Genomic DNA, 69,923 nt, shown 5'->3' with positions numbered 1-69,923 from the left:
AATTATACCCGAAAAATTATAGGAAATGGTCATTGACTCATTTGCTTGCTAATTTCTTTTGTTGTGATATTATATAACTCGACCACTCATATCATATTTCATGACTTCGTAGGCCAAACTTTCTACCAAGAATTACCCTTGCTAATATATGGGAACCTGCAAGCAGAGAATCTTGCAATAACAATATTTGGGAGATAGTGAAAGCTTCTTTTGGTATTCTGTTTGGGAGGTCTACTCTTCAGGTATGTAGAAAGTTGATTTTGGGTCATCCATTTCTTATGATATGATTGTTGCGATGAAAAGGTGTGAGTGGTTGTGTTGGTTCAATAGCTGATTGATCACATGCTTACATCAAGTGCAACAGAAAAAAAAAGAATAGGTTACACTAAAAACAGACACATGGCCATGAAGTGCCTTGGACAGCAATACAAAAAAAAGGCTATAAAAGCAATTAAAATCGCATAGGATGGGCGCAGCCTTTGTTCAAAATAATTTGACATGCTACTACCAAGGATAGAGAACTGGCAATATTTAAATGATTTATCTTTTGTTCTGCATAGACTTGGGTCTCAAATTAAACTAGAAACTTGGCCAGGAACCAGCATTCCAGGAGTTAATACTACTTTACACTGATGAAGCTGCTCAAAGTGAAAAGAAGGATACATCTGAGATGCTTCCACTACAACTGAAAATTTATGAGAGGATTCCGATCCCAGATCTGCCAGTAAGTCCCTGAGTCTCAGATAAACCGGAAAAATAAAATTTATTGTTTCCTAGATGTTTAAGGAAAACAATGTTTCCCAGATCTAGAATACATTTCATTAATATCATCCTAGTTAGAAGGCTTGCTATCTATTGTCGTTACTCAGATGAGAAATCTATTGTCTTGATTACTTTAGTACTGATGAAGCCTTAAAAAGCCTTCACACTGTTGTATTGGCATCATAGTGACTGTCATGCTAAAATTTGTCTGCAGGTAGTTTTTCCCCACAAGAAATTGTCCTTCCGCATCCTAGATACAGTAATTCTCTATCTAACCTTTTTTTTACTCTAATCACCTGTTGTCGATGTGGACCCTTACTATATGACTTGTATACATACATGAGATTCTTTTCTGTTCCTGCACATACGTTTGTTGATAGTTTGCCTTTAATGCAGGTAAGGCTAGATATTGCTACTGTAATAGGTCTATTGGCATACGTCGTCAACTACAAATTTGAGAGTTTAGCCTCATCTCCGTATGTAATTTGTATCAGTATAAGCTGATGGAACTACATTTTTAATTAATAAAATTATATATAGTGGTTTTTTTCTTGCATGGTAATGCAGGTCAGCTTTTCTTCTTGATATAGTTGCTGGTAGTGCACTTGTCATACTTGCGTTCCGTGTGGCACTGGGCTACAAACAGACCCGGGATAGATACCAGGTACATCATTTGCTTTTTTTTCCCTTTGTTACAACACGATAGATCCTTGTTGTTGTTGTTTGTTACAACACGATAGATCCTTTAGTTGAATGTATATCTTTTTTTTTTCCAGCTTCTGGTGAATCAAACACTATATGAGAAGACATTGGCAAGTGGGTTTGGCTCGGTTTACTTCCTTCTCGATGCTTCCGAGCAACAACAGGTTTGTATTCATCACCGAGCAGGCAAAGCATGATTCTTAATTTTCGGCTTGCTGTTTGAGGCAAACGATTCCTTTAATGATTTGCTTTTGTGCAGTACAAAGAAGCACTTTTGGCATATGCTATGTTACTCTGCAGAAAGAAGTATCAGGTATGGCATGTTCACCTTTGATACGCTGATACCTACTAGTTCGTTTTGAAACTGACTGACACTAACTAGTCCACCTGTGTATGGTCCTTTGCAGGTATCATCTCGTGCAAGCCTAAGAGATACGTGCGAGCAGTTTATGTACGAGAAATTCAAGGCAAAGGTGAAAGCCTATGGATACATTGTTCTCGTTCTCATGGTGTGGCATGTGATGCGAATAGATTATGGAAATTCTAAAGGTGTTCGGATCTGCTTGTAGATTGAGATGCCGATTGACAAGGCTATGGAGACACTAGTGCGGCTGGGGCTGGTGATTGAGCTTCCAACTGATGACGGGTCAAGTGTGATTGGTCTCCCATGTTCGGAGGCGTATGAGATCCTGAAAAGCCGTTGGGATGGCTTGTTGGAACACGAGACAGAGCAAGGTAGGTGGACACATGCATGGTGATGATATATAGGTAGATGGACACAGATTCATGGTGATGGACCGATGGTATATAATACTTATTCGTTTGCTGTGCAGGCTGATGAGACATGTACATTGGTGGTTTTCTGTTCTTGGAGTGAAGTGGAATGCAGTGCAGAGACCATTGTTGCAGTAAATCGGATATAGGACGGAGGAGGTGCTGGTACTTTGTGCTGCTTGACGTGTCGGCAAAGCTGAGGCAAGACGTATGCGTTGAGTCTGAGATGAGATTGAGCTCTCTCTTATTCTTATAGGAGTACTAGCAACATACCAGTATATATACCAGTTGTGTATATATAGTGGATATTCACGCACTAGTAATTCAGAGAAGAAGAGCAGGCGAGACGACAGACAATGCAAATGAAGCGAGATGCAGATGGATGGAGAAATCGATGAGGTGGTACTTAGATAGGCAGGTACATGTATATGCCTGTAGCATTGTTGCAGCTATATATGATTGTAGGTTCTACCAAGTGTATGTGTATATTTAGTTCTTAAAAAAAATAGTGTATGTGTATATGTGCGACGTGTATGAATAATCGTGAATTCGGACAGTATGTTATACACGATGGCAGTGTATGTATATATGGGCGTTTTTATTTGTCAAAAAGTTACGCCTAGAAAGAATTACCGTCTCATCAATCAAATAAAAAGGAATTACATTACAAAGATAATAAATACACTTATGGCCTTTTTTGTAAGCATATATATCCACTTCAATTCATATGGGTTGAATGGATTGAAATGGGTACTTAGTTTAATTTTACTCCAATCTAGAATGTATGCGCATCCAAACAAGGCATAAATATATATGCTGGGACGGAACTAACTCTGACCTGATGGGATAATGTTGTTGCAACGAATTTCCGTGAATTCCTCCGATCCGAGAAATTCGTGAAATTGGAGGGCCGGCGCGACTCTCCAGTTTCTGCGTGAGTCTTTGTGGTGCGCTTCAGTTCTCGCTCGCTATATAACAGCAACTTCCTTTATTTCTCCGATCCATCTCGATCGATCTCTCTTGACTCTTGAGCCATGCATCTCTCTCTCTCTCTCTCTCTCTGATGATCTCTTCTCCTCTCGTACTAATTTGTTTGCTTCTTTAAATTTTTTTTAATTAAAAGAAGTTCCCTTCATCAGCTGTTGTCACTCACCTGGTTTCTGTTTGAGTTCCGTGTGTTCTTGCAATGTTGCTTCTCTGCTCTCTGGTTAGTATATATAGGGAGATTGTTCTCTACCTATTTGCTAGGTCCTTTGACGAATTTTAATTTAATTTGGAACCCATTCATCTGCATATATGGATGGATGCATCGATACTATATTAATTTATATATATTTGTAATTGGTCATCGATCGAGCAAGAAGGCAGGTTACCCTTTGCCTATGAATGCATGGCACTGGAGTCGTTGTGCTGCTCGGACATTGACATACGTTCCTAGTTCTCTCTCTTGGATCGATCGGATCTATCTATCGATCAAGCGGGATCAGGCAAACATCTCTCTCGTTTTATTTGTTTGTGTTTTGGATCTCTCTCTCTCTCTCTCTCTCTCTCTCTCTCTCTCTCTCTCTCTCTCTCTCTCTCTCTCTCTCTCTCTCTCTCTCTCTCTCTCTCTCCGATATGATCCATGCATGTAGTCTAGTCTGCTATGGCTGGCTGACTTAAGTTCCAGTGTTTCTTGCTATTTTGGTTTTCAGGCTACGTACATACTATTGCATGCTTGGCACGACTCTTCTACAAAAATGTGTGGTTTCTGTGTCTCCACTACTCACTTGCATTGTGAGGAGAAAAAAACAATGATAAGATGGCAATTAATGTAAAATAACAGTAATATAATATATTGGCCGCATTAATAAGATGTCAATGTAAATTATAGTAGTATATAATATAAAAAAAATCATGCGTTGAACGAACGAACTGATGTTACTAGTAGTTTTGGAACTGCTGGTCGATCCTTGGAAACAATGCACATGTTAGGAGCATATAATAAATTAACAAAGTTACAGTATTAGGATTGGAAACTTAACAGACGAAAGAAAAATCTGAATTCATTCATAAGAGCAAGAGCAGAAATGAAAGACTTTTTTTTTTAAAAGCAACCGATAATATTTTTTTAAAGAAACAGGAGGGGTAGCCCCTACTGATTTAAAATATATTAATAACAGAAGAAGAAAATGTTAATGGTATAACATAAAAAAAGAGAGCTAGAAAAGTATAACTGTACAAACTTTTCATTTGGGCAATTCTATGGCTGTAAAAAAGGATCTAATAAATAAATAAAGGTACAGTAAAAATTAAAATTTTCTTGTTTCAGACCATGACGCTCCATGCGTTGAGTCACCAGATGGATCCACGGGCCGTGCAATGAGTAAGGGCCTGGGTGGTCCTCAATCCGGGCTGGGCTGGATGCCTGCGTTCTATTCCTATCCTTCCTGTGTCTGGATGAAGAGAAGAGAAGAGAGCCCTTGCGGTTCACTGAGCGAGTCCTCCGCTCCTCCTCCTGCTGCTGCGGCGGCTGAGGCTTCCATCCTCTCCTCTCCCTCCTCCCTCCTGGCCTTCTCCCTCCTTCCTCTCTCTCCGCCTCCGGGCTCCCGTCCCGCCCGCCGATTCTCCTGCGCCCGCCAACACACCACTCCGGACTGCAAATCCAACACTTCCGCTTCTTCAAGGTAAGGCTGGGGGACAATCAAGTGAAGTGAGTTTCATGCTTAGGTTCCTCTGTTTATTAGGGATTCCTTCTTCTCCGTCAACTGTCATGCTACTCGGTACTCGCTCACAAGTCACAACCACATCTCAACTTGTTACCCTACATTCTGTACCTGGTACTATGTTTGTTTATTCCCTCTGCTTGGTACTGAAGACCACGAGATTTTGATTCTTCCACCACCACTTCCTAATTAAAAGAGAGAGAGAGAGTATAATTCCCCCCATGTTTATCCAAAATATGCTCTTTTTGTCATTTCAATGAGGTTTCATTTCCCTCCGTAGGGTTTCGTTTCCCACACCACCGCCAAAACTGTCCGCGAGTTACCCCTTTTTCTGAGGGTTCTTCTTCTTCACCTGGTTGGTTGGTTACCTTGCTGCAAAATTGCAAACTTTCTTACTCACTCCTACGGTACTGCCCTGCTCAATTCATACTTTTAATCATCACACCACATGCCTGCCCACTCAAGTATAGTTGCTTTGCATCGACTTGCCTCTGTTCGGCAGTGTAGTATTGTTATTATCTCGCAAAGAATGATGATGAGTCGGCAGTGCCTTTCTCTGCTTTCTGCAGTCCACTTTCTTCTTTGGGGACAGGAAACAGAGGGTTAGGGGTACTACATCTTTTTTGCTGCCTGCTGCTTACCTTTCTAACTTCCCACCTCAGCAACTAAATCGAGTTGCCTGTTTCAGATTTCTTTCTATATAACAAACAGGGTGGGGGGTTAATGAGATTCATGCCATTATAAATTTCATCACTTATAAATTTCACAGATTTGAAAGAAAAAAAAATCCGTTACAGAATCCATGATAGTGGAAATGTGGAACCATACTACAAATTTCTGGGGTTTTTGTAATATGGCACTACCTCCGTCCATAATTAGATGACATTTTCTCTTGTAATTAGTTACTTGTTGCAGTCCAAAAACGTCATCTGTTTATGACTGGAGGGAGTAGTACAGAATTTCATGATATTTCTATATGTGTTTTCTCCCTAATGGCATATTTCCTGTTTTATGAATAGTAGTGGCTTATTTCAAAACTGTAAAAATTTATGATGGTATTAATCTAGTTCATTCTCAATCACCCTGTTTAGCTTCCCCAACTTTGCTCCCTTGTTTCATTTCTTACCTGACATATGAAATTACCTGTCATGCGAAATATATTGCGCTCTATGTATGTGCTCATTTCCAATTTCTTGCAGCTCTAATGGCAAAAGAACAGGATGGATCCCCCAAGGTGCGCCACCCAGAATTCCAAAGGATGCGTGTAACTCTCACCATAGGTGTCATTGGCCTCTGTGTCACAGCGTACATTCTTGGTGCTTGGCAAGGCACCTCAAATGGCATTAGCTCTTCCTTAATAAGTACCAGAACCCAGTGCAAAGATCATGTGCGGTCATCTGGTGCTCGCCTGGATTTCCAAGCCCACCACCAGGTGGGCTTCAATGAATCGGCACTTGCGGTGGAGAAATTCACACCTTGCCTGCTCAAGTACAGTGAGTATACCCCTTGCCAAGATCCAAGGAGGGCTAGGAAGTTCCCAAAGAAAATGATGCAGTACAGGGAGCGGCACTGCCCAAAGAAAGAGGACATGCTCCGATGCTTGATCCCTGCGCCTCCAAACTATAACAACCCCTTCCAGTGGCCAAAAAGTCGCGACTATGCTTGGTTCAATAACATCCCTCATCGAGAGCTCAGTATCGAGAAGGCTGTTCAGAACTGGATTCATGTTGAGGGAGACCTGCTTAGATTCCCTGGAGGTGGCACCATGTTCCCACATGGTGCCGATGCTTATATTGATGACATAAATGCCCTTGTACCATTGAATGAAGGCAACATCCGAACTGCACTTGATACTGGATGTGGGGTGAGTGACTAGAGCAATGTTTCTATGATATTATCTGTGATTCCTTCTCAGGATCTGGGGATGATAGTATCTTTGCTGCTGTACAGGTTGCAAGCTGGGGTGCTTATCTTATGAAGAGGAACATCACCACCATGTCTTTTGCGCCAAGGGATTCTCATGAGGCACAGGTACAGTTTGCATTGGAACGGGGGGTACCAGCCATGATTGGAGTGATAGGGACTGAAAGAATCCCATATCCCGCTAGAGCATTTGACATGGCGCACTGCTCTAGATGTTTGATCCCATGGAATAAGCTTGGTAAATTTGTTTCCTTATTTGTTACAGCTTACAGTTACATTACATCGAACACAAACTGATTAAGATAATTCCACATGATTTGTCTGAACAGATGGCATCTATCTAATTGAAGTAGACAGAGTTCTTAGACCAGGGGGCTACTGGATCCTCTCTGGGCCTCCAATCCACTGGAAGAGACACTACAAGGGGTGGGAGAGGACAGAAGAAGACCTGAAGCAAGAGCAAGATGAGATTGAGGACTTAGCGAAACGGCTCTGCTGGAAGAAGGTCATAGAGAAAGGTGATCTTGCTATATGGCAGAAACCTATCAATCACGTAGAATGTGTTGACAGTAGGAAGGTCTATGATGCTCCGCAGATTTGTAAGAGCAATGATGTGGATTCTGCTTGGTAAGATTTCTGCTGCTTTTCTCTCTTTTTGTGAAGTGTTTGCTCAATTGGTTGCAGCAGCTCATCCTGATCTGAACAATTTAGGTACAAGAAGATGGACACTTGCATATCTCCTCTCCCAGATGTGAAGAGTGAAGATGAAGTTGCTGGTGGAGCCCTTGAGAGATGGCCAAAAAGGGCATTTGCTGTTCCCCCAAGAATAATTCGCGGTTCAGTTCCAGGCTTCACCCCTGAGAAGTTCCAAGGGGATAACAAGGTGTGGTCAGAGAGAGTGAATCACTACAAGAAATTGATTCCACCACTGGGCAAAAGACGATACAGGAACGTGATGGACATGAATGCAGGGATAGGGGGTTTTGCAGCTGCATTGATGGAGTACCCTCTTTGGGTGATGAATGTTGTGCCTTCAGGCTTGGCGCATGACACCCTCGGTGTTATTTATGAACGAGGGTTTATTGGCACCTACCAGGACTGGTGTGAGGCTTTCTCAACATACCCGAGGACCTACGACCTCATCCATGCTGATAAAATTTTCAGCAGTTACCAGGATAGGTAAGGAATATCTTTGCTGTTCAATTTTGCTCTAGAAATTTTCCTTCCTGCCTTCTTTGGTAATAAGGTTGTAACAAGTCCAGCTTATACAAGTAGATACTAATGATGGAGCAATCACAGGTGTGACATAACATACATCCTCCTTGAGATGGACCGGATTCTAAGGCCTGAAGGGACTGTGATCATCAGGGACAACGTGGAGGTGCTGGTGAAGGTACAAGCTATCACTGGAGGCATGAGGTGGAAGAGCCAAATTATGGATCACGAGTCCGGTCCGTTCAACCCTGACAAGATCCTAGTGGCTGTCAAGACTTACTGGACCGGGAAGCCAGTGCAAAAGCAATAATCGCTGCCTTGGTACTGTTCTTCATCTGCGAAAACCAAAAATCTAGACATGACTTGCCTGTCGGTTCAGTCTTCGTCGCCATTTTTTTCTCCTGGCTTCAGGATATCTGTATATAGGAGGCATGTGAACCGTGTAGCTGGAATTGATACCAAACATCTTCATTAGCCACATAGCATGTATGTGACACATTGCAATGGTGTATAAGATGTTCACTCATATTTTGATGCGCTATTGCAATCTAATAAGCTGATGCCTGATGTGACAAAAGGAGATTGTAACTGATAATATGTTCCTGTCAAAAATATGATGACAAGGTTGTGGTACAGACGAATTCTGTGATGAAGATTATACTATGGCCAAGTGCTGTGAAAAAAAAAGCATAAAAACTCTGAATCGAAGATAGCGTCTCCATGCAGATGTGTGTGTGTGTGCCCAGATAATCTATTTTGGACCATCAAAACAACCGTGTTTCCATGCAGATGTGTGTGTGTGCCCAGATAATCTATTGTACCATCAAAACAACTAAATGAGGGCTCCAGGCTCAGTAGGAAGCCCAGGCGGCTGCTTCAGGGAATGAGAGACCTGGAGGAGCAGGAGCTGATGCACCACCCTGATCAATGATACCAAAGTGTGCCAGAAGCTTCGTGATGAGGACGCCTGCGACGTACGACAACCCGGAACCGCTGAATCCAATGGACAGGTAGTAGAGGAGGGTTGTGAAGTAAGTCCTGGGCCTCTTAACATGCGCCTTTCCAATTGCGAGCAGCGCAATGCACAGGAGAGATACAGCAGCGACCACCAACATTTTGTTCTCCCTGTTGTCGCTTGTCCTGAATGACAGTCCGTAGATGACTGGTGGCAGCAGCCCGAAGAGGATGTATGACAGTATGGCTATCACCATGTGCAACTGGTACTTTGATCGCCTTCCCAGCTCTAGCCAGTAGTGCCCCACTTGCTCACTGTTTTCGGCTACATCTCCTGTGTTTCGCAGATCAGCAATCTGTTTGTGACAAAGGAACCTTCAATTTGTCAGATGTCTGTCTTGCATGGTCATCACAAAGAGATTGTCTAAAATTCAGGCAAGAACAGTATGTTACATTGTGGTAAATTACAGGAAGTCCGCCAATAAGGTTTGCTATGCCCAAGATGAATATATCCACTGCAGACGAACAACATAATAGCATTAAAACAAGGGGAATTTGGGCGATGCCATCCATTAATGCAAGAACCAAGAAAGAAACTTACAAGTCTTGGCACCACTTGCTGCTGCTGCTGATACAACTGAGAGGCTTGTGATTGATTCAACAAGGCCACCATACACTATTGCTTTCAGTATATCCCATTCATCCCTTGGAGCTGATGATGCAGGAACTGGTGTCTCAGCCTCAGGGACTGCCAATACTGTATGAGGTGGAGCTTCTGGCTCAGCTGGTTGACGAATAACTGAAGTTGGTTTCTCAACCGTCTGAAGTTGGTCCTCTCCTGCAGGCCATCATCATTTACTATATAAACAAAATAATCTCAAATACTGTGGTACAATACTGTATGAGGTGGAGCCAAATGTAGCTTAATTAATTTTGAGCATATGAACACTACATGTAAAATGAGCCTCGAAATACTGTGAACGAGATATATGACAAGCAAATACACCATACCCGGCAAAACTTTTATTGGGAGTACTGGCTCAAAAAATGGTTGACTGAAAAATGGGCTGTTATCAGAGGGTGCCGTTACACCTTCCAGAATATCTGTAACAAGAAAACAAAAATGTTACAAATGCAAACATGCATATTCTATTGACATAGTTTATACAAATTAACAAATCTACCTTGTTTTTGACCTAGGTGCATCGAATCAGTCGCAGTATCACCAGAGGGCTGCGAGAGAGGAATTTGCTCTTGGCTTTCTCCATTACGCTGCACAGTTACCACATTCCCTGCTTCTATTTGCGTGAATTCTGCATAAGAGGGTTTTTTTTTTTGAAAGATTAGAGGCTTATAATTTTTTGTTACTCCTTTTCATCACATTGTGATGCTAGGTGTCTTAAACAAACTGTGGTGCTGCAAGTAATATGTGTAAGTTAATGAGTCTAACTTCCTGATAGTTGTTGTCTAATTAATCAGACCTACCTTCTTTGTGACCTAGATGACTGGTATCAGTTTTAGTATCACCAGCAGGCTGTGAGAGAGGAATTTGTTCTTGGTGCGCTCCGTATTGCTGCACATTTACATGTACTGACTCTATCTTCGTGGATCCTGCATAAGAGGTTTATACTTTTTTGTTACTCTTTTTCATAACATTGAGGCACTAGCTGATTATACTAGTTCTGAACAAACTGCAACATGGGTAGTTAGTGAGGCTAAATTTCCTGACTTATTCTCTGGTTATTTCTAATGAAAAAAGAAAAGAGTGTTACTGCATTAAATAAGTATTAAGCTCCGTGTAACATGGTAATATCTTACTATTTCAGCAGCATTACAGCATTATTGTTTTTGTTATTAAGAAAAAACTTTAGAATTACTCCACAGTTTGTATGTAAAAATTTCAGACGACAAAACAACATGGTAGCTTTACTGGCACCCTCTAGGCAGCTATAGATTACTTGACATGCCAATAAAATTGTGCTTTCTTAACCCAAAAATATTATTATCCCATAGCTGAGTGCTCATGATGGCATGTTCTATAGAGAAACAAACCTGTCACAACTGTAGATGATGCATGGAATTTACTGAACGACTGTTTTACTTCATTCGTAGCAGTTGTAGTTTGGGATCCAGCTGGTGATGGTTTCTTCGATTGTTCTGCTGGTGTGTTGTCTTGAACTGAAGTTAGAGGATCGGTCCTCTGTGAATCACTTAATAATGGCTCCTCCAATGAATCTGTAACATACTTGTTGATCAGAACCTTAGCATGTATTACTACCCTTCAGAGTACAGTGCTCATCAAAAAGTTACTTAATAGTTCGTAACAATGCCATTGGTCGAGAAACTGTCATAGCACCAAAAGTAAGTATCGGATACCATAAAAAGGGGTACCCTAAGCAAGAACCGAAAAAATCACTTAGACCTTGTAAATAACGAAACCAAAAAACAACCGCAGGCAAACCCGCCACATCCGAGGCCCAGCTGGATCGTCCGGCCCACCGAAGCACGACCGAAGCAGGCTCGGCCCAGAACCGAAGCAGGCTCGCCCGAGGCCCCACGATACGAGGCCTCGGACGAGCCACCGATTCTCCGACCCGCCCGAGGCCCCACACCGCAAGACCTCGGACGAAGTATCGATTCTCCGACTCGCCCGAGGCCCCACACCGCAAGGCCTCGGACGAGGTTCCGATTCTCCGGCTCGCCCAAGGCCCCGCGCCACGAGGCCTCGGACGAGCACCCAGTTACCGACTCGCTCGAGGCCGGCTCGGCATCTACCCCGCCACCGCCGCCTTGACCGATTTCTCTAACAAGACGTCACATCCAACTAAAGCGTTCAACCACTCCCACAACGTCAGCCGCACGACGGCACAGTACAGCAGAGTGGCCGACAAGACGGAAGTCACATTAACGCCCTGCCACCCAGGATAGGACGGGGCGGGGGTTACCGGCCGCTGTGCTCGGCACTGTGCCCACGGCTGACGCCCGTGCTACGCTGTGCTGCCTAACCCCTGCTCCAAGGACAACGCGGCGTGGAAAGTCACGTCCGAGTCCCTGTAGCATCGGAAACGACGAGCAAGGCCATCTGCTCCCTCCGAGCCTCGGCTACCCGCTTCCGGGCTCCTGTAGCATCGGGACTCGCGCCCGCCGAGCCCCCCACGACGGTCCAACCTCTGCATCGACTGGGCCTCGGCTCTCTATGTTGTCAGCGCTCTGGGATCAGCACGTCACCCGCGGTACGCGCCATGCCCTGCGTCAGACCGCAGGAGCTCCCACGTCGTGTACAGGGCCTAGCTCCTGTAGCCTCGGAATCAGCGTACCCACGCCATCGCCTCAACCCGGCCTTGGCACTCTGCACCGGTCAAACCTACAGTGACCAGCACGTCTCCAACAGAAGAAGGCACGCCTGCGGGGCCACCACAGGTGCCCCCACGTCGCACAGGATCGGGCGTGACCGGCGCGTCACTCCAGTGCACCGAAGACAAGACCGCTCCACCGACCATACCGCCACAGTGACAAGCAGCAGGGCTCGAACATGCCGCCCCTGCCAAAGAATGCCACGTAGCTAATACATATACCGCCCCTGTGCCTCCCTTCGACTATAAAAGGGAGCGACCAGGGCCACTTCTAGGGACGAAGAAGAAGAACACGCGACCCGCACAAGCGAATAGAACACAGACTTCTTCACCGCGAGAGATCAACATCTCAAGCAACCCACACTACTCTACGCAGAGACCTGGGACCGGCTCCCTCTCTCGCCCAGCTTGTAAACCCCTAGTACAAGCACCTCGGTGCAAGGAATACAAGATCGCTCTCTCAGACTGGACGTAGGGCACCTATTGCCTGAACCAGTATAAACCTTGTGTCTCTTTGCATCACCATCCGGCATTAGGGGCACGCAATACACTTTCACTCGTTGGTTGAGGACCCCCCCCCCCCCGGTCCAAAACACCGACAGTAAGACACCAATGCTATAATTCCTTCATGAGCTTCTGATGGTAACGAGCAGAAAAAAAAACTTATAAAGAGGAACATTTGCTACTCTGGGAAAGCCTGGTAACTTTTTTTCGTTAAAAAAAAAGCCTGTTAACTTTTTTTTAACAAATAAAGCCTGGGAACTTTTAAAGCATGGTAGATTAAACTATAGTGCAAATCAACCTGGGTTTTGTACTACAGTAATGCTACTAGGAAAACACCCTGAAGTACATTATACATTACAATACCTGCATTATTTGATGGCTTTGGACTATCTGCTGTCTGGAAACAAGAAAGAAACCAACTTCCACAGTTTTCAGACGTCTGTTGTGAAGCAGAAGAATGATGAATTTGAACTTGTTGGTTTATATCCCTCCTTTCAAATATACGGAATATATTAAAATTGCAACCTGGTGGCAACAGAAATATTAAACTGGCACATTAGAAATAATATCTACTAGTAACAACTGTAGAAGCACAGGTACATGGAGTTGTGATTAAAACTAAGATAGGAAACTACAGTCAACACTGAGGTGTCATAGCACAAATACCTAAATATGTTTTATGTATTTCATTCTTCCAACAAGAAACTTACTTATGTATGGATCAAATCATGCAAGGCTTTCAGTCTTGTTTCTTGTACAGTTAAGGTACCCATGTTTAATTAACCATGATCTACATATCTCAAACTACAGTAGAAATAATTTCTAATTTATTATTTGTAGATCTACAGCCATAAGTACTCATGTACTGACGCTAATTGAGCTTAATTGAAAGCATGATTGCCTGGGAGAAAAAGACTAAAAAATATAAACGTTCAGATGTAAATAATAACTCAGATATTAGTTGATGAAAAGGAGGAAGGCACATATAATGCGTGGTGGCAAGTTAAGTGATACCTGTTGGGATGAAGAAAGTGAAGCATGACAAGCATCTAAATACTTCGGGCGAGTCTTCATCCACTGTTTGTCTTGGAACATTGGCAGAAGGCTTTACAAGCTGTGGTCTTTTTGGTGGTGCCTTACGTGCATCTGGTCTTACTGTTCTCTTTCTCTTTTTAAGGATGACCCTTCGAGTTATGCAGGATTTGCAGTTGGGGCAATAGAGGTCATGGGTTTCTTGCTCGTCCAGAATCTTCTCAAGATCATACTCTTCAACTTTCACTTCACCCTTAGTGATCATTTCATCCTTCTCAACTTCAATTTCATGAACTTCAGATGCAGTCGTGCTGCCACTGGAAACGTCAACAGAACCACTCCAGTTTGGCAAGATGTGTCTAGCATCACGGATGGTTGTAATCAGTTTCAGTCCATCTGCAATGGTCACGGTTTCACTGCTGCTGGAGATCTCATGCACACCATTAGAGTGTAAACCATTTTCCAATTTGCCATTGTTTGAACTGTAGTTAGTTTCTTGAGTCCTGACGTTGTCCTGTTTCTCAATCTCTTTGCCTTGTGCACCTGAAGTTTCGTTTGCGTTTTCCTTTGGGCCACCAACTTCTGTAACTTGGTTCTCAGCACCTAGTTCAGTAGCATGACCAGAGACTGAAAAGGAAATTAAAGTAGCGATGTCAGTACTAGCTGAAACATTGAGAAGCTACTCTTTTGTTTCTCATATGTAGAGATTCCGTTTTGTGCAGTAAGACCTTGGGAGAAGAGGACAGGGCATGAAAAGAAATGAAGCCGGACTGAAGAAGACATGAAAAGAAAGTTTGAGAAGCTGATCGCTAGGTAGTATAGTACCCATCCTACGTTTGTGAGCATTCGAGACTAACCTCTGTGTGGAGAATAATATAATGGTTTGTTGTGAACTAACGAATCAAGGTTGCTGGCAATTATGCAGTGTCCCTGATGGTCGAGGATATCAACTGTGCATGGACCACTCAAGCGGTGCGTCCAATCGCAGTGCCGGCACTTCCATAGACCTTCAGTCAAGAATTGGAAAGGTAATTTTATGATGTGCTGTCTAACCTTGCACGAAGTTTGAGTCTGTGAGTAGAAGAATTTATCTGCAACCCTGTTTTCTTTTCTTGTGCAGCACTGGAACTAAGGCCCTGTTTAGTTCTCAAAAATTTTTGCATAGTACCCGTCACATCGAATCTTGCGGCACATGCATGGAGTACTAAATGTAGACGAAAAAAAAACTAATTGTACAGTTGGGTGAGAAATCGCGAGACGAAACTTTCGAACCTAATTAGTCCATAATTAGACACTAATTGCCAAATACAAACAAACGGGCTACGGTACCCAAAACCAAAAAATTTTGGCTTCTTAACGCGGCCTAACTAAGTGGCTAGTAGAATAAGGAAGGAGCTTTTGATTTGAAAAGGATAGGCTGTAGATAGGGATGGACACACATCCTAAAACCTACCTTGGGCGTCCTTGTAAACAGACATTAAGAGTGTCTTGTCGAAGGTGGGCTAGGCTACAGTAGAGTAGTTGCGAAGAAAGAAGGAAAAGATGAGGACAGGAAGTAGGTGCAGATAGATATGTGATCGTATATAAAGATACGTGTTACTAGCTACTCCCTCTCTCCCAATTTATTTGTCGTTTTCGATTTTCGTGCCACAAGTTTGACTCGATTTATAGAAAATACTAGCAACATTTGTATCTTCAAATAAATTTATTAAAAAACTATATTCAAAGATCTTTCCGATGATACCAATTATGTATCATAAATATTAATATTTTTTAATATATATTTTGTTAAAATTGTTTCTCAGGAAGCGAAAGCGACAGATATTCTAGGACGGAGGGAGTAGTGTCCAAGCGTAGCGTATCTACAAGGCCACCGGCATAGGTGGTGAGGACTGAATAAAGCTGAGAGAGAGGCTTCCAAGTTCCAAATGAGGCGTGCGTTGCAATACAGCTAAAGTTTGTTTGCTTGCTGCAGGCAATGCGACGAAATGGAAGCTGTGGACAGGAATTGCGAGGAAGCCAACAAGTCAGTCTGTACTGCACATTGCTGATCTCGTCCGGACCCAGCGCAGCGCAACGCAGGAAAAACATGTGCTCCCCGAGTCCCCGTGAAGAATTGTTATACATACTTGGTATATCTTTAGCATGCATTTTCTTGTAAATTGTAATGATTTATATGAAGAAAAGGAGAGGAACACAGACAGAAGGCTCGGGTCCAGTATCTAATCTGTGTGCAAAGTCCACCTATCGTTAGATACTTTGATGGAAGCCTGACCACAGGTGATAGTGATAGCCTCATCGTCAGAGAAATTAAAGCAGCAGCAGCAGCAGCAAACATACTGGTTGAGTTGATACAAGGCAGCTCCTCTAATCTATCAGTCAAAGAAACTGAACGATGGAATGATAATCCCTAATAATTTATGCTAATTTGTTTCAAAAAAAAAACTATGCTAATTGTGTTTTGCTTTGAAGCATGAAAGTTTGGCTTGGCAATAATAATAAGCAGAAAGTGGTGAAAACGAGTGGGGGCAATCAATAATGCAGTGCAGGTGCAGCAGAGGTCCGGTACAGGAGCTGAGTGAGAAGGACTGATGAAGGAGTACAACTCTGCCCTTGTTTAGCCCTTGTTTAGTTCGCGAAAAGTTTTCCCAAAAAGTGCTATAGTATCTGTCAAATCGAATCTTGCGGTACGTGCATGGAGCATTAAATGTAGACGAAAATAAAAACTAATTGCACAGTTTGGTTGAAAATTGCGAGACGAACGTTTTGAGCCTAATTAGTCCATGATTGAACACTAATTGCCAAATAAAAACGAAATTGCTACAGTAGCCAAATTTCGCACTTTTCGCGAACTAAACGCGCGCTTAGTTTCACCTCAATTTCCAAAAAGTTGCTACAGTACCTGTCACATCGAATGTTTGTGGCCCGTGCATGGAGTATTAAATGTAGACGAAAAGAAAAACTAATTGCACAGTTTAGTGGGAAATTGCGAGACGAACGTTTTGAGCCTAATTAGTCAATGTTTGGACACTATTTGCCAAATAAAAACGAATGTGCTACAGTAGCCCTAAATTCCAAATTTCACGCACTAAACAAGGCCTCTCTTGGGTTGGAATTGGATGGAAGTGAACTCAGGTCAGGAGAGAAATAAACAGTTGAGGCAGTGGGGGTCCCTCTACCTGATCTACCCGATTCCTATATTGTAGTACTACCGTTAGGCCTGGTTTAGCCTCTAAATTCTAAGTTTTTTCACTCCCTCTATATCACATCAATTTTTAGCGGCTTAGCATTAAATATAGGTAAAAAAATAACTAATTACACAGTTTAGTTGAAAATCACGAGATGAATTTTTTGAGCTTAGTTGATCCACGATTGGACAATATTTACCAAATAAGACGAAAGTGCTATTATTCATCGAGTTTGAAATTTTTTGCAACCTAAACATGGCCTTAGTCTGATTGAGGCAGGCACCAAAATCCCTATCCCCCACAGGCCACAGGACATTTTTGAGGGGAAAAAAAGGGAAAAGAAACAAGAAGACGACGACGAAGAAGAAGAAATCTACTGAAAGCAGGGAGGAGGAGGAGGAGGAGGAGGAGGAGAGGAGGACATGGAAATGGACAGAGACTGCAGTCTGCAACTAACAAGTAACAACTGCAATGAGAGGAGGGGAGAGGAGAAATGCAGACCTTGGGTTGGATCCAAGAAGATGCTCTGGTGGTGAGGGGCCTGGGCCTCCTCCTCCGCTGCTGCTGCGTCGGAGTCGGAGTGGGAGTCTGAGTCGGTGTCGGTGTCGGAGGGCTCCAGGTCCTGGTCCACCATCTTCGTCGTCGTCATCTTCTTCTTGTTGCCGTCCCTCTCCCTGTCCCTGGTGTGCAGGAGGGCGGAGGTGTCTTCCTCTTCTTCCTCCTCGGCCTCCATGAGGAGCTGTGGCTGCTGCTCCTCCTTGAGCTCCAACGGCGGCCTCTCCACCCCCATCATCTTGTGTTATTGTAGGAGTGAGTAGCTTGGAAGGAAGGTCTACAGGTACAACACGTCCAGTAGATGTAGATGTAGATGGAGATTGAGATGATGCCTAGATTGGATGGAGACGAGGACGGACATGGGGTGGGATTGCTTTGCTTCCTTTATACTGGGACTAGGAGGCGGGGATGGAGGAGGTGTCCGTCTGGCCGAGCAGCAGCAGGAGAAGCAGAGTCGTGGTGCGCGTGAAGGAAAGAAACTGAACGAACGTGATTAGCATGGCTGGCGACTGCGCGTGCAAAGTAAACGGAATGATTGATTGATTGATTAATCAATTAAAGGGAATTAATGAATAATGTCTTGTTGGGCTGTCATCAGCCGAAATGAAGACGACGACGACGGACTCGGTGAGAACCAACCGGGAGGCGGGAGGAACAAGCCGCCGCTGGCAGCTGCTGTAGACTGTCACTGTGCTGTGCAAGCGCACGCAGGGAGGGAAACGAAACGAACGCAGGAGGGAGAAAGAAAACGTGGCATCCATTGGCTGCCTGCCTGCCGTGTGAGTGATGAGAGCGTCAGGACTGAGGACACACGAGACTGACCTGCCTGACGACACCAAAAAGGGAAATCGCTTGCACTTGCACTGCAGCTGCACTCCCCTTCCCCACAGGCCACAGGTCAGGTCAATACAAAGATACTAGAGTAATAATATACTACTAGTATAATAATTAATTGATACTGGTATTGGTTAATGGTTGGACCAGCACAGCACAGCACTTATTGGTTTCAGGCCGACGTACACTCTCGAGTATACTCCGATCCTACTTGCAACAAGATAAGCCCTTGTTTAGTTCGCGAAATTTGGATTTTGGGTCTACTGTAGCACCTTCGTTTTTATTTGGCAAATAGTGTCCAAACATTGACTAATTAGGCTTAAAACGTTCGTCTCGTAATTTCCCACCAAACTGTGCAATTAGTTTTTTTTTCGTCTATATTTAATGCTCCATGCATGGGCCGCAAACATTCGATGTGACAGGTACTGTAGCAACTTTTTGGAAATTGGGTAGCAACTAAACAAGGGTTTGATAGCAATAACATGCATCTTGAAAGAATTGAATTGAATCAGCTAGCATGCATGTTCATGTTCATGTTCCCTTCCCTCCCTTCCTTCTCAATTCTCATGCATGCATGTTGCAACCGTGCATTATTGCCTGCCGGTACTGTACGTACTCCGTACGTGCTAGTTAAAATTGTGTAAACTTCATGAGTGGGATTAATTCCTGGACTGTTTCTATTGTAACCGAACAGGCCCTAGAGAAGCAACTTACGTGTCCTCAAATAAAGTTCACTAGCTAGCCCTCCGTCCTCCACGTTTAATTTAGCTGCCGCTAGCACTTCGAATTCAAAGATGACCGACAACGACCATCAACGGTGGTGATAACCCTCAGTAATTGACTTTAGGTCCCGTTTTACGGTACAACTTTGGAATCGAAACCATTCTAATAATCACAATTTAGACATAGATCAAATAAAGTTAATATAGCCATGTGTGGAATATACTCATATCCTGTTCTTGGTTATTACATGTGGGAGATACTTATTTGTTGTAGTTCTATACAGAGGATCGAGCCGAAGAATGTGCTATAACTTACAGAGCAGAAACATACCATGAGGATCTATGGAATCCATTTCTATCCCTCGTCCTATGAATTTAAGATAACCTTATATCTAAACTTTAGAAAGTTATGGAATGTGTCAAATTTCAAACCAAATATATAACCAGCCTAGATCATACAGTAGATTACAATTCCTCCAAATAAAATGGTCCAAACGAAACCTTAACCTAAATTGAGCATCTTCTTCGCCTCCACCACCACTCAAGAAAAAATATACAAAAAAAAGCACGCAACAAAGAGGAGCAACAATTCTTTGTCAAACAGAATCATCAAAGACAGACCAACGGCACTTGCCAACTAGGACATGACACATGGATCCGAATACACTACCCAATCGTCGGCCCAACGCCTACTTCATAGGTTGTGTTTCGAACTTTTACTTCATATGTAGGTGGTGTTTCAAACTTTATTTCGACGATGTGGCCTCTTGTCCAACGTGAGAGCTTCCAACTTAGGGTCCCGGTAATCGCTTTTAGTCTCCCTCATCCTCCTTTGGCAACCTCACCGGCGATGAACTAGAGTGGAGGCCCACCCCTCACACATTTCTACAGCTATAGATATAGTCATGACTTTGTAGTTTGTCATGTATGGGTTCTTCTAAGTGGACACACGGAATTATTGATCGAAATAAATGAATGTGGCCAGCTAAAGTTTGTTTTAGTTGACAATAGCATATTATTGCATATTATATAATGCAACGTGATCCTGAAAACAAAGGCATCGATAGTTTATAAATGTGTATATTTGTTATAGCTAAATTAAAGATCTTTCGATCGAGCTGTCGCTAGTGCAGGTAGGAGTTGCCGCCATGTTAGATGATTGTCCCTTCCATCCATGATATATATATGATCTCCGATCGATTTGTATTGGATATATTAGTATACATTATTAATTATAATATCCAACGACTAGTTGATAACGTGCTCGCCAGCATGATACGATGATAATCCGTACTTTTCAGCTTGTTTTTTCAGCCCCGTTCGTTTGTCTTATAATACGTACTTTTCAGCTTGTTTTTTCAGTCGGAACAGTGTTTTTCTCTCCCAACAAATTAGCCGGAATAGAGTTTCGGCTTGTTTTTTCAGCGAAGCGAACGGGGCCATTGGCATATATGATCATGTCATTGTCGTTCGTTGAAAATAAAACACAAAGTTTAAGGTCGATCGACGATGGAACACAAATCATGTATACATTTGTTCACAATTGTGTCAATTTGTGCTATGAATATACGTGCATTATTGTAAAGCTAGAGTTTCCTTTAGAAAAAGTAGGTATAGGTATAGCCGTGCAAAGTAGGAGTAGTATAAGCGTGCATATGCATGTGTCATGTGTGGACACACCTGACCAGACGGATATGCATGTGTCATGTGTGGACACACCTGACCAGACGGATGGATGGATGGATGGATGGATGGATGGGCATTAGCTGTACGTACGATAATCATGCATGCACATGGATTCATACATGTCTCCGACTAATCCAGCTAGCTCATAATTAACCAATACAGAAATATACTCCATTTTTTCTAAAGTATAAGTCGCTTTGACTTTTTTTTATACATCCATTTTACTATGCATCTGGATATAATAATATGTCTAGATACATATCAAAATGGATGAACAAAAACGTCAAAGCGACTTATAATTTGGAGCGGAGAGAGTAAGAGAGGCTGCATGAACATGGGGGGCGGAGAAGACTAAGAAGAGAGAGGGAGAGGAACAATAATAATGAGAGGTACAGTAGGAGGTAGCAGCAGGTTAACCTAACTCCAGGCCTTAATCAGCTACGTATAGTACTACGTAGCATCAACATCTACACGTACTCCTAGAAGCCAAGGATTAGCTTATTTGTTTTTACGTTACAAGGTCAATGATCGCCATTAATTATTTAGATTTGCCTACACACAGGATGGAGATCAAAGATATGCATGGTAAATTAATGTTCCTACGACTGCTGTAATAATATATTTTTCAAACCTTCGGGACACGTCGCATGGCCAAATCTTCATATTATTCTACTGAATCCAAGAAAGAGGTTTTTGCATGATACCCCCACAACAAACACACGCAAACCAACCCACCCACAGTCCCACACACCACACACACACTGACACACATGCACATCTCTCTGTATATAAGCATGTATCTCTCCTTTCACAAAAGAAAAAAAGGTATATACCCTCCGCTTTTAATTACAGTTCATATTTGTTTTGTCCTGAATTAAATTCCTTTAACCAAACTTTTTAGAAAATATATTTACATTCATAAGTTCAAATAAATTAAATATATGTCAATGAAACTAATTTAATATTCTAGATGTTGATATATTTTTCCTGTAAACTTAATTAAAATGAAAGAGGTCTGACTTAGAAAAAATAATGTAAAATGAACTATCGCCCTGTTCGCTTGGCTTATAAGCCGTACTTTTTCAGCCAACGAACAATATTTTTCTCTCACAACAAATCAACCAACAGTACTTTCAGTCATGGCTTATCAGGCAAACGAACATGGCATATAATTTAGAGCGAAAGAGTATACGTCATTGGTTGTTCGTCGTCACATATGGCTTAGGGCCTGTTCGCTTGAACTTATCAGTCGGCTTATCAGCTAGAATCTATAGTATTTTTCTCTCACAGCATAACAGCTTCAGCCGGTTTTAATACCAGCCGAACAGGCCCTTAATTGTACCCAAATCATTAATTTGCACATACTAGTACATACACTGCTAGAGGTAGCTATTATGATGTCGTTAATCAACTTGTCAAACACATTGTCGGTGCAGAAAGTGACCAACAAGTAAATATTTGTAGTTTTGCCGTACATTGTGATCGGAGGTGGCCTAGCACTCAATGACACAGGGTTTATACTGGTTCAGGCAATGTGCCCTACGTCCAGTTGGAGTCGGTCGGTGACTTTATTCCTGAGCCTAGGTGCTCGAAGTTTGCAGTGGGGTTACAAACGAGAAGGAGAAAGATGGGGGTACAAGAGGTCCGGTCAGACTCCGGTCGGAAGGGCCGAGAGCGACAGGAGCTCCGCTATGAGCTAAGGGTCCAAGCGTGTGCTTGAGGTTCGAACCTGGCTGTTCTGAGGTTGTGAACTAGTGAACTTGGTCGATCTAATGAATCTGAAATTACTTGGATCAGCCTGGATTAACTTAGTCTCTTGGAAGAGAGCGCATCCCCTTTTATAGATGAAGAGGATGGCCTTACAAGTGAGAGGGAGAGAGTACGTATGCTTCTAAACCTTGTTGCCTACGCCGTCGCCGGTGGGTACAGGATGATGGTAGGTGTCCACAACACTGTTGGATGTCGGATGCACATGGGAGGTTACATCGTCTTGTTTGGGTATGGCAGATGTCGGTACCTGCTATACTGTTGATGCCCAGAGGCATGTGAGGGGTTTCGCCATGTTCACTCGGTACGGTAAATGCCGGCGCCCACAACACTGTAGATGCCCAGAGGCATGTGGGGGAAGTCTTACCGTATGGGAGTTAATGGCGCCCACAATACTGTAGGAAAAATGTCGGCGCCTACAACACTGTTTGTGTCAGGGCGGTTGCAGAGTACTGTTTCTGCAGGTGTACAGGGTACAGTCCCTGGTATCGTAGTTTGACTTGTGCGCCTTGCCTTGCTTTCGCCGTTCGTTTCCTGGTCCTTTCCGGGCGGGCATCCTCGGTCGGTCGGTCCCAGTCGGCTCTGGTTGTGCCAGTCGGAGAAGAGCGGTGAGCAGGGTTTTTGCGTACTCCGGTCAGAGACGCGGGGTCAGAGTCGGAAGTAGTGCTTTGGCCAGGCCTTCCGGTCGGAGAGGCTATCCGGAGGCGGGTTGAAGACCGAAGTGAGCGCTCCGGTCGGAGAGGTGGGCTGGAGTCGGAAGGCAGGTGTCGTTCCTCCTCGGCCAGACCTTCCGGTCGGTGATTGGATCGCCCTTCTGGCCTGTCGTTCCAATACTTGTGTCGGCCTATGAGTTGCGCGTTGTCTGCTTGGGCTGAGCCTTTGTTGGGAAGCCGGTCCACGAGGGACCCTGGGTTTGTGAACCCGACAGGAGCCCCCGGGCGATTCGGGCAGAATCGTCTGGGGGATTTTTTTTGTCTTGTCAGCGGGTGCGCGCGAGCGCACCCACGGGTGTAGCCCCCGAGCCCCTAGGCAATTCGGGCAAAATTGTCTGGGGGTGTTTGTTAGCGGGCATGCGTGCGTGTTTTTTAGTCGAGACGGAATTGTCAACCAAGGTGTCGTTGCGTAGCCGAGGCATTTTTAGTTTTGGGATCGGGCGAGGTAGAGCTCATGGATCCTGGCGTTGGTGCGCGCCATGGGATCGGGCGAGGCAGTTAGTTAGTTAGTTAGTTTAGGGATCGGTCGAGATGGAGCTCGCTGATCCTAGCGTCGGTGCGTGCCGTGGGATCGGGCGAGTCGGAGTCGTGGATCCTGATAGGGCGAGTTTGGGGTCGTAGACCTAGGCGTTTTTGGAGTGCAGTCGAAGCGTAGCCGGATGGGGCGAGTTTGGGGTCGTAGACCTAGGTAGTTTTTGGAGTGGAGTCGAAGCGTAGCCGGATGGGGCGAGTTCGGGGTCGTAGACCCAGGTAGTTTTTGGAGTGCAGTCGAAGCGTAGCCGGATGGGGTGAGTTCGGGGTCATAGACCCAGGCATTTGGTGTCTTGAGGCCCCGAGCCCCGTTGGGCTTTAGTAGGGGTCGATTTGAGTTGTGTGCGTTACCCCGTCCTCGGTTCCTCACAACCAGAGGGGCTGAGTTTTATCGCTTGTCCCGATCGCTCGGGCTCAAGTCACACGCTCGGTAAGTTCGCTAACGGGTATGATCGAGTAGAATCTAGGTCCATCGTTCCTGACAGGGTCGGCATAGCCCTCTTGTGACATTCCACTGCTCCTTTACCTGCAACTCGATAGATGCCTGGGTCATTCCGGAGATCGACCCGGGTGGCCTAATGGCCTCTCCTCGATGGAGATTCTGTGGGCTTGGCAGAGGCTTAGGATCAAATGAGAAGGTTGAGATGACCCTGTCTGCCAGACTGGGAGAGGGCCACACAGGGCTCATCTGCGTTTTTCCCCTAGCTCTGTTTGACATGGGGCGGCCTTGAGCCCTTCGCGGGCCAGCCTTCGAACCCCGGTCAGTTGTTGCTCATGTCGAATGAGGCAACTGCCGCTTCGTGACGCAACACGGAGCGTTGTGATGCATTTCGCGGCATGTGCAATGCTTAGTTCCCGAGCCCCTGGGCGGTTCAGGGCCCAAATCATCCAGGAGGCACGGGCGTATGAAATGAATGCGCGTATGGATGTATGAAATGATTTATAAAGAAATAGAGGGGGTCGGTAGTGTTACCTTGATGACTCGAGTGACGAGGTTTGGAGAGCTCCAGTCGAAAATATCTGACTAGGACCCGTGCTCGTCGTTCGTGATGGAGTCGGCATGGCCTATATGGGGCATCCCTTTGCTCCCTACCTATCTCTCAGTGTGTTTTTCTGAGCCATTCGATCGACTTGGGAAGCCCGATGGCCTCTCTCGGTGGAGATCCCATTTTGGGTTTTTCCAAGTCCCGCGCTGGGGATGTAGAGAGCTGTCTGCATGTGGTGAGGCTTCGGTTTTCATGCCCGGTCATGCGATAGTGGTGGGCTATACCCAGGCCATGTCTTGTCTCACCAGGTGGCCTTTCGCCTAGCCAGGCGTCGTTTCGTCGATCAACGTGTGTCCCATTGGTCAGGGTGTCTCGTTGTTTCCCATCCACATTGAATGGGGGAAGGGAGAGAGTTTTTTGCTCTGATCTTTTGCCCCTCTTCGGCCATTGCATTTCTTCCTTAAATAGGGGGAGGGAGAGGGCTCTCTGTCATAGTCCTTTGCCTGTTCTCCAACTATTGTCTCTCCTCCTCCTTCCTCCTTACCGAGAGTGCATGTATGCCATGGCAGTTCCTAAGTGAGAGAGGAGATGAGCGAGGGGGTGGACTTATAGGTCTTTTCGTGAATCCAGAGCATGATGTCGAGCTGGAGGCTGCCTAGGGTGGTGCTGGCTGTCTTTGCCTGAGAAGGGATAGCTTCCGCCGAAGGGGGTGGCATGCTGGATTCATCTACGAGGCCTTCTTTAGGATGGAGCCATGTGTGGACTTTCTCTGGTGGATCTTCACCGGGTGAGCCTTGTCGGAGGGGAAGTTGCTTAGGATTGTGCTGGTGGAGGGTTCCGCGCCTGTAGCTGCTCAGGTTGGCCAGTTCATAAAGTTTGATGAGATCTCTTACAGCCATGGCGGTCATACCTCGGTAGCAGCGTCCCTGCCTAGGAGCTGCCTCGACTGCATGAGAAGGTCAGGAGCTCCATGCTCTTCTGCTGAGCATCTATGGGTGCAACACCCTTAAGGTACCCATTGCATTCGCCGAAGTCTAGGGGACAGAACCGGGCGGGTTCCTTGAGGTACCCGTTGCGCTCACCGAAGTCGAGGGAACGGAACCGGGTGGGTCCCTTGAGGTACCCGTTGTGCTCACCAAAGTCGAGGGAACGGATCTGGGCGGGGCCCCTGTAGTGGTGGCTATGTCTGGCGGCATGTGCCGTGGTCTCTCCTTTGGCGTCCAGACGATGTCGTCGAGCGGCCGTAGTAGTATTTGGAGTAGTAGAAAATGTAATAGTTGAGTTCGTGGGTGAGTCCCCGTGTGAACAGTTTTTTGTATCAATGAATACATCAGTGCTGCTTTTGTGATAGAATCACTTATACGTTCCTTGTTTTTATCCTAGCATAGCTATTGTCTTTGTCCTTTCTTTTTCGCACCTGCCTATTAGTTCTGTAGGCTGTAGCTTTTTTAAGGACCTAGGCATGGCCCATGGGGCTCGGCTGCTCATAACCATAGGTCATGGCGGGGTGCGTTCAGTTAGGAGTAAGAACAAAGTTACGTAGGACAATCAAAGAAAAAGGAAAGCGCTTCCATTTAGGGACGAAGTTGTTTATCATGTGACAGTAAAAAAAGAGAGTAAAAAAGAGAGGTAGTATTCAATATTTGTACTCTCATGGAGCCCCGAGCGACCCGGGTTGAAAGTGTTCAGGCTAGGGTGCTTTTATAGGGGCAAGTGTTGACTAAAAAGCGGTAAGACCAAATTTAGGGGAAAAACGACGTAGCTGTTCAAAGTTCCAAATGTTAGTGAGAACATTGTCGTTGTTGTCCTCCAGTCGGTAGGTGCCCGGTCAGATTACTTCAGTCACCGTATAGGGCCCTTCCCATGGTGGAGAGAGTTTGTGTTTTCCCTTTGTTGATTGGGTCCTCCGGAGTACGAGATCGCCGACTTCGAGTATCCTCCCCCTGATCTTCCTTTCGTGGTACCTACGTAGGATTTGTTGGTAGTGAGCGGAACAAATGACGGTTGTCTCGTGGGCCTCTTTGAGTAGGTCAACTGCGTCTTGCTGAGCCTCTGTGGCTCGATCATGGTCGAAAGCCTTCACTCTTGGGGCGCTGTGGTCGAGGTCGGAGGGTAGCACTGCCTCAGCTCCATAGGCCAGGAAGAAGGGTGTGAACCCTGTGGATCGGTTTGGGGTCATTCTTAGGCTCCATAGGATTGTTGGGACCTCTGCAACCCATCGCCCGACGTACTTGTTGAGTCGGTCAAAGATACGTGACTTAAGTCCTTGGAGGACTATGCCATTGGCATGCTTGACCTGACTGTTAGTTCATGGATGTCCGACCGAGGCCCAGTCGATCCTGATGCCATATCCATCACTGAAGTCTAGGAATTTCTTTTTGATGAAGTTAGTCTCGTGGTCAGTGATGATACAGTTAGGAATGCTGAACCGGTAAATAATGTCGAGGAAGAATTTGACTGCCTCTTCCGAGCGGATGTTGGTGATGGGCTTGGCCTCTATCCACTTGGTGAACTTGTCGACTGCTACGAGTAGATGAGTGAAGCCGCCTGGGCCCTTTTTGAGGGGTCCCACCATGTTGAGGCCCCAGACCACGAATGGCTAGGTGATGGGGATGGTTTGGAGCTCCTATGCTAGCAAATGGGTTTGCCGAGCGTAGAACTAGCATCCTTCACACCTGCGGACGACCTCCTCTACATCTCATAGCGCGGTGGGCCAGTAAAAACCTTAGCGAAAGGCTTTTCTGACCAACAACCTTGGGGCCGTGTGATGTCCGCAGATCCCAGCATGGACCTCGAGGAGGAGCTGCTTCCCCTGGTTGGTGGGATGCACTTCATGAGTACCCCCGATGGACTCCGTTTGTAGAGTTCATCACCGAACGCGACGAAGGTCTTGGCGCATTGAGCGATCCATCAGGCTTCGGTCCTTTTGGGCGGGAGAACCTCCTCGAGGAGGTAGGTGAGCAGCGATGCTCGCCAGTCAGTTTGATCGAGTGCTAATACGGTGATGTTGGCGGGTGACGTCGTCATGGAGGTACTGGGATCGGAGCCCTCGAGCACTGGCTTAGCGTCGGGGTTGGATCCCTCGGGCGCCGGTTGGGTGTCGGGGTGTGTCTAGACCGGACCTTCTAGGATGCGGGCGGACGGTTCATGGACATCGTTGATGAAGACCCCGCTTGGGGATGGATCCCGCCTGGCGGCCAATTTTGCAAGAAAATCGGTGGCATCATTATCCTTTCGGGGGGCATGATACAGCTCGATCCCCTAGAATTTGCCCTTGAGCTTGCGCACCTCTTGGTAGTATGCTGCCATGAGGGGGGCTTTTGCAGGAGGACTCCTTCATGACCCGATCAATGCCTAGCTCCGAGTCGCCATGAATGTAGAGTCGCGTAGCACCTACCTCGATGGCGATGCGTAGTCCGTTGATGAGGGCCTCGTACTCCACGGTGTTGTTTGAGGCTGAAAAGTGAAGGTAGATGGTATAGCGGAGCCTACTCCTGTCCGGGGAGATCAGAACCACTCTAGCCCTCGAGCCGGGCGCCATTATGGACCTGTCAAAGTACATTGTCCAGTACTCGTAGGTGACGTCCGGGGTCGGTAGCCGCACCTCTGTCCATTCGGTGACAAAATCCACGAGAGCCTGAGATTTAATGGTGGTACGGGGGATGTACCTCATGTCATGGCCCATGAGTTCGAGTGCCCACTTAGAGATCTATCCCACGATGTCGCGGTTGTGGATGATGTCCCCGAGCAGGTATGAAGTGATGACCGTGACTTCGTGGTTCGTGAAGTAGTGCAGGAGCTTCCGGGTCGCCATCAGCACGGCGTATAGGAGTTTATGCACCTGGGGTACCAGACCTTAGGGTCGGTGAGTACTTCCCTAATGAAGTATATGGGCCGCTAGACCTTAAGTTGGTGTCCCGGCTCCTTCCTTTCGATGACCAGCGTGGCGCTTACCACATGGTTGCTGGAGGCGATGTAGAGGAGAAGGGGTTCTCCCCGTTCGGGAGTGACGAGGATCGGGGCCGATGTTAGGGACATTTTGAGGCTCTCTAGGGCCTATTGGGCTTCCTCAGTCTAGACAAAAGTGTCCGTCTTTTTGAGGAGCTTGTAGAGTGGCATCCCCCATTCGTCGAGCCGGGAGATGAATCGACTTAGGGCAGCCAGACAGTCGATGAGCCTTTGTACGCCCTTGACGTTGCATATGGGACCCATGTTGGAGATGGCCGTGATTTTTTCGGTGTTGGCCTCGATGCCACGCTTGGACACAATGTATCCTAGCAGCTTCTCCTTAGGAACCCCGAAAACATATTTTTCGAGATTCAACCTGATGTTGAATCTTTTGAGGTTCGTGAATGTTGCAGCCAAGTTTGCGATCAGGTCATAGGCTTGAGTTGTTTTGACCACTATGTCATCAACATATACAGCGATCGTTGGTCTTGGCCACTCGGCTTGATCAGGCTGACTGAGCGGGTCGATTTGGTCGGCGAAGCATTGCTGCATGCACCTTTGGTAGGTGGCGCCAGCGTTCTTCAAGCCGAACGGCATGGTTACGTAGCAGTATGAACCATACGGGGTGATGAATGAGGTTGCGAGCTGATCGGACTCTTTCATCATGATCTGGTGATAGCCCGAGTATGCATCCAGAAAGGAGAGGATCTCACAACCCGAGGTGGAGTCGACTATCTGGTCTATGCGTGGCAAAGAGAAGTGATCCTTTGAGCATGCTTTGTTGAGGCCAGTATAATCAACGCACATTCTCCATTTTCCAATCTTCTTTTTAACAAGAACAGGATTGGTAAGCCAATCGGAGTGGAATACCTCTCTGATAAATCCGGCTGCCAGGAGTTTGGCAATCTCTTCACCTACGGCCCTGCGCCTTTCATTATTGAAACGGCGTAGGTGTTGCTTGGTGGGCTTTGACCCTAGGATGAGGCGCAGTGCGTGCTTGGCGACCTCCCGTAGTATGCCTGGCATGCCAGAGGGCTGCCATGCGAAGACATCACGATTGGCACGCAGGAAGTCGATGAGCTCGCATTCCTATTTGGCCGGGAGCTAGGTCCCGATCCGCACCGTCTTGGTCGGGTCCGTGGGGTCGACCCCTACTGCCTTGGTTTCCTCGAGCGGATGGAAGGCTGTCGAGGAGGTTCGTTTGTTGCAGTCTAGGACTGCCGAGATCGACGATTCCCCGAGCCATGGGAGCTCGATCGAGTTGACGACCGTAGTGGCGAGCTCGTAGTGCTCGCGGTCGCACGTGAAGGCGCGTGAGAAGGCGCTGCTCATGGTGATGACGCCATTTGGTCCCGGCATCTTCAGCTTGAGGTAGGTGTAGTTGGGGATTACCATGAATTTGGCGTAGCATGGCTGCCCCAAGATGGCATGGTAGGACCCTGGAAAGTCGACCACTTCAAAGGTGAGGACCTCCGAGCGAAAGTTGGCTCGGTTGCCGAACGTGACGGGCTGGTCGATCTGCCCGAGCGGGTATGCCTGTGCTCTTAGGATCACCCCGTGGAAGGGAGAGCCCGCCAGGCGGAGCTTCGATCGGGGGATGCGCGTGGCGTCGAGGATGTTGAGGCCACTGCCTCCATCCATCAGCACCTTGGTGAGGCGCTTCTTGCGGACGATGGGATCGATGACAAGCGGGTAGCATCCCGGTCTTGCGACGTGGGAGGGATGGTCCCTCTAATCGAAGGTGATCGGAGATTCTGACCAGCCAAGGAAGGAGGGGACGGCCGTCTCAGTGGCACATGCCTCCCTATAGCATACCTTGTGCTGGCGCTTGGACCACATGACGTCGAATCCACCGAAGATCATGATGCACTCGTCAGCGTCGGGGAAACCGTCTCCATCCTTGCCCGCCGCGCCTCCTTTCTTGGCTGCCGTCTCTTTGCCATCCCCTTCTTTTGGCCCGCCGACCTGTCGTAGGAAATGTTTGAGGAGCTCATAGTCCTTGTAGAGGTGTTTGATGGGGTAGGCGTGGTTGGTGCATGGGCTATCCATGAGTTTGTTGAAGTGGTCAGGCAGGTACTGTTGGGGCTGCTTGCCCATGCGGCCAGTTGCAGTGACCGACGCGGAGTTGTCCGGTCGGCACCGGTCCTTTTTGTTCTTCTTGCCCCTCTATGTGGAGGGGCCCTCATCTTGGTCCGTGCGCTTGGCCTTGCCTTTGTCCCGGCCCTCGTTGAAGACCGCTCCGACCGCTTCCTCACTGGAGGCATGGTTAGTGGCGACGTCGAGCAGGTCGCGGGTGGTACGGGGCTTTAGGCATCCAAGCTTGTGGATCAGGGACTCGCAGATCATCCCGGAGAGGAATGCGCTAATGATGTCCGCATCGACGACATCAGAGAGGGAGTTGCATCATTGGGAGAACCTATGGATGTAGTCTTGTAGGGACTCGCTGGCTCCTGCTGGCAACTCTTGAGGTCCTAGAAGTTTCCAGGGTGGACATACGTCCCCTAGAAATTCCCGACGAAGACCCTCTTGAGGTTCGCCCAGTCACGGATGCTGTCGTGCGGGAGGAATTCAAGGCATGCTCGAACATGTTTGTAACACCCTGGTGTTACGATCCTATTTAGCGCCACAATTTTGATCTAACAGGTTTTACCAAAACGAGTTTCCAAGGCTTTCAAAGTCTTAACTTAGGTTTTAAAGTATCACTCGTGGCAAGTTATATCGCACTAGCTAGTTGAATAGTTCTGGGATGCAGTCAAAACTAAAAGTTATAACTTCCCAACTCGGAAACGATAGGCGATGGCATATTAGTATTTAAATTCTAGCTAGTTTTCTTGAACGTTAACTTTATATTCTTGCATCGTTAGTTGCCTCATGGTAAGTACTTTGGCGTGGGGTGGTGCGCAGAATGGTCTGAAGTAGCAGGGTTGACCTAGAAGTTTTCGGAACCTTTTAGAACGCACGAAGAACTACGTTCGGTGCTCTATTCGCGAACCGACGCGCTGTGCGACGAACCCGTCTGGGCCTTCTCGCATCTTCTTCCCTAGTCGCTCTTTGGTCGCGCCGAGTGTTTTCCTAGCAAGCTGGTGGTGTGAACTTTGAGTTAGCAAGGTTGGTCGAACCTTAACCGCAATGTTTGGCAGCTTTGGTGTCGCTTTAAAAAGCGTGCACGGCACTGATTTCGCCCTTTTGGCCTTTGGGTCGCGTCACCAGGCGTGCCTGCACGCTTGGCCGTGTCCGGCTGAGCGCTGGCCGCACTGAGCCACCACCATCGCGCTGCTGCCCCCGCGCGCTTGGGTGCCCGTCTGCCATGCCTTGCCCCGCTGGCCAGTCTGTGGACGCCGACCACATGCCGAGCCCGATGTGGCCGCGTCCGCTCTCTGCTGGGCGCGAACTGTTGCCGGACGAGCACTGCTCTCACGCCCGACATAGGTCTACATCCCGACTGACCGTCGCTGCCTGCCTTGTCACGTTCCGTCGTGCCATGCTCAGCCAGCGCCATGTGAACCTGCCACGTTTACGAACGTCACGACACCACGCGGCTGCTGCACGCCGTGTCGCTGCGCCTGCGTCGTGGCCGTCTCGTCGAGCTCCCGCCGTGTCGGTTGGTCATTGCCCTGCCCGCGTATTCGTCGTTTGCTTCAACCGCCCGCTCCCGGACACGGCCAGGTGGCCCCGTCGTGTAGCCGACATCTCCTCTGTTCGAGCACTGCTGCACTGTGCCTCTGTCGCGCCTCGTGCCGCTGTCGGCGCGCCATTCTATTTCTGGGCGCTTGGGCCGTCTCGGTTCGATTATTCGTGTCGGTAGCTAAGTCACGCAGATGGCCAACCATTCGAACCGTAGTTAGCCACCGAGGTTCTTCAGCAATGGCCAATTTACGAGTTTCGTCTCTGCCGGTCAAGATCGCCGCCATGCACGGCGCATTTGGGGGTAAGCCTCCACGGTCGGCATTAGTTCAATTACTCGTGCTCCTGAGCTCGCCTCGACCTTATTCTGCTGGTGCTCGCATCATTCTGGTCAGGGACCTCATCGGTGATGCGGTGGCGCACCGATGCCACGCTCGGAGCACTGCCGTATCACGCGGGCGCACGTGGCCGGGATCCTCCGAAACCTTCCCCATCTCAACCAGCTGCACGGCTTGTTTCGGGGTAAGCTCTTGTTGCTCCCTCACCTCCCCGTTGCTCTCATCACCGCGCTAGCTCGTCGGAGCAGCCGCGCCAGCACCGCAAACCACCGCCTGCTGCTGTAGAGGGCCCTAGGGCGCCTTCCCATGCTCCACCGCTTCCAATAGTCATCGACTGGGTCGTAGACAGTGGTCGACCCCGCAGTTGGACCAGCGCGGGTCCTCGGTGTCCGGCGCAGCAGCCGTGTGCCGGCCGGAGCCGCGCCGTCGCGCGCAGGACGGTGGGGACTGCCCCGTTGCGAAGATGAATTGTTTCGGGGACTTTAGTGCAAAGCCTGGGTCTGTGGTAATAGGGTGGGTTGCGATCGCTCATTTACCTGAGTAACCGAGGTCTTTTCTGCAAAAATCGTCGCGCGCGCCTCGCCGGGCCGTCTTGGTTCGTCTGCGTTTGGGCCGTCGGCCGCGCGCTGCATGGGCCGCCCGCGCCGGCTCGCGTCTGCCGCCAGGCTGCCTCACCGCTGGCCGGCCGCGGGCCGCACCGCTGGCCGGCCACGGGCCGCACCGCTGGGCCGGCTGGTGTTGCCGCCGGGCTACTTGCTCACGGGCCAGGCCGAGCTGGGCCGTTTTACTGACTAACGGCCTTCTTTAGTTGTAGAGTAATTGATAATTTAGCTTATAAAGTAAGCTTGTAAAATTCGTAGAAAATCATAGAAAAATCATAAAAATGCCAAACCAGTTTTGTTAGTCTCCTAAAATCGTGATCTACCTACTAGTATGAATTGTTCACATAGTGGATAATATTCTTAGGAAGCTATATAATTAATTAGAGATAATTAATATTATAAAAAGGTGAACTTGTAGGAATTGGTATGGTAAATTGGTAATATTGTTGAATCTGAAAATTTGTATAGTAGACTCCTAGCAGTAACAGTTACTCACCGTAATTTTTGTAGCTCCAGAATAACCAGTTGCGAAATAGATAATGATGTCTTATTTTGAATACTGATTAAATCAATAGAATAAAATAAAGAAACACCGTTGGTTTATATAACTAAAAGAATTGTTGAAAAATAACGTCTTATGCGACAACATGGATATGTAGCCTAAGTACGGTCATCGTTAGAACTAGCTCGTTCACTTGAGAGACGTAAAGCGTATTTATACGAGTCACGATTGCAGTCAATTAATTATATCTTTGCATGGCATTACATTGCATATCATAATAGAGACATCGGTGGATCACGGAGTCCTCGGGAGTTGCTGGAGGAATGGTGCTTTTGAAGATCATGTTGCCATGATGGAAAGCTAACTTCTGATTATATTTTTCCCAGGCAAGCCCCGGTGCATAACCCCTACTTTTCTGCAGTTTAAATTATATATGTGCATTAAGTTTTAAGGAGTTGAATGAAACCCACTTGCATATATATCTTTATCCTATGAGTCTTACTAGTATGACAGGATCGTGTAGATTGCTATGCTACAGGACTCCGGTAGAAGTCGAGTGATTGCCTGTCACTCGCGAGAGATAGGAAATATATTATTGGATTACTATCACTTGGAAAATATGAAAATGGTGACCGGACAGGGATATGGTTTGGGTATTGGTGGGTGTAAGAAGTTGTGTCGCCGCGGAGGCGGGTCATAGCTTGGTTACACCGTTTCTCCCTGTCTGGTCGATTAAGGACCGATCGTGCATATGACTCTAGGCAGGTCACAGACTTATTATCCCGAGCACATACTTGTGTATGGGCGCTTGGAAAGCTTGTCGCTCTCTTGTCACGGATCTGGCTCTTTCCGGACCGGCTGTCAGGGTTTTGTTTTGGTGGAGGAGGTCCTTGCGCCGCACTGAGTCCGGGACTCAGGGGCGGGGGCTTGGAGTCCCAGTTTGGACGGGGACCTGGACACCCGGGACAGGAGAGTGATGGGTTGGTCCTGCTTGTGCCCGGGGTACAAGCGGGGCGTGTGTTTTCGGGGTACCCAGCTGGGGACATTGATTCGCGAATCGCCGGTCTATCCGGTACGGCTTGTCTACGGTTTAGCATCGTAGTAAGAACTGAAAGATGAAAGATGGAAGATGGACAAAGGAAATCTGATTGCTTACCACTTGCTTGAAAGTAGCACAGGTGCTTACATAGAATGGTTAGTTAATGAACCAATGCGGCTATTAATAAAAATCAAATATAAGGACGCACGCTTAGTAATGCTTTCTGCAAATGCAACCCACAAACCAGATGGCCTTGCATATCCTTGGAGTCTTTTCTTTTCTCCTGCCGGGTAAGTCTTGCTGAGTACAATTGAGTACTCAGGGTTTTATTCCCCCTGTTGCAGGTAACAGGTGGACGCTTGAGCTGACCTTTGTGTGTGGATTCCTCCTGGTGGGCTCAGGGAGGATTTCCTTTACGCTGCGATCGTAGTTGTTATTTATAACTCTCACTAAATACTTTTATAAAAGAAAGTTTTACAATCTGTTGTCATAGTTGCTATATATCAATAATTCATCATGTCATTAATAGATGTTTATTTCCGCTGTAACTCTGTTCATATGTTTCTATTCCGCTGTTAAATTAAATTGTTTATACCTCTGATAATATGATTTTATTCCGCTGTTATATTAATAAATATTATACTCTGATGTTGTATTAAAAGTGATGTAAGAAATGGTTACGAATGATGTAAGCTTTATTCTCTCATTTGTGATCCTGGTGGCAAAAATGTGGATTTTTGGGTTCTCCCCTGGGGTGTGCCCGACGGAATCGAGTAATTTAGTGTTCTCCCTCGAGTGCTTAGTGTCTAATGGAAGACGAGCACTCCTGCGAGTCATTACATTAGGCGGTTCTGCCACAGGTCAGAGCATAAATGAGGAAATAAAGCTTCGAAAACCTTTTCTAAATAAAAATTTGACAACCCATTGTTGCAAAAAGTTAGGGTGTTTATATGCGAAGTTATATAAGTAGCCCTATTACTATGGTTATGTATCCAGGATAGATGGCACTCTGCTGACTTAGATAGGCTTGATCAAGTTTTCTGCAGGTACACTGACTCGAGCATAGTTCGATAGTATCGACTAGTTACAGGGAGAGAACGATGTGCCAAAAATTCTGAGAACGGTTGCCCTATATGTGGCAACAGTGAAAGGACGTATAGGACGTGCATTCATGCATATCCTGCCTATGCATTGTAGTACTTGTATTACTTGTAGATACGCCATCCCTAGGTGTCACGCGTGTCGTATTGTGCACGACTGTCTCGTCCTATTCTAGAGGTAGGTCTGAACTGTGGCTTCGTGTTTCGCGTTCGCCCGTGGTTCACGTCGGTCGTGACCCACGTCTCCCCATACCTCTTTTCTGCGCTCTTGTCGGACCCTTGCCCTGCAGTCGTACTAGTCAGTAATGGCATCGCACGTCGCTCGCCTCCAACGCGCGGAATTTGGTCAATCCGCCGTAGTGATCTCGCGCGGGAACCCTGGTGAACTGCGCCAGGACCACTGAATGCTCCACCTTTATAAGTAGAGCCTGGCTTAGCCATTGGTACCACCACTCAGTGCACTTTAGCTCGCTTAGCTTCTCCTTTGAGCCAGCTTTTCGCTCAGCCTTCCTTGCAACCACCGCCAGAGATGGCAGGAGCCTGGGTTAGCACCTACTGCCTGAATGTTGAGGGGTTTCCCAAAATCCTGCATGCCACCCTGCAAAAGCTCAGAGTCAATGATCGCCCCGAGTATGAGGGCCGTGAGTATGAGGAGCATGGCACCGAGCGGTGTGAGGTTACAGTCTACATCGGGAAGAGTGAAGAGTTCCCTAACCTCACCGAAGCCTAGAGTGTGACCGCAACCGGGTTTAGCTTCACCGACACCTACCAGGTTGTGGCCCACAAAGCCTTACGGTACCTCTGCCAGATCTATGAGGAGCCCATTGCCCGTACCCCCATGCGGTTCTTTCCACCTTTGGATAGGAACCGGCGGGCATGGAGGGCTCGCATGGAGGCTTTGCAAGGGCGGGATGCGCAAGAGGACAGTCCCACCGTGGTGCACTTGACCACATACCTGCTTGCTCTAGATGAGCAGTATGACCGGCAAGCCTTGGAGCTGAGGGCGTGCCTTCGGTGCACCGAGGTCTTCAACCGGATGCTCCAGGTGCAGCTCGCCAAAGCGCATGCCAGCGCTGCAGCTGCTGAGAGCCGAGAGGCTACCATGGAGGAATCTCTGAAGGAGGCTGAAGATCAGCATGTCCATTAGCTGGGTGAGGCCTATCTATTCACTAGGGCCAGGCGGAGGTCGCTGGTTGATGGAAGGCAGGATGCCCCGATCTTGGAAGGGATCCCTATCCACCTGCCAGAAAGAAGAAGAACTGGTGTTGCAGCACCACCAGCACCTCCACCCTCGGAAGTGTCAGAAGTCGAACCCTTGGTTCCTCTCACTCAGCCGTTGCCACGAGAAGATGTAGATTAGTGGCCTTGGGAGGTTGTACCCGTAGTAGTAGTGTTTTTCATTGCTGTCCTCCGGTATTGTACTCTTGCTGTTGTTGTCATCCGTAGTGTTGAAATCGCCAGACCGTAGGTGAATTCTATGTCGTGAAAGGGAGCCTGAGTGTCAGTATGTTGTACCCGCATAAGATCGTTGGAACATGCATTTTAATTATTTCGTTGTGTTTATTGTGTTCCTTTACTTTAAGTCTCGTTAGACGTGCTCCAAGTTCAAGGGCGATGTTAAGTGAGTTACAAGAGAAGTTGTCATTCAGATACCAGCAGATCAGCCACGATTAGATGTTATTGGACATTGTATCGACTAACTATGGATGCCCCAGCAGAACACTTGAATTTCTTTAAAACAAATCCATCGTTGGATTTGAATTCCTTGTCCCTTGTTGTGAAGGGAACTTTTGTTGTTTGAATTTTCCCTTGCAATACTCCCCTTACTCTGTGGTCTATGACCCCACCGCCTTCATGGCGTGTAAGTTGGTGATAGTTGCCTGGTTAAAAGCTTATGGTGCCGCGACGAAACCAAGGGCTCCCAGTGGAACAGCTGCCACATGGTGACGCTGCTTGGCACGCGCTGGTATCGAGGTTTTTGACCAAGTACCTTTACCAAGTTACACCACCGTACCGTTTTGTTTTAAAGTTTTCTCCTTGAAAATGTTCAGGTGTTCAAACGGGAAATCCATAATGGGGATGCAAAAGTGTTCTTTCAAGGTAAACAGGAGATGGTTTGGAGAAAGAAAGTATGACATGATCTGGGTTTACAGAAAAGACGGATGTGGTCGAGGAAGGTTAGCAGTGGATAGTCAGGAGTAGTTGCAAAAGTTAGAGTGGACGTCTTGTCCCAAGCCCTGCGCTTAGTTGATCACGCTACGCATGCCGGGTTACTTCGTTGTGTGCCCTACGAACGCCGTCTGTGTCAAGATCAGTAGCATCCCATTTTCGCGTGACCGCGGCATCGTGCAGTGCTCGCCGTCTTTGTGCACTGTGCACTTCTCTTTTTCCCAGCATCCGGTCGGCTCTCTACCCCGCACCGTCGTTCACCGTACCGGACCCCCCCCCCCATTTCCCTCTCTTTTCCTTCTTCTTTTGGTGACACGGCCGCCCGCACGCCTGCCTCGTCGAGCGGACCTCCTCTACTCTCCTTTATTTCCCCTCCGCCGCTCGCGCAGGAAGCACACCATGGTTGTGCTTATCCCCACAGCATGAACCATCTGTGTATCCCATTCACTCCGCCTCCACCTCCGGTGCGTTGCTTCCCCTCTCCGTTCTCCTCTATAAAGTCCCCTTGGACCTTGCTCTTCTTCTTCATCCCATTCCCTCGCATTCAGAGCAGAGCTACGAAATCCAGTCGACGTTGTGAAGCTAGGTTCGGATGTCTGAGGTGATGGTGTGATCTGAGAAGAAGAAGGGATCTAGTTCGTCGAAGAAGTTCAAGTCCCTTGGTTAGATGGCCTTAGGATTCACGATGTTTTACTTCTCAGTCGACTGTTTCTAGATTTGTTGGTGCTACGCCATGTTTTGGATAATCGTTATCTTGTTGTTTCTCCATTGTCCTCGTCTATCTCGACTTCTGGAGTAGGACTCGATTGTACCAAGTTGCTCGTAACCATGTATCCCTAGATCCCCATGTGGTTTAGTATTCGAAGTCATGTAATCTTTCGTGTAATCCCTGATCTACGGAATGTAATCGTGTTTCCCCTTTTCTGCTTCCAGTTTCGAATCTCAGGATGAGATTCTTTTTAAGGGGGGTTGGTTGTAACACCCTGGTGTTATGATCCTATTTAGCGCCACAATTTCGATCTAACAGGTTTTACCAAAACGAGTTTCTGGGGCTTTCAAAGTCTTAACTTAGGTTTTAAAGTATCACTCGTGGCAAGTTATATCGCACTAGCTAGTTGAATAGTTCTGGGATGCAGTCAAAACTGAAAGTTATAACTTCCCAACTCGGAAACGATAGGCGATGGCGTATTAGTATTTAAATTCTAGCTAGTTTTCTTGAACGTTAACTTTATATTCTTGCATCGTTAGTTGCCTCATGGTAAGTACTTTGGCGTGGGGTGGTGCGCAGAATGGTCTGAAGTAGCAGGGTTGACCTAGAAGTTTTCGGAACCTTTTAGAACGCACGAAGAACTACGTTCGGTGCTCTATTCACGAACCGACGCGCTGTGCGACGAACCCGTCTGGGCCTTCTCGCATCTTCTTCCCTAGTCGCTCTTTGGTCGCGCCGAGTGTTTTCCTAGCAAGCTGGTGGTGTGAACTTTGAGTTAGCAAGCTTGGTCGAACCTTAACCGCAATGTTTGGCAGCTTTGGTGTCGCTTTAAAAAGCGTGCACGGCACTGATTTCGCCCTTTTGGCCTTTGGGTCGCGGTCACCAGGCGTGCCTGCACGCTTGGCCGTGTCCGGCTGAGCGCTGGCCACGCTGAGCCACCGCCGTCGTGCTGCTGCCCCCGTGCGCTTGGGTGCTCGTCTGCCATGCCTTGCCCCGCTGGCCAGTCTGTGGACGCCGACCACACGCCGGGCCCGACGTGGCCGCGTCCGCTCTCTGCTGGGCGCAAACTGTTGCCGGACGAGCACTGCTCTCACGCTCGACATAGGTCTACGTCCCGACTAACCGTCGCTGCCTGCCTTGTCACGTTCCGTCGTGCCATGCTCAGCCAGCGCCATGTGAACCTGCCGCGTTTACGAACGTCACGACACCGCGCGGCTGCTGCACGCCGTGTCGCTGCGCTTGCGTTGTGGCCGTCTCGTCGAGCTCCCGCCGTGTCGGTTGGTCATTGCCCTGCCTGCGTATTCGTCGTTTGCTTCAACCGCCCGCTCCCGGACACGGCCAGGTGGCCCCGTCGTGTAGCCGACATCTTCTCTGTTCGAGCACTGCTGCACTGTGCCTCTGTCGCGCCTCGTGCCGCTGTCGGCGCGCCGCACTGAGTCTGGGACTCAGGGGCGGGGGCTTGGAGTCCCAGTTTGGACGGGGACCTGGACACCCGGGATAGGAGAGTGATGGGTTGGTCCTGCTTGTGCCCGGGGTACAAGCGGGGCGTGTGTTTTCGGGGTACCCAGCTGGGGACATTGATTCGCGAATCGCCGGTCTATCCGGTACGGCTTGTCTACGGTTTAGCATCGTAGTAAGAACTGAAAGATGAAAGATGGAAGATGGACAAAGGAAATCTGATTGCTTACCACTTGCTTGAAAGTAGCATAGGTGCTTACATAGAATGGTTAGTTAATGAACTAATGCGGCTATTAATAAAAATCAAATATAAGGACGCACGCTTAGTAATGCTTTCTGCAAATGCAACCCACAAACCAGATGGCCTTGCATATCCTTGGAGTCTTTTCTTTTCTCCTGCCGGGTAAGTCTTGCTGAGTACAATTGAGTACTCAGGGTTTTATTCCCCCTGTTGCAGGTAACAGGTGGACGCTTGAGCTGACCTTTGTGTGTGGATTCCTCCTGGTGGGCTCAGGGAGGATTTCCTTTACGCTGCGATCGTAGTTGTTATTTATAACTCTCACTAAATGCTTTTATAAAAGAAAGTTTTACAATCTGTTGTCATAGTTGCTATATATCAATAATTCATCATGTCATTAATAGATGTTTATTTCCACTGTAACTCTGTTCATATGTTTCTATTCCGCTGTTAAATTAAATTGTTTATACCTCTGATAATATGATTTTATTCCGCTGTTATATTAATAAATATTATACTCTGATGTTGTATTAAAAGTGATGTAAGAAATGGTTACGAATGATGTAAGCTTTATTCTCTCATTTGTGATCCTGGTGGCAAAAATGTGGATTTTCGGGTTCTCCCCTGGGGTGTGCCCGACGGAATCGAGTAATTTAGTGTTCTCCCTCGAGTGCTTAGTGTCTAATGGAAGATGAGCTCTCCTGCGAGTCATTACATTAGGCGGTTCTGCCACAATGTTCCCCCACACAGATGGGGAGATACTGAATGATGAAAAAGTCATCATCCACCCCTCCGGCTCTGCAGGCGAGCCAGAAATCTTCAAGCCAAATACCGAGGTTTGTCTCCCCGGTATACTTGGTGATGTTGGTGTGCGGTCGGAAGCACTGTGGAAACGGCGCTCTCCGGATACACCGGTCAAAGGCCCATGGTCCTAGGCCCTCAGGGCTGGGACTTCGGTCGTCCGGTCGGCGACCATGTCTGGGGCGCGTTTCATCGCTCCCCTCGATGGTTGGGTCGAGATCCATGTCGCCTGCTCTCACCACCACTCGGTGGACGTCATCATCATGCCGGGCATGATGCCGATTGCTGATGATGCTGCGAGCATCCTGGTGCAGACCGGGCCGCTCGTGTACCGGTGGTCGATGCGGAGCAGGCGCCAGGTCGGACCGAGGTGCAGCTGCTGCCTCCCAAGCCGCACCTAGCGACTATAGCGGCGAGTGGATGGAGCGATCCATCTGGTGCGTCCCCGCTCCCCTTGTGGGGAGAGAGGGCGCGTGTTGGAGTCATGATGTGGAGCTTTCCGCTTGTTGTACGACGGCGGCTTCTACTAGAACCCGAAGGTTCCAGTAGACCGCCCGCTCCTAGGGGTCGACAGGCTTAGGAGCGCCGCATAGAAGCATTGCCGCAGCAGCGATGTTCTGGCTAGCCCAAGCGAACTATGGGAGGCCGTTCCCCTCATTCATGATGTCATGTTGGACCTGGCGGGCGCGACCCCGGGTGCCGCCCACCGGGTTATGCGCATAGGGCACAACGTGCAGCACCAAGCTTGCCGGCGCAGGCGGCGGCTGGCTCTGCCGCCGTTGTCATAGTTCCTCGACATGCCCTTGCACAAACGTGAGGCCCCCCGCACGCGGGTCCGGAGGGGTGTGAGTTTGCGCAGACTCTGTAATGACCGACGGCTGTCCCGGAGTATCCACCATAGCGCACTCCCGAGACAGACGGTGGCTAGGTGCCACGTCGCTGATGCTGGAGCCGTCGCTCTCACCCTCATCATCCGGGAGTTTGTGGAAAGTGGTAGGAGCATAGCTCGCCATTCCCACGAATTCGGATGTGAGGGGGGATGGCGATAGCGTCCCTCGGAGCTCCCGAGCGCACACGTCTACGGGGGACACGAGACCATAGGAGAACCGATCGTATGGTGTTCGTGGTGCGGTAAATACGGTCCCTCCGGATAATCAGCGGGAGATAGTAAATAGAGAGTAAATAACAGTATGCATATTACTCACAGGCTCACAGCGGGGTTTGAGCAGAGAGTTTGCTCGGAATGAAGCACAGATGCCACGTCGTTGAAGTTGTTGTGCGTCCCAGAGCCGATGGAGGACGCCCCTATGATGGGCGCCAGAATGAGTGCCACCTCGTGGAGGCGTAGTATGCCGAGCCGGTCGCCGACGAAGTCCAGGCTTCCGAAGAGGAAGACCTGGGATGGCTCGTGTGGCAGAACCGCCCAAAATAGCACACTTACAGAGGCGCTCGTCTTTCACTAGACACTAAGCACCCCGAAAGCAAGCTACAGTGGGTGGTATCCGTCGGGCACACCCCAAGGGAGAACCCAAAAGATCCACATTTTTCCCAAGGATCCAATAATGAGAACGAGTTACAATACTTATCCATTTCATACATCAGAGTTTCTTAAAAGTACATTATTACAATACCAAATATCAGAGTGCGGAATGATAAACAGCGGAATTTAAAAATAAACATCTAGCGATAGGGACGAGGATCCGTCTGAGCCCACCAGAAGAATCCTCCACACAAGGTACTTCTCATGCATCACCTGCAACAGGGGTAAATAAACCCTGAGTACACAATGTACTCGCAAGACTTATCCGACTAGTGGGAATAATTTCCCGACTCCAAGGAATATGATAAGCTATATGGCTTGCTGGTTTCTTTTGGCAGAAAGCAATACTAATAGTGAGTCCTTAGTTATGTATTATTATTATCAGACGTATTAAGTTATCATCTAGCCAGTCTATATAAGCACCTGTTCTACTTTCAAGCAAGAGTTGAGCAATCAGTTCCATTTCTTCTCCTTTCAACTTTCAGTTCTTACTATGGTGCTAAACCGCAGATAAGCCGTACCGGATTTCCCGACGATTCGCGAATCAATGTGCCCAGCTAGGTGCCCCGAAGACACACGCCCTGCTTGTACCCCAGTCACAAGCAGGACTAACCCATCACTCTCCTATCTCGAGTGTCCAGGTCCCCGTCCAAACTTGGACTCCAAGCCCCCACTCCTGAGTCCCGGACTCAGTGTGGTGCAAGGACCTCCACCACCTCCTCTTCCCATCAGTCGGTCCGGAAAGAGCCGGATCCACGACAAGAGAGCAATAAGTCTTCCCTACGCCCATACCCAAGTATGCGCTCGGGATAAAAATATGTGACTTGCCCACGATGCCTTATGCAACGATCGGTCCTTAATCGACATGGATAGGGAAAAAGTGTAACCGAGCTATGCCCTGTTGGCCGCAGGACACAACCCTTTACACCCACCAAAACCCAACCATATCCCTGCCCGGTCACCATTTTCCTTTCCACCATTTTATCATGAGTGATCATATTTATCACCTATTTGCGAGTAACGGCAGGTTACTCACGCTACCGATATCCTGAGCATAGCAGCTATTCGACCTATACTAGTAGGTATCATAGGTAGATATATTTATGCATGTAGTTTCCATAAAATGCCTGTAACGTAAATGCACATCATAGATATATATTCAGTTATTATTCAAAATAAGGGTTATGCACCGGGGCTTGCCTTCAGCGGGCACGGTGTCAGCAAAGTCAGTGACGGGCAGCTCCGGAACATCCTCCTGTACGAGGATCTCCTCCTCGTACTCTTCGACGACTTCGTCGTACTCCTGCTCGCCGAAGGTCACGATCTCTAGTGGTGCGTTCTCTATATGCATGCAGTGATGATGATGCAATGCTTAGTAATATAGCAACAGCAACTCTTAAAATAAGAATACATCTACCAAGCTACTAAGCTAACTCTAATGACTAATACGCAAAGTTACCTATTATTCCCACTAAACAGGTACGAAACATTTCATGTATTATCTTAGCAACTAAAGGCATCCTTATTGTTAATATCAATTTACTATATATATGATAAAACAAGGTGCACTAGCTACCATGCATCACAAAAATTCATTCTCTAAATAACCATAATAATAATAAGCATTTCAAAATAATAAAGTAACCCTAAAGGTATCACTGAACTATACGAACTAATTACACTAACAGATAGATCATGAATTTAGGAATCTAACAAAATTTATTTCACAATAAATAAATAAATTCAAATGAGCTCTAGAGATGAAGAAAATGATATTGTTGGAGGAGGCTAATCACACTATTGGACTTGTTGACTAGCACGTGATTGTGAGTCTAGAAATACTGGATGAGACCACGGGTCAAGGAAACATTAGAGAATGAGAAGATCAATTGTAGACTATCTACCTCAGCTGATTATAGCTCGGGGAGAAATCGATAGACGCAGCTCTCTCGGGCAAGAACAGAAGAACTTGATTTGAGAGGAAGAAACAAATGAGCAGCGGAGCGGGATGGCTCGGCGGCTCGGCGTGTCCTTTTAAAGACAGGAGACGCAGGAATGGAGAAGCAAAGGCGCGACAGCGATGCGTCGTAAGGTTAGTGGCTAAACTAGCTTGCTTAAAGGTAATAAAGCACCGCGGGAACGACGTGATGCTGCGGAGGAACAGTGTTTTCTATGAAGCTACAGTGTTTTCCACGGGTGAACAGTGATTCCTACGCTGCTACAATACTGCCGTGTGAAAAAAGGATGTCTGACCTTCGCTTGCAAAGTAACTGAGCAGCGTGCAAGCGGAGTGCTTAGCGGGCCGAGCTTGCGAGTGATATTAATGCGTAGCGTGTGCGACACACTATGGCAGCGGCAGCGCGTCATGCACTGATAATTTTGCAAGGTGATTAGCAAGCAAAGTAAAGACGGGGTAATTAGAACAACGAGAGATGACAGTGGCGCGTCGCGAGATTGATGGAGATATAAATCTTGTCAAGTGGTATGCTAATATTTAGTGAATAATAATAATTTGTCATTGTGCGCGTGCTGCGTGGGCTAAGCAGAGCATGTGCCTCGTGCTACGGGGATTATGAAGAAGGTGAATAACGAGAGATGGAGCTGGATTAGGATGACAATAGTGAGTTGAGCTGTGCTGGAGATTATTTGGACAAGTAATAAATTAGAGCTCAATTTGAGAATTAGTGCAATAAAATTTAATTTCTTATTTACCACATGCAATAATACATAAACATGATGCTCATGATATGATTTAGTGTTTTGATTAAGACGTAACACCGAGGGTGTTACAGCTCGAAGATGGGTGGAACCCGCATCCCAACCAGTGGGAGTGCGGGAAACTCTAGTGAGCCGAAGCAAATCGTATCGCCTGAGCCCGCCATGGCGAAGGTGATGGAAAAGTGGGCCATCCGATGACCAAAAAGTGTTGAACGTACAACGTCTTCCCCACGGACGGCGCCAACTGTCGGTGCAGAAAGTGACCAACAAGTAAATATTTGTAGTTTTGCCGTACGTTGTGATCGAAGGTGGCCTAGCATCGATGACACAGAGTTTATACTGGTTTAGGCAATATGCCCTACGTCCAGTTGGAGTCGGTCGGTGACTTTATTCCTGAGCCCATGTGCTTGAAGTTTGCAGTGGGGTTACAAACGAGAAGAAAAAAGATGGGGGTACAAGAGGTCCGGTCGGACTCTAGTCGGGAGCGATAGGAGCTCCGCTATGAGCTAAGGGTCCAAGCATATGCTTGAGGTTCGAACCTGGCGGTTCTGAGGTTGTGAACTAGTGAACTTGGTCGATCTAATAAATCTAGAATTACTTGGATCAGCCTGGATTAACTTAGTCTCTTGGGAGAAAGCGCATCCCCTTTTATAGATGAAGGGGATGGCCTTACAAGTGAGAGAGAGAGTACGTATGCTTCTAAACTTTGTTGCCTATGCCGGTGGGTACAGGATGATGGTAGGCGCCCATAACACTATTGGATGTCGGATGCACATGGGAGGTTACGTTGTCTTGTTTGGGTATGGCAGATGTCGGTACCTGCTATACTGTTGATGCCTAGAGGCATGTGAGGGGTTTTGCCATGTTCACTCGGTATGGTAAATGCCGGCGCCCACAACACTGTAGATGCCCAGAGGCATGTGGAGGGGAGCCTTACCGTTTGGGAGTTAATGGCGCCCACAATACTGTAGGGAAAATGTTGGCGCCTACAACACTGTTTGTGTCAGGGCGGTTGCAGAGTACTGTTTCTGCAGGTGTACAAGGTACGGTCCTTGGTATCGTGGTTTGACTTGTGCGCCTTGCCTTGCTTTCGTCGTTCGTTCCCTGGTCCTTTCCGGGCGGGCGTCCTCGGTCGGTCGGTCCCAGTCGGCTCTGGTTGCGCCAGTCGGAGAGAGCGGTGAGCAGGGTTTTTACGTACTCCGGTCGGAGACGCGGGGTCGGAGTCGGAAGTAGTGCTTTGGCCAGGCCTTCCGGTCGGAGAAGCCATCCGGAGGCGGGTTGGAGACCGAAGCGAGCGCTCCGGTCGGAGAGGTGGGCCGGAGTCGGAAGGCGGGTGCCGTTCCTCCTCGGCCAGACCTTTCGGTCGGTGATTGGATCGCCCTTCTGGCCTGTCGTTCCGATACTTGGGCCGGCCCATGAGTTACGCGTTGTCTGTTTGGGCCGAGCCTTTGTTGGGAAGCCGGTCCGCGAGGGACCCCGGGTTTATGAACCCGACATATATTTTCTCCAATTATATATGCAAATATAAGTTGATGATTAAGGGTATTACACTTTGAATGGTAAAAACAATAATAGTATAGCTCCACTTTATATTAATATTAAAGAGCAAAGCGTTTCTGCCAACCCACTTTTTCTATTCTCAAAATACCCTTGCTTGTGGTTGTTCGCTTCTTTCGCCCCATTTTTTTATTTTCAAACTATTCTTGTATACTCATTAAATTCGTGTCTACCTCCATTTCTCGTATGTGACCTAGATTTTCGAGCAACTCGCGTATGCAATGATACATAGTCAGATCACGCACAGCGGCACAGGCATGTTTGCTAGTTATTATTTAAATGACAAGAGTTATATATTAAGAAAGTATCTTTTAATTCAAGTAGTGGCAATCTTGTCTTGTTAATTTATACAAAATTTAAGATACTCCTGATTAAAGCTAGCAAAGTTTGATTAGGAAAAAATCCTAGATATATACTCCATTTTTGGAATGATAGCTACATTTTGATCAAGAAAATTTCATTAAAAAGATATGATTTTGACCCTTATTTCTCTTACATTATGTTGTGCGCTATTTGCTAAAGAATCAATATTATCTTAGATCTACTTTGAATACAAAATTATTAGTGCAAGTTTAATGTCATAAATTTGTATATAATTCGAATAATTGTTGGCTAAGATCTGTAAAGTTTGAATTTTTATATACAAAATATGCTTATCATTCCGGATGGATGGAATATATATATTTAGGGCATGTTTGGAATACGGAATTTTTTCTCTATTCCTGTGTTTTTCTCGTGAAATTGAACTGATTCCTGTGAAATTCCTGTATAGTGTGAAATTCCTACGTTAAAAACAGGCCCTTATAGTTACGATCGCAGGAAGTAGATAGGAAGATTGCACGCTGCCAATTAAATAGCGTATAGTACATGACAGAGCAATAATCTTGAAAACGAAATTTGAAAGTACTTGTACACCATCGTGATTGAAAGACAACGCACGATGATGTCACAATGGAGAAATATAAAATCACCCCCTTCAATCAACGATGACTATATGCTTTCTTTATTACCATTTTTTGAAAAATGACTATATGCTTGAATGAAATGAAAAAAGAAAGAAATAAAGGAAGAATAGTATTTCCAAAGAAACCAAGTGTAGGCGCGTGTGGACACGTTGACTTTTTCAACTGGCTTCCCCAGATGCCCGTCGGCTCCCGACGGAGGCCGCCGCCGCCGCACCACCGTCGCGCCATGACACCCGCTTCCGTCTCCATCTCCGCCCCCGCCCCCGCCCCCGCGCCCACAAAGCCGCTCTACCTCCGCCGCCCGGTCATCGCGGGCGCCGCTGCGTTGGCCGCGTTCCTCCTCCTCGCCGCCGCCTACGCCACCAGGCGAGCCGAGTCCCCACCGACCGCCCTCCTCGCCCACCCAGCTGTTGCCACCAGGTTCTTCTCCTTCGACCTGGTCCGCGAGTACCCTCACGACCCGGATGCCTTCACCCAGGTGTGCTTCTCTTCTCTTCTTTCTTCCTGAGGTGAGATCTGATCTCAACCTCATCAGCAACGGGGAAATTCTCTTCCTGTACTACTTGATGAGTGCGTGCCTCATCAACACATGGGGCTTCTATTCTAGTAGTACAAAAAGAACACCGTATTTTCTCAATTCTTGATAGTTCAGTGTTCAAGACAATGCATTCTTACTTATTTCTCTGCTGCATCGTGTGCTTCGGATGTAGGGTCTCTTGTACGCGGAAAATGACACTCTTTTCGAGTCCACTGGCCTCTACCACCGGGTAATGTTCGCTCCTACCTTGCCCAGCAAACAATCTTCTGCTCATCCTACATTGTATCCCACTAAATGTCTCTGCTTTTGGTTTCTCAACAGTCTTCAGTCCGAAAGGTTGATCTTCAGACCGGAAAAGTATGCTAACTTCCATGCTTACTCATGTTTATCATCATATATCTCATGCTCGTGACGCTCTTTGTTCGCTCACTCATCACCTGATTAAGTTTGATTGGCAATTCACCATTTCTTAGGTTTTGGTTAACCACCAAATGGACGGACAAATGTTTGGAGAAGGTTTAACTCTTCTCGGTGACAGGTGCATAACCACCTCACATACCAATCCCTTTCTCAGAGATAATGGGCATGGGCTTACTTTGTTTGTATCCTTCCCATGCAGACCCTATTTCATTTTCATTTGTTTCACTCTGTAGATTGTTTCAGGTTACCTGGTTGAAGAACGAAGGGTTTATATATGATCAACATAACTTCTCCAAAGTATGCTGCCGCCCTGTGTCTATGCTTACATCAATCACACAGACCTATTGCTTTTAACCCTGGATAACAATTCTAAAATCCCACTTTTAATTTGGGTATCAGCTTTTATTTTTTTTCGTGATGGTACTTTTCTTGTGAGTTCTGGATGCACAATTGCTTGGCATTTACTGATGTCTCTTGAGCTTTTATTTGCTTGCCAGTTTACTTTCAGTGCATGAGTATGTTATTGTTGTTGTTAATTTCCTATATACCAAATATGCAGCGCACGAGTTTTACCCATAAAATGCGAGATGGTTGGGGTCTGGCGACTGATGGCAAAGTTCTTTTTGGCAGTGATGGCACTTCAATGCTGTATAAGCTGGATCCAAAGTCACTTGAAGGTTACTATTCTTTCTGCTTGATATTCTATTAGCGTTTAGATTTCTTTTTCTTTTTTGTTGAACAATTATTTTCATGCAGTCATGAAAGTGGTGACTGTCAAGTATCATGGTAATGAAGTCCCCTATCTTAATGAGCTGGAGTATATAGATGGTGAAGTCTGGGCAAATGTCTGGCAGGTTAGATGTAGTTCCTCCTAGCTAACATATCTTATCATGAAATATCTTAGTGTAACTATGTACTGCATTTGGCAAGGACCACTATATCTTCCATTAGTATCTTAGTGGCACCATTAGTATCTTAGACCAAATATGAATGAGGTTTAAAGGCTTCTCCGATTATTATTTCCATGGTGTGTACCTCAACTTTTCTCGAAGCGACCAAGTTTCACTGAGTGCTGCTCTTCATTTGGCCTATCGCTGCCAAATAGGCTGCTGAGTCCTTACTACAATGAACTCACTCTGATTTTTCATGATAATTAGCCATCTTATGGGAGTTCCTCTACTCAATTCTCTCCACCTGTTGCTAAGTGATTTGCTGTATTTCTATGTAATTTTGCTGTACCCTACTAATATATGATTTATCAATGTACGGAGAGATAGATACCTTGTAATTTTCTATAACGTGTGACCTGGGCATCTGAGTTTTGAAAGCTATGATACGCAGACAGATTGCATAGCTAGAGTGTCCCCTGAAGATGGCCTAGTGGTGGGCTGGATCTTTCTTCATGAGCTGAGGTATGTTTTATTTTTATTTTAAACAACACGCTTATAACAGTATCAGTATTCCCACGTCAGAGTAATGATATTTGTGCTGTTGTAATCCTGCAGGCGGCAGTTGTGGAACTCAGGCAATACGGTAGGCAGTTTATGGTGTTATTTTCTTTTCCTTTTTCCTTTATGTTGTGTTTTTATATTTCCTTTACTCCATAATACCCATTTGCAATCGTCCATTCGGGAACAAACTCCATTTTGTTCTGTACTGCATGGTAGTTTTGTAGGGGAAACAGGATGAAACAAGTAAACAGTTCCATCATTACGAAAATCCCCAAATATATAGGAGAAATTACATGATGTCCTAAATGAAATATGCTCTGTTCCAGAATATTGATGTCTTAAACGGGATAGCTTGGGATGAAAGAAACGACAGATTATTTGGTGAGCTTTAAGCATTCCCAATGAACTCTTTTTTTTCATTTTGGGTGATAAGTGGCCTTGGACTGAAATTTGATCTGATGAGCCTTTTTGGTACGGTACTTGCAGTGACAGGGAAACTGTGGCCAAAGCTATATCAGATCAAGCTACGGGCAGTAGATGGTCCAGCAGATGGATCTGTAGAAAAACTTTGTCCAAAAGCCAGCTTCTATCGCTGAAGAGTGTACCACGGCATATATACTGGGCGTGCTAACATGGGCCTTAATTTGTTTAACTGCATGATGCGAAGAATGTGGAGATGTGAGTACATACATGTTTGATTTGGTACCAGTCTCTCATATACCCATGAGTTAGTAGAGGTTGGCATAGTTGTAGGTTTTTTTATTTAAAAAAATGAATATTTCTTACAACTTATATGAGAATTTTGATGATGGTTGTGTTGGTTGCGAAGAGCAATTCCAAGAAATTAGTGTTGTTGGGAAGACAATAGTATTACCTGTATGTAGCACAGGCCAAAGAAGAGTGCTCATATCACTTCTTTGCTGTGATATTTGAAATGAAGGAAATGGGGTCTTTTCATCATCTCTCAATATAAAAACTGTTGTTTTGGATGATGTCGGTGCAGAAAGTGACCAACACGTAAATATTTGTAGTTTTGCCGTACGTTGTGATCGGATGTGGCCTAACACTCAATGACACAGGGTTTATACTGGTTTAGGCAACGTGCCCTACGTCCAGTTTGAGTCGGTCGGTGATTTTATTCCTGAGCCCAGGTGCTCAAAGTTTGCTGTGGGGTTACAAACGGAAGGGAGAAAGATGGGGGTGCAAGAGGCCCTGTTGGACTCCGGACTGAAGGACCGAGAGCGACAGGAGCTCCTACGTGTGCTAAGTATTCGAGCGAGTGCTCTGTGTTTTAGAGATTGATCGTGAATGGATCCCTCCATTGGGAGAGAGCACATCCTCTTTTATAGATGAAGGGGATGACCTTACAAGTGAGAGAGGGAGAGTTTACGTATGTTATTAAGTCTTGTTGTCCACGCCATCGGGTACAAATGATGATTGTAGGCGTCCACAACACTGTTTTAATGTCAGTTGCATGTGGGAGGTTCTGTCGTCTTCTTCTGGTATGGTAGATGTCGGCGCCTACCATACTGTTGATGTAGAGACATGTGAGGGTTTTTACCGTATTCGTCTAGTATGGGAGTTGAGGGCGACCGCAACACTGTGGGGGTAAACGTCGGCGCCCACAACACTGTTGGGGCTCTGACATGCCCAGAAGGTGGCAGGGCACCCTTCTGACATGTCCTGTTGGTACTGTGTTGCAGGTGTACAAGGTACGGTCCTTGGTATTGCGGTTGACTTGAGCGTCCTGCCTTACTTGCTTCGCTCGTTTCCTGGGTCCTCACCGAGCGGGCGTCCCCGGTCGGTTGGTCCAGTCAGCTTTGACTGCGCTAGTCAGAGAAGAGCTGTAAGCAGAGGTTCGGTGCATCCCCGGTCGGAGACGCTGGTCAGAGTCGGAAGCGACGTCGGAGTCAGAGGCGGGCTGGCCAGGCCTTTCCAGTCGAAGAGGCAGGCCAGAGTTGGAAGCGAGCGTTGTTCCTCGTTGGCTAGGCCTTCTGGTCGGAGAGGCGGGCCGAAGTCGGGAGTAAGCCAGGATCGCCCTTCTGGCCTGCTGTGAGGTTTTTTGGGCCGGTCCAGGAGTTGCGCGTCGTTCGCAACGTTGTCTGCTGGGCCGAGCTTTTGCTGAGAAGCAGGTCCATGAGGGACCCCAGGCTTATGAACCCGACAGGAGCCCCTGAGCCCCCGGGCGATTCGGGTAGAATCGTCTGGGGGATTTTTGTCTTGACAGCGGGTGGGCGCGAGCGCACCCATGGGTGTAGCCCCCGGGCGATTCGGTAGAATCGTCTGGGGGGGTTTGTGTTGCCAGTGGGGGATTTTTTTTGTTTTGTCAGCAGGTGCGCGCGAGCGCACTCGCGGGTGTAGCCCTCGAGCCCCCGAGTGATTCGTGCAGAATCGCCTTGGGGGTTTTGTCAGCGGACGTGAGTGTGTGCACCTTGGTGGGCGTAGCCTCCTCTTTCCAGTTTCTGACCCATCGTTTCCAGGAGCGTGGTCCTAGGCGTTTGGTCACAGCCGAGGGACAACCGAGGGATCGGGTGAGACGGACTCGCGGACCAAGGCGTCGGGCGCAGCCGAGGGATCGGGCGAGACAGGCTCGTGGACCAAGGCATCAGGCGCGCTAAGGGGCAGTCGAGGGATCGGGCGAGTAGGAGTCATGGATCCAGGTGTCGGACGTGCCGAGGGATCAGGCGGGTCGGAGTCGCGAATCCAGGCGCTGGGCACAACGAGGGATTGGGCTAGTCAATGTCGCGGATCCAGGCGTCGGACGTGCCAAGGCGTTTGGACGTGCCGAGGGATCAGGCGGGTCAGAGTCACGGATCCAGGCACTGGGCGCAACGAGGGATCAGGCGGGTCGGAGTCATGGATCTAGGCACTGGGCGCAACGAGGGATCGGGTGAGTCGGAGTCGTGGATCCAGGCGTCGGACGTGCCGAGGGATCGGCCGGGTCGGAGTCGTGGATCCAGGCGCTCGACGCAATGAGGGATCGAGCGAGTCAGAGTCACGGATCCAGGCGTCGGACGTGCCGAGGCGTTGGGCTCGGTAGGGGTTGGTTTGAGTTTCGTGCGTTACCCCGTCCATGGTTTCTGCAACCGGAGGGGCTGAGCTAACGTCGCTTGCCTTGATTGCTCGAGTGACGCACTCGGTGAGCTCGCTAACGGGCACGTTCGAGTGAAATCCGGGTCCGTCGTTCGTGACGGGGTCGGCATAGCCGTCATGTGGCATTCCACTGATCCTTAACCCGCGTCCCGGTAGATGCCTAGGTCGTTCCGGAGACCGACCTGGGTGGCCCGCTGGCCTCCCCTCGATGGAGATTCTGTGGACATGGCTTGAGGTTAGGATCGAACGAGAAGGTTGAGATGACCCTGTCTGCTTTGGGGCAGACTGGGCGAGGGCCGCTCGGGGCTCATCTGCGTTTCCTCCCTTGGCTCTGTTTGACGTGGGGCGGCCTCGAGCCCTTCATGGGCCGACCTTCGAACCCCAGTCGATCGTTGCTTATGTTGAATGGGGCAACTGCCGCTTCATGACGCAACACGGAGCGTTGTGATGCATTTAACTGCATATGCAATGCTTTGGATGTATGGGATGAATGAATGATTTGTATGAATGAATGTGTGAATGCGTGCATGAATGTATGAATGACAGCAGATAAATGAATGATCATATAAAGAAATAGTGGGGGTTGGTAAGGTTACCTTGATGACTCGAGTGACGGGGTTTGAGGAGCTCCTATCGGATATGTCCAACCGGGATCCACGCTTGTTGTTCGTGACGGAGTCGGCATAGCCCACATGGGGCGCCCTCTGCTCCTTACCTGTCTCTCGGTGTTCGCCTGAGCTGTCTGATTGACTCAGGCAGCCCGTTAGTCTCTCCTGGGTGGAGATCCCGTTTGTTGGGCCTTTCCAAGTCCTGCCTGGGAAGGCGGAGGGCCGTCTACGTGCAGTTGCGCCTTGTTTCTCACGCCCAGCATGCGGTAGTGGTGGGCCATACCTAGGCCACGTTCCGTCTGACTAGGCGCCGTCTCGTCGGGCAGGGTGCATCCCCTCGGTCAGGGCACGTCTCGTCGTATCCCATCCGCATTGAATGGGGGAAGGGAGAGGGTTTTTCGCCCCAATCTCTCGCATTTCCCCAACTGTTGCGCCTCCTCCTTAAATAGGGGAAGGGAGAGGGCTTTCATTCCATTCCTTCGCCTATTCCTCATCTACCGCCTCCTCTCCTTTTGCCAAGAGCATTTGAGTGTCGCAGTGGTTCCTAGGAGAGAAAAGGGGAGAGCGAGGGAGAGGAGAAAACTCATAGATCCATTCATGAATCCAGAGCGCAATGTCGAGCTAGAGGTCATCCGTTGTGAGGGAGTCGGTGCTGGCCGCCTTCGCCGAGAAGGGGGTGTTGCCGCCAAAGGAGGTGGTGCACTGGAGGGCTCCTATAGGGGAGGATTTCCCATGACCTCGGGACGGCGAGGTTGTCGCCTTCCTCGCCTTCCATGAGTGCGGGTTGGGATACCCCACGCACTAGTTCCTATGTGGGCACCTCAATGAGTGGGGCCTATAGCTGCAGCACCTCAATCCGACTGGGGTGCTTCATATCGCTGGCTTCGTCACCGTGTGCGAGGCCTTCCTCGTGATGGAGCCGCCTGTGGATTTCTTCTGGTGGATGTTCTCTAGGCGAGCATTGTCAAAGGGGAAGCCGCTCAGGATCACGCCGGTGGGGGGCTTCGCGCTGCAGAAGAAATCGAGTGCGTTGGGCTCGTACCCCACGTACACCCCCTGCGATTCCAATCGGGGGTGGCACGGGGAATGGTTCTACATCAGGAAGCCAACAGAGACGCCATTCCTGCCTTTTACTAGCAGGAGGCCGGAGAGGCAGGAGAGCTGGTCGTGGGGCCCCACCAGCCGACAGAACAAGAAGTTGGAGATTGTCGGGGCGGAGCTTCAGAAGCTGGTGCGACAGGGACTCGATAGGGTGTGGGTGTTCCACACCTTCTTTCGCCATCGGGTCGCCCCGCTGGTGGAGAGGACGCGGCCGATGTGGATGTACAACGGCCCGATGGACCCCGACCGTGCGTCGTCGGAGGAGCTATCGAACGACGAGGTTTGGAGTCGCCTTGACCGGGTGCTGCAGCTGAGGGCTAAAGAGACCCTTGATGGAACACCCAGACCTCTTCACACCGCGAAGCTATCCAAACCGGTATGATCCCCTCTCCTCTGTGTTCTTTTTCCCTTTTGCTCTCCTGTATCTTGACTTCGAGTCGTCCGTTTCATAGGGACTCAGAGTTTACAAGTCCCGGCTGCATCTTCCGAAGGGGTCGGAGGGCGTGGCTCGGCAAGCCGCCCTAAAGGAGGCGGCGAACACCAAGAAGAAGAAGAAGAGAGCCGAGAAGGCTCGATGGAAGCATGAGAAGGAGATGGAGATCGCCCGACGTGTGCGGGCTGGGGAAAACAGGAGCGACGTTGAGTCAGAGCTTGAGTCGGATGATCCCACGAAGATGGGTGACGACGTGATCTCCTTCGAGGACGAGAGGGGCCAGGAGGTTGTCGCAACCTCGGTGGAGCGTCGCGAGCCTGCGGTCGTGTCCACTGACGGTGAGCGGGAGGTGGAGAGGCATGGCGACGTTCCCATGCTGAGGAAGCGCGCCGTGAGCTCAGACGCTGTTGGTGAGCGGGAGGCAAAGCGGAAGTGGACGTGGTCACCACGCCCTTTGAAGGCATCGCCAGCCTCATCCCCACCTGCCTCGGGCACGTTGGGGTAGGCCAAGCGGTCAAAGGAGCAGGCTCACACCCGTGCTTCATCAAGGCCGGCGCCAGTGTGCGACCCACAACGGGGGGATGCCCCACCAGCTGCTCCAGTCGACGTGCCTTGAGCTAACGGTCGCGGCAACGCGTGGGCCAAGCGGGTGCTGACCGGGTCGACTCCCCTCCCAGTTGAAGTGAGGGGGCATGGGTCGTGGCCTATGAGCGGTCCTCGCCCGGCGGGCCTGTTGCCAGCAGGTGAAAGCTCTAGTTTGGTTTTGGTTAATTGATGAAACCCTAAGTGCTAACCTAGTTTATCAAAGTGATTATGATATAGGTAGCACTACTCCAAGTGATGAAGCAATGGCGAAGATCATGACGATGGTGATGGCATGGTGATGATCAAATGCTTGAACTTGGAAAAGAAGAAAGAGAAAAACAAAAGGCTCAAGGCAAATGTATAAATAGTAGGAGCCATTTTGTTTTGGTGATCGAGACACTTAGCGAGTGTGATCACATTTAGGTTAGATAGCCGTACTATTAAGAGGGGTGAAACTCATATTGAAATGCGGATATCAAAGTGCCACTAGGTGCTCTAACTCATTACATATGCATTTAGGATCTAGTGGAGAGATAACACCCTTGAAAATATTTGTGAAAATATACTAACACATGTGCACAAGGTGATACACTTGGTGGTTGGCACATTTGAGCAAGGGTGAAGAAGATAGAGGTGAAAAGGAGTTGGTCTCGCTGGTCAGAAGGTGACTGGACGCTGGTCTCAGAGGGACCAGCGCGTCCGGTCAGTAGTAACAGTGAAGACGCTAGCGTCCGTCAAACGACCAGACGCTGAGTCACTCAGCGATCGGACGCTGGCTAGCTGTGTCCGGTCATATTGACGTGGCAGCATAGAGGAAGACACCGTGTGATCGGACGCTGGCTGTGTCCAATCAAGCATGACCGGACGCGTCTGGTCGGGAAAACCCGTCTCTAGAAGCTTACTGGAAATGATCGGACTCTGGGGGTTTAGTGTCCGGTCACTGTTCGCTGCTGCGTCCGGTCGTCTTTTGACCATTGAGATCGGGTGAACAGGGTTTGAAGCAGGGGACACGTGGTGAAGATCTGAGGACCGGACGCTGGGGTCGAGCGTCCAGTCAATCTGACCGGTGTGTCTGGTCGGCCCGTGTTCTGTGCAGTGAGGAGCCCAACGGCTCTATTTCGTGGGGGCTTCTATTTAAGCCCCATGGCCGGCTCAAGCTCACTCTCTGGGCCATTTGCATTGACATAGCAGCCTTGTGAGCTTAGACAAAGCCCTCCCACTCATCTCCATCATTGATTCATCATCTTTGTGAGATTGGGAGAGAATCCAAGTGCATTACTTAAGTGATTGCATCTAGAGGCACTTGGTATTCGTGTTTTGCTGTGGATTTCGCTTGTTGCTCTTGGTGGTTGCCACCACCTAGACGGCTTGGTGAAGCGGTGGAGGATTGGCTCGAGTTGGTGATTGTTCGTGGCCATCTCCGGTGATTTTGAGGGGTTTTGTACCTTCCCCGGTGTGGGGGTATTAACTCCTATACCCTTATGGCTAGGTTTGGGCCGTCTCGGACCAGGAGGTCCGGCCCACCAGAAGACGACGCGCGGCCCAGCCAATCTGCTCGGAGTCCCGCGCAAGGAATCAAGGCAAACTTGGAGATCAAGTAAGATCCTGGTCGGTTAGAATAGGAATCCTTATCCGGCCACCTATGGCAATTGTAACCGGTTAGGATTAGTTTCTAGATCTATAACCCTGTCCCCCAGACCATATAAGGTAGGCAGGGGACCCCTCTCAAAAACAATCTCATTTTACATACAACAATACAATCAGACGCAGGACGTAGGTATTACGCCCTCACGGTGGCCGAACCTGGATAAAACCTCGTGTCTGTCTTGCGTCACCATCTCGTTCGTAGCTTGCGCACCTGTCTGTCGATAATCTACTACCTTGGGCATACCCCTAGGTAGACTGTCGACCATATTTCGTTGATAGTGGCACGCCAGGTAGGGGGTGTGCGTACTGCTCCCCAGACGAACAAGATGGTCATCATCCCCGGTTCCATGGCTACACCGAACGGCCTCATGTTCATCGGCCAAATCACCTGGACCACTGGCTCCGACAACTTCATCACCATGACCATGGAGGAGGTGCAGATCCAATCTACATCAACCACTACTTCACCAGCATCTGCTACGGCTCCGACCACGTTGGATCTAGCTCCGGCCACACCAGCATCGTCTTCAGCCATGCCGACAACCCGTCGTTCGCTTCCTCGCTACAAAGGGAGGCAGATTGACAACACTGACCTGCTCGACTCCATCGATCAGGTCGACACCAAGCTTGCTAAAACCCTAGCTCTAGTAGATTCGATTCAAAATTAACCTTCCGACCAGCTCGGGCCAGACGTCCTGCATGACTCGGTATGGATCTCATGGTCATGTCTACTCCTGAAGGGCGCTCCGTTCGTCGCCGACCAGCCCCCGCAACGGGTCTCCGGCTCTCCGAGTGCGAAGCCTTGATAGAGAATTACTAGGCCCAGCCCTACGGCCTGCGAAACACTGCTTCCAACTACGCGTACAATATACATCGACCTTGGCCAAAGCCACGCAACTTCGTCAACATGGTTCGGATTGAGGAGTATCAAGAAGGATTGGTCCACACAGTTCAAGAGGGCAGCTCAAGCTCCCCGTCCAGCATCGCATCTAATGGCTCCATCCATACTGAGCTTCAGCTTCATGACGATGAAGAAGTTGAATATGATCTAGATATCCCAGACCACCCCCCGGGGTTCCCACGATTCCCATCCTTCCCACCAAGGCAAGGAGGCTTGATCAATGTCGTCAGTAATGAGGAACCCCCGGCAGTTGGTGAAACAGAACAAGAAAGGCTAGCACGCGAAGCACGCAATGTTGACCGGCTTAATCATAGACAAGTCGAAGCCGAGGAGGCACGACGCATAAGGCTCCAGCCACGCGATCTCAACAATGCCTTTGATAGGGTAGGGGAGAAGCAGGTCTTCAGGACTCCAAGCACCAACGTAGCTATTGCTATGGCGACAATGCAACGACTACCCAATACCCCGGAAATCTAGGCAATTCGTGATGATATGGAACCCTACCTGACGGCTGCCATGGCCCAAACCGTAGAGATTGCAAACCAAGCCCGGGCTCTGTCCGTCTCAGTCGAATCAAGCCACAGTTGTCAGTACTCAAGTCACCCACAGCCACCCAACCAACGTGGCTCACGCAACAACGACCCACCAGACAACCGTCAAGGCAGAAATGGTGGTCATGATGGTGGTCGGGACGACAACCGCCGCGACTATCGGGACGACAACCGCCGCAACAACCGGGACGATAATCGATGAGACAACCGTGACAATCGCCGTGATAACCGCGGTCGTGGGGTCAACCAGGGTGGTAATTGGGATCGCCGTGATGGCAATAACGTTCTCCGCCATTCCCTCGGAGAACGCGATCTACGTGGTCGCATTAACCAAAGAGCCAACGATCGTGCATCCCACGAAAGCTATCGCCGTATGGAATATGATACTACCCATGGACCTCCGGGTTTGAAGCAGTTTACTCCTCACCTTCGCCAAGTCGTGTGGCCAAAAAACTTCAAGCTTGAAAAACTCCAGAAGTACGATGGCAAGGAGAACCCAGAGTTATGGGTCATGCTCTACGAAACCGCATGTAGATCAGCCATGGCTGACGAGCACGTCATGTCTAATTACTTCCCAGTCACCGTCGGCCATGCAGGCCACCAATGGCTGGTCAGCTTGCCGGCAAACTACTTTGATTCTTGGCAAGAGCTCAAGCAAGCATTCATCGACAACTTCATTGCTACTTGCGAATAACCCGACAACAAATATGATCTGCAGCGGATTCGAGATCATAAAGATGAGTCACTGCGCGAGTACGTCCGACGCTTCTCGGAGATGCGCATCAAGGTCCCATCAATCTCCGACAACGAGGTAATCGAAGCTTTCATCACTGGTCTCCGCTTCCATGATGCCCTAAGGGACAAGCTCCTCCGCAAAAGACCTGAATCAGTCACAGCGCTCCTAGCTACTGCTAAAAAATATGCGGGCGCCGATGATGCTAAAAAGATAATCATCGAAAAAGCAGCAAGGGTTCCACGCTCCGACCACCCCCCACACCACGACGACTACCGCGGCAACCGTGGTCGGAACGACAATTTTGATCGCCGCAGCCAGCGCAACGATTTTCACAACCACCATGACCAGCGTAATCAGCGGCGTAATCGTCGTGACGATTACAGGGGCAAGCGTGCTCAGGAAGATGACGGCGAAGTCAACATCGTTAAAAAAGGTGGCGGACGTCGCAACTATGAAGAAGACTATGCTAAAGCATTGAAAGGACCCTGCCAGCTCCATCCCAAGTCAAACCATACCATGGAGAATTGCTGTGTTCTCAAATCCATCTACTCGCGCCAACAGGCTCTGGATAAATCCGACAAGCCTAACGACGTAGGGGAGCAGCGTAGCGAGGACAACGATGATGAAGACGTAGATCCCCGTCACAAGTATGTCAAGCCAACCGACCGCGTCCACACCATCATTGGGGGCAAAGTGTCCATCAAGACCAAACGAGAGCGCAAGCTGCTCGCCCGCGCTTGCTTGAACATGGCCAATGCCGACAACCTCATCGTCGATCCATGGCTCCCTCCTTGGTCTCACCGTGAGATCTCCTTCAGCAGAAAGGACCAATGGGCTGCAATACCTAAGCCAGGGCATTTTCCTCTGGTTCTCGATCCTTGTATAAACAAGGTTTAGTTTGATAGAGTGCTGATTGACGGTGGCAATTCCATCGATATACTATTCAAGAACAGTTTGCCAGCCTTGAAGATAACCCAGGCTGATCTTAAGCCATACGAGGCACAGTTCTGGGGTGTTCTCCCTGGACAGAGCTCCACACCTCTCGGGCAGATCACGCTACCTGTGCAATTTGGTACCCTAGACCACTTCTGCACCGACTACGTCAACTTCGTGGTCGCTGACTTCGAAGGCACCTACCATGCTATCCTTGGCCGACCAACGCTCACCAAGTTCATGGCCATACCTCACTATAGGTATTTGGTGCTCAAGATGCCTACTGAGAAGGGGGTTCTAACTCTCAGGGGCAACATATACACAGCTTACACCTGCGAGGATGACAGCTTCAAAATAGTAGAGGCTCACGACCTTTCTATTTGCATGGCCAAGAACATGCTCGACGCCAAGCAGACCCCAGTCGACCACCTGGAGATCCTAGAGCTCGAGGCCCCATGCAAGAACATCAAGTCCAAAGAGCACAAAGAGATCTAGCTGATCGATGGTGATCCCAGCAAAACGGCCCTTATCGGGGCCAACCTGGATCCTAAATAGGACGACGCGCTCATCAGGTTCATGAGGAGCAACGTGAGTGTGTTCGCATGGAAACCCGCTGACATGCCCGGTGTACCTCGGAACTTGATCGAGCACTCCTTAAATGTCGATGGCAAGGCCAAATCCATCAAGCAGAAGCTACGACGGTTCACTCGCGACAAAAAGGAGGCTATTAGGGGAGAAGTTACACGGCTTTTAGCAGTCGGATTTATCAAAGAAGTGTATCATCCGGAGTGGTTAGCCAACCCGGTTCTTGTACGCAAAAAGAATAAGGAATGGAGAATGTGCATTGATTACACTGATCTCAACAAACACTGCCCTAAAGACCCCTTTGGCTTACCTCACATAGACGAGGTCGTAGATTCAACTGCCTGTTGCGAGCTGCTTTCCTTTCTCGATTGCTACTCTGGTTATCACCAGATCGCTCTCAAAAAGGACGACCAGATCAAGACATCCTTCATCACGCCCTTCGGCACCTACTGCTACACGACCATGTTGTTCGGGCTCAAGAACGCTGGGGCTACCTATCAACACGCCATACAGGCCTGCCTCAAAGATGAGATAAAAGACAACCTCGTTGAGGCTTATGTTGACGATGTAGTTGTTAAAACCAAGGAAGCATACACCCTTGTCGACAACTTAGAACGTACCTTTGTAGCCCTTAACACATTCCATTGGAAATTAAACCCAAAGAAGTGCATTTTTGGTGTTCCATCTGGTATATTACTCAGCAACGTCGTAAGTCACGACGGCATACGCCCTAACCCAGAGAAAGTAAAAGCTGTCTTGGATATGAAGCCGCCCAAAAAGGTGAAGGATGTTCAGAAGCTTACCGGATGCATGGCTGCCCTCAGTCGTTTCATATCTAGATTGGGCAAAAAAAGGACTACTGTTTTTCCAGCTGCTCAAAGCATCCGAGAAGTTTGAGTGGTCGGAGGAAGCAGACGCTGCCTTTACACAGCTGAAACAATTCCTTACATCACCTCCGGTTCTCACTGCTCCCAGAGAAGACGAAACCCTCCTACTTTACATTGCGGCGACTAATCGAGTGGTCTCCACTGCCGTGGTGGTCGAACGTGACGAGCCCGACCACGTCTACAAGGTACAGCAACCAGTTTATTTCACAGATACCCGTAGATTCAGAAACTGATCTACGCTATACTAATTACATCCCGAAAGTTGAAACACTACTTCAACGGATATCGTGTGGTGGTCATGACCGAGTACCCTCTGGGAGACATCATTCGCAACAAGGATGCAAACGGGCGCATTGTCAAATAGGCAATGGAGCTATGCCCTTTCTCCTTGGAATTTGCAAGCCGTACTACAATCAAGTCTCAGGCACTTATCGATTTTATCATCGAGTGGACAGACTTAAGCACACCTGTGTAACGTCCCACCTCTCCAAGGCCGGGCCCGCTTACATCTGGCAGCTTCTCTAGGATATAGACTGCCCTCACAGATCAACACAGGTCTTTTCTGCGCACTTTGTCCTCACTCGTGCGCACCCGGGAAGAACTTCCTGGTCGGTCACCCATCGACCCAGGCCAAGCACGCTTAACCTCAGAGTTATTTGTAGATGAGCTTCCAGAAAAGAAGTTGCAACTTATTGATATGAGTATCCTATTAATCCTGTTAAGCCCTGGGCCGGGATGTTACATCCTCACCCCCTTAAGAGATCGACGTCCTTGTCGATCAATCCCAAGCCAGGAGCGTCCTCTCTTGGCCACGTCCGTGTGTCCAGAGCCAGCGCATGTGCCATGCTATGTGACCACGCTGGATCCACACTAGCCATGCGCACCATGCCTGCGCAACTGCGACACACGCGCCCGTGAAACCGCGAGAGTCGGCTTTGATACCATTCTGTAACGTCCTGCCTCTCTAAGGCCGGGCCCGCTTACATCTGGCAGCTTCTCTAGGATATAGACTGCCCTCACAGACCAACACAGGTCTTTTCTGCGCACTTTGTCCTCACTCGTGCGCACCCGGGAAGAACTTCCCGGTCGGTCACCCATCGCTCCAGGCCAAGCACACTTAACCTCGGAGTTATTTGCAGATGGGCTTCCGGAAAAGAAGTTGCAACTTATTGATATGAGTATCCTATTAATCCTGTTAAGCCCTGGGCCGGGATGTTACAACCTGCCTCTCAGGGGCCCGCCGAGTATTGGAAGATGTACTTCGATGGCTCTCTCAACATTGACGGCACAGGGGCAGGAGTCCTTTTCGTATCACCATCCAATGAGCAGCTCTGATACGTCCTTAGGATTTATTTCCCGGCATCTAATAACACCGCCGAGTACGGAGCATGCCTGCACGGTCTGCGCATTGCGGTCGAGCTCGGTGTCAAGCGTCTCTATGTCTACGGAGACTCGGCTCTGGTTATCAACCAGCTCAACAAGGACTTGGATACGACCAGTGAAAAGATGGACGTATACTGCAAAACGATCAGAAAGCTGGAAGGCAAGTTCTATGGCATCGAGTACACACATGTGGTCCAGGACAAAAATCAAGCAGCAGATGTGCTGTCAAAGTTAGGATCATCTCGAGCCAAAGTCCCACATGGCGTATTTGTTCAAGACCTGCTCACGCCCTCCATCAAAGAAGAAGATCCCGCGGTCGACAAGCCTCCAGACCAGCTATTGGTGGCTACGGTTCCGGCGTCAAACACAACCAAACCACCTCCGACCACCAAGAAGCCTGACTAGAGAGTACCTTTCATCAAGTACCTGATAGATGGTAGCGGTTACACCGATCGGACAGAGAACGAACGCTTGATGCGTCGGAGTAAGCAGTATCTGCTCGTCGATGGCAAATTGTGGCACAAGAACGCGAAGGAGGAAATCTTGATGAAGTGTATAACCCAGGAGGATGGTGAACATCTCCTAGACAAAATCCACTCTGGCTCCTGCGGCAACCACGCGGCCTCGAGAACGCTGGTCGGCAAGGCTTTCCAAGCAGGGTTCTATTGGCCGTTAGCCGTAGCCGATGCAGAGAAGCTAGTCCGCCATTGTAAAGGTTGTCAGTTTTTCACCAAGAGAATCCACGTACCAGCACACGAGATTCAGACTATACTAGCCTCTTGGCCCTTCGCATGCTGGGGACTAGATATGATCGGGCCTTTCAAATCGGCTCCTGGAAAATTTACATGTGTCTTTGTGCTGATCGACAAATTCTCCAAGTGGATAGAGTACATGCCCCTGGTCAAGGCATCTTCAGAAAAGGCTGTCGCGTTCCTCGACCAGGTCATCCACCGCTTCGGCATACCCAACAGCATCATCACTGATCTGGGCACTCAGTTCACCGAGAACTCTTTTTGGGACTTCTGTGATAAAAGGAGCATAGTTGTAAAATACGTCTCGGTGGCACACCCCAGAGCTAACGGACAGGTCGAGCGGGCAAATGGTATGATTCTGGACGCACTTAAGAATAGGATGTACAGAGAGAATGACAAAGCTCCTGGAAGATGGCTCCAAGAGTTACCAGCTGTGATCTGGGGTCTCAGAACCCAGCCCAGTCGCAATACTGGCGTATCACCATACTTTATGGTTTATGGCGCTGAGGCAGTGCTCCTAGCAGATATAGCCTTCAGATCAGCACGGGTAGAGAACTTCGACGAAGACAAGGCCAATGAAGTGTGGTAGCTAGAAGTGAATAGTGCAGAAGAGAAGCGGCTCGATTCTTGCGTACGTACAGCCAAATACCTTGCTGTTTTGTGCAGGTACTACAACAAGAACGTCAAGGAGCGGTTCTTTATGGTCGGGGACCTGGTCCTGAAGTGGAAGACAAATCAGGCTGGTGTCCACAAACTCGCAACCCCATGGGAAGGACCCTTCATGATCAAGGAGGTCACACGCCCTACGTCTTACAGGTTAGCTCGCCTAGACGGCACAAACGTACCCAATTCCTGGCACATCGACAAGCTTAGGCGTTTCTATGCTTAGCTACTAAGATATGTACCCCTCTTGTACTTCTGATTTATTTTAATAAAGCTATTATGATTTCTCCGACCACTCTAATGTGTCACTTCGAAGTCTATCATTATTCTAACTCTACCAGTTAAAACCGACCACCATTCCTTCTCGGGTTTTCAGAGCAGGTGAAAGGGGTCGAGATGGCGACTAGAGGGGGGTGAATAGTCTTTTCTAAAACTTAATCGCGTCAGCTAACCGATACAAATGCGGAATTAAAACTATCGGTCTAGCCAAGACTATACCCCACTATATATGTTCACTAGCACCTTGCAAAGATAACAATTATGCAACAAAGGTGCCGGGCTAGTTAGAGCTCTCCTAAATAATTCTAGGAGCAAGGTTACACAAACCTATGCCACTAGTACTTTAAGCAACAAGGGAGCTCCTACACATGCTAGTAAGCAAAAGCACAAAGCTAACGATGCTCACTAGCAATGCTCAATAACAAGGCAACCAATGCCTAATTAGAGAGCGCAATTACTTAGCTACACAAACTAAGTAATGTGACTAACAAGGTTACATAAACCAAATTAGCCATGCAAGGGAGCTACTTCTATGCTACACAAGCATGAAGGTAACTAGCAAGCTACACAAGCTAACTAATTACAAAAGCAACAACACAAGCTTAATGTATATGAAAGTAAACGCAAGCTTGTGTAACGGAGATGCAAACCAACGGGAAGAACAAGGTTGACACGATGATTTTTCTCCCGAGGTTCACGTGTTTGCCAACACGCTAGTCCCCGTTGTGTCGACCGCTCACTTGGTGGTTCGGCGGCTAATTGGCATCACCCGCCAAGCCCGCACGTCGGGCGCCGCAAGAACCTACCCCTTGAGTGAGGGTAGCTCAATGACACGCTTTACTAATGTTGCTCTTCGCGACTCCCGCGGGGCGAGCACAAGTGCCCCTCACAAGCACTTCTCCGGAGCGCCGCACAAGCTTCTTGCGCGCTTTGACGGAGACCACCACCAAGCCATCTAGGAGGTGGCAACCTCCAAGAGTAACAAGCACCACCAGCTTGCAACTCGATCACCTAGTGCCACTTGATGCAACCTCACGATGCAATCGCACTAGAATCGCTCACTCACACAATCGAATGATCACTATCAAGTATATGTGTGATGGAGGGCTCCCAAGCACTCACAAGCATGGACACTAAGTCCCCTGAGGTGCTTCTCACCAGCCATGGCCGAAGGCCACTTCTATTTATAGCCCCAAGGGCTAAACTAGCCGTTACCCCTTCACTGGGCAACGGTCGGGCCGACCGGATGCTCCGGTCGTGTTGACCGGACGCTGGACCTCAGCATCCGGTCGCCCGCAGACGGCCACGTGTCCCGACTCCAACGGTCACTTGACCTGACTGGATGCAGCAGCTTCAACTGATCGGACGCTGAACCCCCAGCGTCCGGTTGTTTCCAGTAAGGTACCGACCTCGACCGGACGCGTCCGGTCACACCTGATCGGACGCAGCCAGCGTCCGGTCACACTCCAGCTTCTGCGTCATCGTACGTCAGCCTGACCGGACGCAGCCTGCCAGCGTTCGGTGCATATAGATCCAGCGTCCGGTCAGTTGACCGACGCCAGCATCTTTGCGATTAACTCGTTTTCACTTCTAACTTCATCACCCTTGCTCTAATGTGCTAACCACAAGAACTTACATCCGACGCAATAGAAAATAGGCATTCTATTTTCCCGAAAGCGCCGAACCCATCTCACCCCTGCAAACACCACCTCCTTTGTAAATGTGCCAACACCACCAAGTGTACACCACCATGTGTATGTGTGTTAGCATTTTCACAATCATTTCCCAAAGGATGTTAGCCACTCAACTTGCCACGCCACTCGATCCTAGCGACAATGCAAAGTTAGATCACTCGAGTGGCACTAGATGACCGATATGCAAACAAGTTTGCCCCTCTTGATAGTACGGCCATCTATCCTAAACCCGGTCATAAACTTCTCTACACACCTATGACCGGTGAAATGAAATGCCCTAGGTTATACCTTTGCCTTGCATATTCCATTCCATCTCCTTCAATGTCGATGCAACACATGCACCAACACGATCAACAATGATATGATCCACTTCATATCATCACATGATCATATTGGTTCATCGATCTTGACTCTACTTGCTCTTCACCGTTGCTATCATCCATCGGCGCCAAGTCTTGCTCAAGCTTCACCGCCATGCGGTCCATCACTCCAAAGCCTTTGACTTGCCCTTCACGCTTGCAACCGGTCCATCAAGCCAAGTCTTGTCTTGATCTTCTCCACCTTGATCATATGACTCAATGTCATGTCTCATGTGCAATAAGCTCCTTCATCATCACATGTGTGAGCTTTGCAACATCTCCAAGCCATTTTCACCTCCATGGCATATGTTGCTCATACACATGTACCTATGGACTAATCACCTATGTATCTCACATAAACACAATTAGTCCACCTAGGTTGTCACTCAATTACCAAAACCAACAAGGACCTTTCAGCAGGCCCTATCTCTGGTTCCCCCCAACGCGTGCATGGGATCCGCTCTCTACGCTATGGGTGATCGGCAGGTGCTCTCTGGTTTGACTTGTGTGTTTCTACGTGTGCACAAGCTACGCACCTCGCACTCCGACCGCAAGTCAAACCAGGGCCGTACAAACCTTTTAGGATGACGTGTCGACTAAACCGATACAACTAAACAGAACGCCAACACGTTCTAACTTAGTTACATCAACATGATATCTGAGCTTAAACATGTTTTCTACAAAACAAACAAGCTTATGTTGATATACAGTTACGTTATTACAAGCTTGCCTGAAAAGGTTCAAGTTTACAATAACCCAACTACATCTTCTTCTACAGCTATAGCCTACACTATTGGCTGGTCGGGGCACGCGGCGCTTGCTGCTCACTGGGCCTGACATCGTGCTCGGGTCTCGGGGACTCTGGCATTGATCGAGCTGAAGAAGATGGCCCCGCCGATGCCTGGCTGGTCGAGACCGCAGGCTTCGCCGGTTGGCTTTGAAAATGACGGCGCTTCCAGCTGACTTATTGACGGCGTTCCTTGTACGGGTGGTGTCGCACCTCCACACAGGTTAATATCGCCAATTATTTTCACCAACAAGTCCAGCTGGGTCATCCATAGCTCCTCGACTACATGTAATTTGTACTCACATACAGTTGAGAGGCATTTATTTTTTTCTCACTTAGACCTTGCTACAAGGCTGATACCTCACCTACCAGCAAGCTCGGGGACTGCCTCGATCACCCTCTGACCATAGCTCGGGGACTTCGTCGCTCGCTCCTCGACCTGTGCTCGGGGACTGCCTCGATCACTCTCTGACCATAGCTCGAAGACTTCGTCGCTCGCTCCTCGACCTATGCTCGAGGACTGCCTCGATCACTCTCTGACCACAGCTCGGGGACTTCGTCGCTCGCTCCTCAACCTGTGCTCGGGGACTACCTCGACCACTCTCCGACCACAGCTCGGGGACTTCGTGTCTTGACTACATGCGACTGGCGACTCGCATACAGTTGGGATATTTTTTCTCCTTTAGACCTTGCTACAAGGCTCATACCTCTCCTTCCAGCAAGCTCGGGGACTACATCGGTACGATGCACCTGATGGTGCATGCTGTATCTAATTAACAAGACTTTTTTAGACCCTGGCACCACGCGCCTACATCACCTACTACCAGGCTCGGGGACTAAGTGGGCACACTTCACCTTGCGGTGAATGTGCTTATTTTATTCGACCCCTACGCTCTGACTGTTGGCCATAACTACTCCTGTACAGGGGTCACTTACATTTCTTTTTAGAAATACAAGTGGGCACACTTGATCAGGAAAGAAATCTTTTTTCTTTTTTCTTTAGAGCACCATGCATTCTTCGGACAACCGGAATCTTCGGCTATAACCGTGGTCTACTGCTCTCTGTGCTGACCAGAATACTGGCACATTTGCTTGGTCAATGTTTCAACCAGATGGAGATGACATGAAGATAGATCGCGTTAGCCGAAGAATATCAAACGGCGTGTCGCAACATAATACATGGTGCTCGAAGACTAGCTGTGGGGGTATTAACCCCTATACCCTTATGGCTAGGTTTGAGCCATCCCGGACTAGGAGGTCCGGCCCACCAGAAGACGATGGGCGGCCCAGCCGATCTGCTTGGAGTCCCGCACAAGGAATCAA

General features: G+C 48.4%; 4 protein-coding genes across 6 annotated transcripts in view; 3 read left to right on the top strand and 1 right to left on the bottom strand.

Moving 5' to 3' along the window:
* The window catches only part of LOC136529650 (uncharacterized), a 5,484-nt gene extending 2,634 nt beyond the window's left edge, over positions 1–2,850 (top strand). Inside the window, exons 6-15 of one of the 2 annotated variants that reach the window (XM_066522725.1) lie at positions 113–242; positions 584–724; positions 977–1,021; positions 1,159–1,238; positions 1,330–1,426; positions 1,539–1,628; positions 1,724–1,777; positions 1,872–1,937; positions 2,034–2,199; positions 2,298–2,850. In XM_066522725.1, coding sequence (XP_066378822.1) covers positions 113–242; positions 584–724; positions 977–1,021; positions 1,159–1,238; positions 1,330–1,426; positions 1,539–1,628; positions 1,724–1,777; positions 1,872–1,937; positions 2,034–2,199; positions 2,298–2,302 — 874 coding nt within the window. In that variant the 3' untranslated portion in view covers positions 2,303–2,850. The remainder of the gene's footprint in view (positions 1–112; positions 243–583; positions 725–976; positions 1,022–1,158; positions 1,239–1,329; positions 1,427–1,538; positions 1,629–1,723; positions 1,778–1,871; positions 1,938–2,033; positions 2,200–2,297) is intronic. The other variant, XM_066522726.1, reaches the window with a different exon arrangement.
* A 1,181-nt stretch (positions 2,851–4,031) lies between these two features.
* LOC136529882 (probable methyltransferase PMT17) lies at positions 4,032–8,714 on the top strand. 2 transcript variants are annotated; one of them, XM_066522929.1, is made up of 7 exons: positions 4,976–5,057; positions 5,224–5,298; positions 6,143–6,807; positions 6,894–7,104; positions 7,196–7,493; positions 7,578–8,045; positions 8,166–8,714. In XM_066522929.1, the coding sequence occupies exons 1-7, from the start codon at positions 4,991–4,993 to the stop codon at positions 8,389–8,391; spliced, it is 2,010 nt and encodes a 669-aa protein (XP_066379026.1). In that variant the 5' UTR covers positions 4,976–4,990; the 3' UTR covers positions 8,392–8,714. The 2 variants fall into 2 exon arrangements, with proteins under 2 accessions (XP_066379027.1, XP_066379026.1); XM_066522930.1 differs by lacking the exons at positions 4,976–5,057; positions 5,224–5,298 and adding an exon at positions 4,032–4,904.
* On the bottom strand, positions 8,651–18,122 carry LOC136529881 (membrane protein of ER body-like protein). Its single transcript, XM_066522928.1, has 10 exons — positions 17,614–18,122; positions 13,907–14,551; positions 13,256–13,417; positions 11,088–11,270; positions 10,521–10,646; positions 10,220–10,348; positions 10,047–10,139; positions 9,637–9,873; positions 9,489–9,550; positions 8,651–9,391 (listed from the first exon to the last, which is right to left on the bottom strand). Exons 1-10 carry the CDS (start codon positions 17,903–17,905, stop codon positions 8,933–8,935), a joined length of 2,388 nt encoding a protein of 795 aa, XP_066379025.1. The 5' UTR covers positions 17,906–18,122; the 3' UTR covers positions 8,651–8,932.
* A 30,215-nt stretch (positions 18,123–48,337) lies between these two features.
* On the top strand, positions 48,338–51,381 carry LOC136527735 (glutaminyl-peptide cyclotransferase-like). The gene is made up of 11 exons (XM_066520553.1): positions 48,338–48,692; positions 48,925–48,981; positions 49,074–49,109; positions 49,226–49,290; positions 49,406–49,469; positions 49,732–49,849; positions 49,929–50,026; positions 50,514–50,584; positions 50,678–50,705; positions 50,950–51,004; positions 51,110–51,381. Exons 1-11 carry the CDS (start codon positions 48,390–48,392, stop codon positions 51,217–51,219), a joined length of 1,005 nt encoding a protein of 334 aa, XP_066376650.1. The 5' UTR covers positions 48,338–48,389; the 3' UTR covers positions 51,220–51,381.
* The last annotated feature ends 18,542 nt before the right edge of the window (positions 51,382–69,923 follow it).

The sequence above is a fragment of the Miscanthus floridulus genome, chromosome 19, assembly GCF_019320115.1.
Source record: "Miscanthus floridulus cultivar M001 chromosome 19, ASM1932011v1, whole genome shotgun sequence".
NCBI classification, from domain to species: Eukaryota; Viridiplantae; Streptophyta; class Magnoliopsida; order Poales; family Poaceae; genus Miscanthus; species Miscanthus floridulus.
This window is presented reverse-complemented; position numbering and strand designations above follow the sequence as displayed.

Excerpts from the sequence above, each read along its gene's own strand:
- LOC136527735 (XM_066520553.1), top strand. The coding sequence starts at position 48,390 with ATGCCCGTCGGCTCCCGACGGAGGCCGCCGCCGCCGCACCACCGTCGC. Across the intron at positions 48,693-48,924 it reads ACCCGGATGCCTTCACCCAG|GGTCTCTTGTACGCGGAAAA; the intron begins GTGTGCTTCTCT and ends CTTCGGATGTAG. Across the intron at positions 50,585-50,677 it reads ATCTTTCTTCATGAGCTGAG|GCGGCAGTTGTGGAACTCAG; the intron begins GTATGTTTTATT and ends GTAATCCTGCAG.
- LOC136529882 (XM_066522929.1), top strand. The coding sequence starts at position 4,991 with ATGCTACTCGGTACTCGCTCACAAGTCACAACCACATCTCAACTTGTT. Across the intron at positions 5,058-5,223 it reads TACCCTACATTCTGTACCTG|GGTTTCGTTTCCCACACCAC; the intron begins GTACTATGTTTG and ends TTCCCTCCGTAG. Across the intron at positions 7,105-7,195 it reads GATCCCATGGAATAAGCTTG|ATGGCATCTATCTAATTGAA; the intron begins GTAAATTTGTTT and ends TTGTCTGAACAG.
- LOC136529881 (XM_066522928.1), bottom strand. The coding sequence starts at position 17,905 with ATGATGGGGGTGGAGAGGCCGCCGTTGGAGCTCAAGGAGGAGCAGCAG. Across the intron at positions 10,140-10,219 it reads GCACCTAGGTCAAAAACAAG|ATATTCTGGAAGGTGTAACG; the intron begins GTAGATTTGTTA and ends TTCTTGTTACAG. Across the intron at positions 9,874-10,046 it reads CCCAATAAAAGTTTTGCCGG|GAGAGGACCAACTTCAGACG; the intron begins GTATGGTGTATT and ends GATGGCCTGCAG.